Source organism: Malaclemys terrapin, chromosome 11, assembly GCF_027887155.1.
Source record: "Malaclemys terrapin pileata isolate rMalTer1 chromosome 11, rMalTer1.hap1, whole genome shotgun sequence".
Lineage (NCBI taxonomy): Eukaryota > Metazoa > Chordata > Testudines > Emydidae > Malaclemys > Malaclemys terrapin.
This window is the reverse complement of record NC_071515.1, coordinates 50,759,926-50,832,014: the sequence shown is the minus strand read 5'-3', so window position 1 is coordinate 50,832,014 and position 72,089 is coordinate 50,759,926. Positions and strand designations below refer to the sequence as shown.

The 72,089-nt window shown below is 39.6% G+C and overlaps 1 long non-coding RNA gene across 1 annotated transcript; it reads left to right on the top strand.

Annotated features, from left to right (window-relative positions):
- The first annotated feature begins 41,810 nt into the window (after positions 1 to 41,810).
- LOC128845465 (uncharacterized) lies at positions 41,811 to 46,130 on the top strand. The gene is made up of 4 exons (XR_008446659.1): positions 41,811 to 41,896; positions 42,687 to 42,763; positions 43,900 to 44,185; positions 45,855 to 46,130. It is a non-coding gene; the product is annotated as an uncharacterized LOC128845465 (long non-coding RNA).
- Positions 46,131 to 72,089: the final 25,959 nt, after the last annotated feature.

Sequence of the window (72,089 nt, the reverse complement as noted above, 5' to 3'; positions counted from 1 at the left end):
TGGTTATCGCCATCTATGACTTGATTACCATAACAAAGGCCATACTGGGTCAGACCAGAGGTCCATCTAGCCCAGTATCCTGTCTTCCAACAGTGGCCAATGCCAGATGCTTCAGAGGGAATGAACAGAGCAGGTGATCATCAAGTGATCCACCCCCTTCCCAGCCCATTCCCAGCTTCTGGCAAAACCCAGGCTAGGAACTTTACATGTATTACTCAGACCTTATCAGAAAACGTTGCAGGCTCATAAATAACCCAGTTGTCTCTGACTAGGTGCTTGATTCTGCACGATAGTAGGGAGAACTGTGTTCAAGGTTCACCTTCTCTTTACACATCATCTTAGAATTTGACCCAAGAAGTTTAAGATCTAACAAAAATACACGGAGGCTCAGAGCAAGGTAACCATGTAGATCACTTTATTTCTTTTACATGACTAGGGTGATGGCATTAATTGACACGAGTTAGCATTTCTCCTGAGAGAAGGAAACTTTCAGGAAGGATTTGAATGATGAAAGAGTGGGCACCTGACACATTGGTATAGGTTGGTATTGCCAGTATACATTGAGGCATGGAAGACAGCAAGAAAGGGCGGGGGGGGGGAGGGGGAGGAGGAGTGGTGACACTATCATTAGATGAGAAAAGGGGATACAATTAGAAATAAGAAGATGCTTTGTTTAATGATGGGAAGAAATCAATTTCCTAATGTAGGGTTCTTCAATCCACTGTCTTTTTCTGTAAAACTACTGGTGCCTGTGAATGCCAAATCCCCTGTGTTGTTATCCAGGAGGTCAGAGTAGATGATCATAATGGTCCCTTCTGGCCTTATAACCTATGAATAATCTTTGAATTCCTTCAGTACGTAGATATCATCTTTCATAAAATGTAGGTGTCAACAGGGTTGACACACGGCATTAGCAACATTATATAATTTGAATATCTAAACTCCTTGCTGTGGGATTTCTTGGCATCTGTTCTGGCAGATCACTTTGTGAACTGGCTCAAAGCCATTCTAGCAGATGGACAGAGTCTAGGCAGCCAAGAGACCACGTACATCAAATATATTTCATTAGGGCACATTTCCCAGGTAGGAAATGTCCCCATCCTTGGGCTTTGTGGCTAGGATAAAGATTTGAGTTGGTCAAAAGAAAAGTGGAGGGAAAAATTCTGTAAAAATATTTTGTGATTTTTTTCCCCGTTTTTCATCAAGACTTTGAATTTAGTTTTCCAGCCAGCTCTCATAACAGTACCACTTCTAGATGTGTCAACTTTGGCCAGACCATTTATAATGGGGGTCATCCTTTTGTGGTTTCGACCTATAGATCTGTGAAACTGATTTAAAATGGTTATGCAGTATGTTCAAATGTTTGCTGAACAAAATTGAAAGGGTTAGAAAATGCGTTCCCCAAACTATATGTGGATGAGCTAATCACTGAACAGTTAAAGATTTGGAGTTTTCTTCAATGCAAGGATGAGTTGAATTTGCAGTGCTAGTGAAACATAACATATACTTTACCATAGTATCCCACAAGTCTTTTCTGTTAGACAGATTTCCTTTCCTTATTTGCCACCCAAGAAGCCTGAAGGACCAGAACGTATACAGGGACAACTTCTAAAAACTGAAGTGCTCCCATGAAAAAGCAAAGGGAGCAGGAAGCACGCTGCGATTAAAGAAAACTTGCACTTTTCAACTCTTGCCAAATATGATCACTGCTTTTTTTCAGTGGTTAAGATGCAATTATATTCTGCTTTTGTTAATGAAATATCATTATGTACATTATATGTCCACAGGGCTATCTGCATATCTTTTAACTGAATGAATCATGTATGTGATAATGCAATCACAATAATGAATGAAGTACAGGGATTAAATTATGTTTTATAAAATGGACTAGGGCTCTTATCTCATTCACTATTGAAATAGGGTTTGGTAACTACCAAAAAGTACATTTTAATTTTTTTAACTCCCTAAACATTTCTGAACTAGACAGCCAATATGCTATACAGATCTAGTGCTACTGGATTTCACTTTGAATGAGTACAACAGTGGCACATTATTGAAAAGTGGTACTAGTTTTAAAAGTGACATTGTAAAAATGTCACAATCGTACTCAACTTTTCTAGTTTTGGTGTGCAGTTACAGCATATTTGATATCTGCTTACAAAGTCACTTATGCTTACACAAAATACATTTTTATTCCTATAAGTACTGCAGAGCCAACACATCTAAGAAAGAATGAGCAGTATTTTATTCTGTACAGGGCAGCAGCACCAAATCTTATTAACCAAGTTCCAATAGCCGGGCTAGATTATGGCACCAATGTTGAACTATGGCAACAACTGTAGTGGAAAGCAGAATTAGAGGACAATGGAACTGCACATATGTAAGGAAATGAGGGTAGAATTTGGCCCACATAGAGTTTATTACTGGTGAGGATGCATGAGCCAGAAAAAGGACAGCTTGTTTTTCAAATCACTGGTTGAGTTTGCAGGAATGTGAGTTTAGAGAAAATATTTTAATACTTGTAAACTGAGTAGAATTGATATAAAAACCATCTAGACAACATAGACCTGGAACCCAGATCCCTACTTTTCAGAGTAGAACAGAATTTTAAATGCTATTGCAGACATGTGTAGCTGTTCGAGATACTTTGTTAAAATGTACTACATAGAGGGAGTAAGTGTAGGGACCTCCATTACTTTTAAAGGCAGTATCCTAAAAACTAAAACAAATTAAAACAAATCCCCAAACATTGTATTTTGTACTTGTCTTATTGATATTAATATTTTCATACATGCATACAAGCAGATTCCAACAGAAAAATGTGATTCTGGCATATTTAAGGTTGCCTCACAGATAACATACATTAAACACATCCACAAAACCAAAGAAAGAAAAGTTAAGCCACCTAATAGTACAAACCCTCTACTTCTCCATTAACCAGAATATATGCTACCACTATTATAATTACTGTACACCAGTCCCAAACCAGTGGGATGTCACCCTTCCACTATCCCCTTCCCTAATTGGATGAGCATGCTCTAATTTAGTGCCTTCTACTGAAGATATTAACATTCACTTAGAAATTTGCTTTGCACCAATATTTGTCAGTTAAATGGATTGCTGAAATATTATTTAAATTGAACACAAAAGGTGTGTGGTTATGGCTGAAGTGAATTAATTTAACCATTTGAATGAATTTTTTACATTATTCACTCAGCTGTAATGAATATAGACTTTCTATTAGATGTCCTTTATACATCACACATCTTCAGTTGGCCTGTGAGGTGAGGCAGATTGTGTTATGTTTCTTTTCACTACTCACCAAACACCACAATGAATAGTGATGGGAAGAGGTAGTGTGGTGAAGGGAATGTATGGAAGGGAAGGTTGATCAGCAGTCTCGTGTGTTTGGAGGAAGCAGTTTGGTAAAGGATGGGCTGGAAAACTGGCGTAGTTCCACCAACGGTCCTGTGGCAAATAGTAGTTGTGGAAGTGTAAGGTCTATGGCTCTGAGAGTAGAGGATATGTTCTAGCAGGAGGCTTAACTTTTTGTTTCTTTGCTTTTCTATTATTATGGCAGGTATATTGTGTGTGGCTATCTTCATTATTGTGCAACCAAGTTTTGGCAAGGAATAAACACCTACCCCCACCCAATTATACAATTTATTTGCAGGAAATGAATGCCAGATTATATGTTTCAAAATAAGGCAAGAGAATAGATACAAACATTGCATATATTGCCTAAGAATGCAATGCTAATATGTATAATAAAATGACACTATATGGTGCATATTAATATGCTGCAAAAATAGAAATAAAGAAAGCACATATACTGCATGTCCTATATGTATTAGATTCACTCACTACATCACTCCCTACTGGTTTACCTTCAGCTAAACAAAGAGGTACAAGCCCAAAACAATTTGGCATAGGATTACATAAGTCTCTTTGCCTAGTCTATCCTTCCCCAAGGGGAACCTCTTCTGCTATTTAGCTGATTGCAATTTCTCATCACAGCAATTCTCAACATCATCATTATCAGTACCAGCAATCAAACACAAACAAGGGCTGGCTCTGAATGAGAGATGGATGAGTAATGAAATAATTGATTTGCCTCACAGCCCAAGGATACTCCCCAACCCCCAAATACCTGACCTTCTTATGGGTATGTCAGGTGCTGTGGGGTTTCCATGTTTTATATCACTCCTAGAAATTTACAGCCATAATTCTTGTGTTGCCTGAGGCTGTGAGGAAATTCCAGCTAAACTCTAACTACACAAATCCCTTTTGTAATTTCAGTTTGAAAATGTATTCTCACTTCCCATTGAAAATCTGTATTTTTTTAGTGTTCCTGTGAGCTGTTGAATAGCTGCTTTGTTTCATCCTGGAGGTGGCTGCCTTTCTGTGGTAGGTACGGCTCAGTTTACACTTTGGTGAACGGGGCATAATAATATGGCTTTAATAATAACACTATCTATCTTTTTTTAGGTACCTGTATGGTCCCCATTACCTAGTATCTGAGTGCCTCACAATTTTTAATGTATATCTGCTCACATCACCACTGGGAGGTAGGGAAGTGCCTACTATCCCCATTTTACAGAAGGGGAAGTAAAGCTCAAAGAGACTAAATCACTTGCCCAAAATCACACAGGAAGTTTGTTTTAGAGCAGGCCTTGAATACAGGTATCCCAGGCTAGTGCCCTTCCCATCATTTACTTGAATGAGGGTGTTTGTAAACCTTAATTAATGTATATAAAGTGTTTTCAGATGCTAGGGTTGAATGTTAGCAGTGAACAGGGCCAGCTCCAGGCACCAGCAAAGGAAGCAGGTGCTCGGGGCGGCCAATGGAAAGGGGCGACATGTCCGGGTCTTCGGCGGCAATTCGGTGGCAGGTCCCTCAGTCCCTCTCGGAGCAAAGCACCCGCCGCCGAATTGCCGCCGAAGAATGAAGCGGCGCTGTAGAGCTGCTGCCGACCACGGCTTTATCTTTTCTTTTCTTTTTTTCCCCCGCTTCGCCGCTTGGGGCGGCAAAAACCTGGAGCTGGCCCTGGCAGCGAATCCTGAAATCCTGGAAAATGCACTTAATGGTGACATTCTAACCTTTGTGCCCTCCCAATCCTGGGCTGCTCCAGGCTCTGCATTGCCCCCCAATGTAACTTAGGCCACCTTGGGGGCCTGTCTAAGTCACAGCTGCTTTCCCTGGGCTGTAGCACTGCTTGGAATCGTCATAGTACTGTGGGATGCAATCTTCCCCCAACATGCCCCTTGACCTGGTCCCTAGCACAGCCCTGTGCCACGGCTTGTGAGGGGTTCCTCAGAGGATACAGGGCCTTTGGGAGCCCTTTACACTGCTCCAGCCCTTTTTTTGGTGTAAAGAGCACAGAGAGAGGATGGGGATCTCATCCTTGATTTAGGGTTTCGTTACAAAGTACCTCAGCTGGATTTTATAAAAAGTTCCCTGGGGCTTGCACGCCATTTGAATGAATTTGCACCCAGCTTTCAGCAAATTTGGGCCAGTTTATGGTTTCATGTGGAACATGTGAAATTCATGGAGAAAACCAGGAGAACATTGATGACTTTTTCTGAGTTTCATGCTGAGATTTGAAATTCATTTAAATCCAAAACTCAAAACAAATCTTTAGGGGCATGAAGCGCCATGGATTAAAGCCAAAGAAAATGTTTGCATAACCCCCCTGCCTCCCAAGAAGTACGTTGACTATCCAAGCTATCATGCAGGACACTATTCTAGACTCATTTCCTAAATGACCCACTTAGCTTTCAAACTTTCTACTGGCTATGTTGTTTCCTTGTTACCAATATCATGAAAGAAACAAAATGTTATTTTTTCCCTTTAACAGAAACAGAAGATGACGAATAAAAATTGTCTTACCAGACACATTCCAACTGTTTCTCTTCCTTCTTCTTCTCCCTCATACAAGTGTTATTTCTCTCATTGCCTTTTGCTGGACCATCCTAGCCTAATTACCAAGGAGTCCCTCTGCCGGAAAGGGACCCTACAACAGCTGACTCCTCTCCAGCTCTAGCCACCATCCCAACTACACTTCCATAGATAGGCCTCTGGAGGGGATGCAAACAGACTTTCAGAGGAAATTTTTAAGGAAAGAGAAGGAAGTACATTGTCTATAGGCTGCCTTGAGTGGAAGCATGTTGTGTGATATGAGCAGATCTGTTATACTTACAGACCTTTACAAAGAAGCTATTCCTGCAGGTCAAAATATAGGGAACATTTCCACAAAAGTTTGGTGAAAAATTCATCCCTTTTCTCTTTTTTTGTTGGGGGAGAGGAATCAAAATTTTTAAATTCAGAAAAAATTGACCAACTCCAGTTTCTTTCCAGTTTGTTGACATATAGTCCTGCTAAAACATGACTACAAGCATCTGGATCTGGACCATTTGGGCATTGAAAATTCTGTGGTTCCAATGAGCCTGGCAGGGAGTGGGTCCAGCGAGATGTATCTCAGCATCTTGTCTTCACCCCTGGCAGGAGGTAGTATGTGACTTGCAGTGAGGAGATGGAAATTCATCCTCTTCACCGACTCAAGATAGCAGTGATTCAGCTGATGTAATTGTAGGCAGTGTCCAGGAACTTCTAGCCAATGTTTTGGCCCAAGACAAATTCAGCCAGAAGTAAAGGCAGCCTAACTGTTGCCAGAGGAATCTAACTGCTGCAAACAGAAGGGAGAAAAGCAACAAAGGTTGCAGGATTTTATCAACATCCCAATGCTAACGCCACATCATGTACGTCTTCTACACAATAGGTTGCTACTAGCAAGTCAGACTTTTAAACCAAATATAGACTGGCTACAAAGCTTCTTTCCCAGAGAGATATACCAAATTTGTTCTCTAGTTTGAGATTATTTTCTAAAAAATTATTAATCAGATCCCTTTGAAAATTGGATATCAGGAATCAAGTCCTAAACCAATCACCATTAGGGATGGGTAAATTTTCTCGGTTCCACTTTGACCCAACTCAAAGTTAACTCAAATATTTTTCAGTTTATATCCCACTTAGTAGCAAGTGTGAACAAAAGAGCAAGGGGGCAGAAGAGAGAAAAATAAGTTGATGGAAAAATTAAATATATTGTACACAAGGCATACATGTGCCAGTCTACCTTTTCATCTATCATTAATAAATAGAATATTTTTTCTCCTGTTAGCGATGGAAAATTTATAATTGAACCACACTGTCAAAAGTAGTTTAAAATTAAAAAAGGGTTTGAGAACTTTGCTTCACCCTCCTAAAAAAATGATAAAGTTTGCAGATCTCCTAACTCCACGAACTCGGACTCTGACTGCTCCTTTGGGGCCAGTTAATCAGAAGAGAGCTTTCTTTGGCTTGGAGAAATGCAGGAGCTTTGACTCCCATTGTGTCCCCTCTATGGCTGCCACTGAGATGCAAAATGGCTTAGCCAATGGCACTGTGGCTCCCCTAGGAGCCATGTTGCAATGTTAAACCAACAGTGAGGATGGGTAAGTGTTATGTGACTCCAGCCTCCACAGATTTGTGGGTTCCCTTTCCTATGGGTCCCTGGATTCACAGGACTAGGAAGCCTTAACTCCCCACTCTGTAGCTCCATTGAGGGGACACTTTCTAGGAAAATTAGTGAAGTTCACTTCATGGGGTTTTCTGGCTTCTCATTAAGTTTATCCACCAGAGGAAGAGATGGAGGAGAGCACAATCCAGCCCTAGGTCAGGGAGATAGCTTTTTAATTGTTCTTTGTTATCTGATGCACATTAATATCCTGGTTTAAAACTGGAGAGAAGTCCTGTATTTCCCAGAAGCATTCATTCTACCTTTAGGTAAACATACACATTGCCAGCTAATGTAGAAAATCAACATCTCCTAGCTTAAAAAAGAAAAGGCACACAAGTTCCCTAGCCCAAGAAAATGCTAGCATTAATTTCCTAGAGCTGATCAGCTAGGCTCTGACATTACACAGATGTGATTTCAAGATATGGTAGCAGAAAAGCACTGAGATGCCTGATTACACTTATTTAAAAGCCATGCACATCTGTATGTTTGAAGGTAAGGGCACACTTCTCAGATTCTCTTAACAAAAGAGGAAATTATAAATCAGTTAAACTGACTAGCACTATATCATTTTTGGGAGAAGGGAGTGGGAATGTTCCAGGAATAGAAATTCTATTTTTCTAGGCAGAGAAAGGACCTGCCCTCTTTTCTAGATTCTTAAACTTAAATGCATTACAAGTGGAGTATCCCCAAAATGAATTAAAAGCCCTTCAAAAGGAGCAAACATCATCAACCCAACTGTAATAAAAAACAAGAAACAAAATCCCCCAGCAATTTTTAAATAACACCAATTCCCACAAATACAAAGCTGTCAATATCTGGCTGTAAATAATGTCCAGGTTAAATGAAAATGGTCCCAATTGAAGTGTACTATTATCTGTTTCATCCCTCCTATCAGTTTTGCGTGTACGATTCCAAAGTAAACATGAAATAGTACAGTTGGTAAATTTTGATTTTGAATCTTGACAGCATATTTCCAAAGGTATAACATCTTAATCAAATTTTAAAATAAAACATCCCAGCACTGAGCTCTGTCATAAACCTAAAATTACATAACACACATGTTTTTATGCTTTGTCAATTACATTTGAAATAGGGACTGTTTGTTTCAGCCCTTCTAAAAATGAGACTAGGATGAGAAAACAACCTATTTCCTTATTAGGTTCAGGAGTCAAAGGACTCAGCCAGGAGCCGCAGGCTTCAAGAGCATAGAAGATTAAGACATATATTGGATTCATGATGGAGGGCACAAAGTTCATTTTCAAAATAAAACAGAATTTTATTCATATTCCTTTTAAAATTCAGATTGCCATTTGCCAGCTGACCTGTGACACGGCAGCAGTGTATTACATTTTCAATGAGCAGTCTGTCTGGAGCTGGTAGGAGAGGAAACTGCTTCCTGGTTGGGATGTTTTATTCCCCCTATATAGTAAGATATTGTTGTCAGAATTTTAGTTGGTGCAAACAGGATCAGGGTAACATATTTATTTTAATAAGGAGAGATGTAAACTAACATAGGCAGTGGCATTATGCAAAAGACAAAAGTCATAGCTCAGGTAAAATTTGTATATGGAAATGAATATAGGGTGGAAATACTTGGGAGCTACATGGAAAATAAAAACAAAAGCAGGCCCCAAAGGATCTGTATTTAAAAAATAAATGAACACCAAGGCCTTTTTAAAACAAGTTTTGGGAGAGTACAAGACAAGACAAGGCTTTCTATAGTGAGGAGCTAGATTTATCCAGCTCACCATCTGTCAAAATTATATTACAAAAGGCACATATGCAGAGATACAAGACTACTGATTTTCATATATATTAAAACCTGCAACTACTGTAGGATTTGTGAGTCTGCAAACAGTTAAGCCCAAAGACTTACATTTAGAACTCTTTGGATATTGTTCTAATTCAGCTCTCTTTCTGACAAGCAGTCATGAAAGACAGATATTCTGTGAGCAACTATAAATACGAACACATTCATTTAGAATATCACCAAAACAGTATATACTTCCTGGTGTCAAGCAACCTGGGAAAATCCAAATAATATAACATTTGAAATTGCTCTGACTTCATTAAGTACACACTTATCAGATAATAGGTATATTGGAAAAACAACTGATACATTTCTTTAAAACAAAGAATTTTAAGCAAAGTAAATGTGGTGGTTGTTAAAGTGAGAGATCAACAATGCTGGTATGAACCAAGCATAGTACCGATGGGCTGTATGTAAGCTTGCACGTAAAACTCTGCCAATGCATCTCAAACCTGACCTGTTATTCGAAGGGGCCTGTTATTCATGTCCTAGGCCTCTATCAAGCAGATGCTGCCAATCAAGCCAGATTGTGTAGTGATGTTATGATCTGAGCAAACAGGGACTAGAATGAGACAACCAAACTCATTTTCATATGTGACCTAAGGATTTTGAACCCATGTTTCTGCAGGTGAAAGAGTATTGTGAAAACCCAATGTTCCTGTTAGCGCCACAACAAATTATTTATATATTAGATATATTTTGCTACTGCAATCATATATGAAGTACAAACTGTGCTGCTCTTATGATAACTTAATCAAGAACTCTCTGCTTCAATCTACCTGTAGATAAAATCCAGAGAGTATATATTGACATGGGGAAAAGAAATCCACTTACTGCAGGTGAATTAGCTAATCATGTATCAGTAAAAATACATCTTGTGCTTGGTTTAAAGAGGATGATGAATATAAATTCTCCACACTCCGAATTTTAAAACTTTTACCTAACCTAGACTCTCTCATGTAAGCCATGTTAACCTGCAATCTGTAAATACTTATATGTTGACAATGTACAGTATAAGCAATTTTGTTGGCAATCTATTTTACTTTATGAACAGCTGAGCTCTAAAGCAGATCACTTCTACATTAGTTTAGAATTCATGAAAGAAAAGCATGAGGAGTACCTTGTCTGTGCTATTCCCAAATGTGTTTGCATACTTGATCATTGTGTAACGCAACATTATTTTTTATATTAAAGTCCATACTATGAACCATGTAAGGAATCAAATCCCAACAAACTTCTCAATGGATACTTTGAAAGTCAAAAATGACATATAGGTGTTTGTTTAGATTTTTCATCCATAGGTCACATTGCATCATTTTTACTATAATACTTGTTTACCCAATGGAATGGGACTTAATTTACCGCTATGCCACTTTACAAATATTCATGAGGTACAGTTTTTCAGCATGATCACTTTTTTTTAAAAGTCTGGTCCCCATACCAAAAGCCAAAATGACTATAAATAAAAACAAAATGTTATTTTCTATTTATGTTTTAGAGCAGTGTAGTTTTAGATCATATTTTTATTGCTAATTTTCACAAAATCTTCAGTATTTTTAAATTTTGGCATGATTGCTTGGAGCAAAAAACAAAAATGTTCATAGTATTAATTCATTAATACATATCTGACACAAATAATAGATTTAAAAGTTGTTGATATCAGTATTTTAACATGAACTGGCCATATTTACTGCTAATGTTACTTTCTAGTTACCATTTTTACAGCACATATTACAAACAAACAACTAAAAATAAATCCCTACCTGACTTGATTACAATAAAAATTTGAAAACACTACACAGTATTATCGCTGTTCATACTGTAAATACTGCTAAACATATGGTACTCACTAACTGAGAAATCTCTACATTGTGGTTTTATGTATGGGGAAATTGTTTTTGAAAGTTTTCTTTATCAATATTTTAAAACAACAGAGATTCCAGTTGTCATCTTTTGAAGTATTATCTTTTTTTAATAAAGATGCAGATTAAATTTTCCTATTAGAAGTTATGTAAAAGATACACGAGGAAAAATCCAAACGAAAGACTTAAACAACTGAACTCACAACAGCAAAGTACACAAATTTAGCAATACAATGGAAAACTGAGATTGTTTCTTTTCTAAACTAATTCTCCCAGAATCCAGTGTTCATCTCATCACTCTATATAAAATACAAAATCCTTAATTGGTCTGTGCTTCTGCAACATGTTTTTAATGAAAACGCAGCACATAACTCTTAGTTTGTTGGCTGGCAGAGCCCAATTTACAAAAGTGGGAGTGCAAGATAAGAAAAGAGTACATCTGCAAAGCAGGCTGTGCAATGAATCACACAGTGCCAGAGTTGAGCAGAATATAATTGAGTCCAACATCTCTGAGCACTTTCACCATAATTAATGATAATCTGTAACAGAGGAATCTGAGATTCCAGTTCAGAGAACTGTTTAATTAGGCCAAGTAATGAAAGCAGAAGCAGTACAAGAATATGGCCTGTCTCATGATTAATGATTCATGCTACTGAACACAAAAGTGCCGCACCGTTAACTCTAACGGATGCTGCATCTCTCTGGCATTTACAAAATAGTGAAATGCATGCATTTTTGTATTTTAAAGATGTAAGTGGCAGTATCCTTTTCTGAGCTATTTACTTGATAAATATGGTTCCGAAGGTAACTGTCTTCTTCACAGGTTCCTCGCTCTGGGGTACTTTAAGATAAATATGGTATCTGCCTAAACATCAGTATTAAGGTAAGAGCTGCTCTACTGCTGAATAATTAACATCTTCACTTCTAAAGTTAGTCAAATATGGATGTTTTCCTCTGTACTTTCATCAAATAGATGACTTTGCTGGTGAAATGATTTGCTGTTAGTGCATCCATAGAGTAAGGTAAAAAGGAAGGAAAAAATAGTTCAGTTAATAATGAAATACAAAGTGTAAAAAAAAAAAAAGGATGCAGAAATGGTGAAATTGTGCACATTACCTCTTTCATTGGTCCAGGGTTTAAAATGTAGCACTATTTGACAAAGGACTTGCCCTAGAAGTATAAGGGACATGACAAGAGAAGGGATAAGATTGCCTGGGGCTTTAACTTACAAGCCATCAAATTATCTGGGTTTTATGTGACTATTTACTGTGCTATTCAATGAAACAAGGAGTACTACTTATCATGGGTATTGCAGAAACCCACAGTACACATGCAAGGTCTGAGATAAGAACACCTTTATTAAGAAACATGCTCACTAATGTCTCTATTCTCCACCAGATTAGGTCTCCTTGGGTGCCTGCCTTGGAAGCTTCCACGGTTCAGTGCCCACTGAGACTAATACTGATTCAGGAGACATTATCCGCTTTACGGTATAACAAACCAGTATTTCTGGCCTTCCACTTTACTCCCCTCAAATCCCCCCTCCCCCGCCCCAACACACACGCAGGTTCTCTAGATCAGTCTTCTCCCTGATGGCAATATCTAGTGTATGATCTAATTAGCAGTGACGTCAGGAGGGGATCCAGTGAACATTCTGTGGGAGATGTCTGATGTTTCTAAGGGTGGGTAGATTTTCCAAGACTGCCTGGCAGCATGTCAGCTTCTGAACACCCACACAGAGAGAGACAGACCTCAAAGAATTACACTATGAAAAATGTAACAAGTTAAAACAACTTTGAGGGCATATAAACCTAACACGATATCCGAGGCTTCAGAAGGCATTTAATGAAGTCTGCTGAATAAATAGATTTCTTTAAAAAGATATGTGACAGCCTGGCTGAGGAAGTTTGGGTTCTCCTGAAATGGGCTTATGACTCCTTGTGGCAATACAAAGCTCATTAGCATCAGGCAAGACCTCAACCCTCCAAATTATATAGTGCAAGGTAAAGGACAGTGCACACCCTTTCCCCACAGTGATCACACTTGTCATTCTGGCAGAAAAAAATTCAGTCAGCAGTGTGGGATTTTACAACTATATATACACAATAGACAAAATATAAAAACTGATTTAACCACTTAAAAATGAGAATAGAGCGCATGTGTCAAGAGATAATGAAAATGTAATGTCAAACGAAAAGCAAGGAAATTGGTGATTTTTTAATGAACATTTTAAAGAACTCACAAGCTTTGGGTGAGCTTCCAGAGGATTTGCAAGTGTCAAACATAACTCAATTATTTTAAACAGACAAGCCAGGAAACCGTAGACCAGCAAGTTTAACATCTGTGAGAAGGGAAATATTGGAAACTCTCTTAAGGGAGGCAGTGCGAGAAGTCCTGGAAAAGTACAATGTGATTAAGGATAACCAGCATGGATCCCAGTATGGGAGGTCATGTTTAACTAATCCGTCCATGTTCTTTGAAGATATTACTGCCATGATAGATAAGGGAAATTCAGTGGATGCAGTATACTTAAATTTTCAAAAAGGAATTTGACAAGGTTCCACACTGGAGATTAATGCCCAAGATAAAGACACAAAACTGGTTTAGGATAGGGGATTCTTCAAGTCAGGCCTGTCTTAATGGGCAAAGGGGTGTGTTTTCTAGTTATGTTACCTTAACAGGATTGAAGAGCCCTATCAAGCTGCAGGTTAACATATTTGCAATAATTTTTGCTGGCTGTGTTTTAGCCTAGGCTCTTTGCTTAACATGGCTTCAAACATGTTAGCTTCAGTCTTGGAGGCCTTTTAATTTGTGCTAAACTACCTCAGTAAAGTAACACAATTGGAATAAATACACCTTTTTGGCTTGTCAAGACAGGCCTATGGGGGTAATTATGCGAATATCTGAGCGTTCGGTTTTTGGGCCTTTTTTTTTCATGACAGATATATATTATTTGTCTGACGATACTGAAAACAAGATCTTCTTCAACCTTTCATTGTAAAATGAATTCTACAGACCTCAAATCATTCTTTCAGCTCTTCTCTGAACCCTTTCCAATATTTCAACATTCTTGAAGTAGTCTTACCAATGACAGATTCAGAGGTAATACAGCCTCCCTAATGCTACTCTATATTCCTCTATTCATATAGCTATGCTATCCATTTTGGTCACAATATCACACTAGGAGCTCAGGTTCAGTCAGTTACCTATCATAATCCCATAGTTCTCTTTGAAGTTGCTGCTTTACATGATCCAGCCCCCACCTTATATGTATGGCCTGAACTCTTGCATTTGACTGCAAAACACATGTTTCATTGGGCTTAGTTTAGCAAGTGATCCTGATCACTCTGCATAAGGATCCTGTCCTCATGATTTTATCACTCCATCTATATTTTATCACTCCATCTGCAAATTTTAGGTGAACATTTTTGCAAGTAAAACTTCATTGTTCAAGTGCCAAGAAAGCAATCACAAAAGGAGCAATGAGCACAGCTGAAACAAAAGCTTTTAAAAACTCAAATGAATATTCTTAATTATTTCTTCTATCAGTAACACAACTGTACATGAAAAATTAGAGTATTAAACTCAGGCCTCAAGGAGAGAATGCAAAGGAGAGAGAATTTTAGAAAGTGTTGAGATCAGTTAGTGTTTTCAATTTTATGATTCCAAATGCTGTATTCCTTTAGGTTTCTTAGTAACTACTGAACAGTTACTTCTCATGCCACTGTGTGACAAATATAGTAAGTAGTAGAACTTGACTTTGCTATTATGAGAATCAACCTGCAAATAAAACCAGTATCTTTGTCTTATAAACATCACAAGCCTTGGATTTTGTTCCTTTAAAAGTGATTCAGATAGTTGCCACTGCACCAACATTCATCAAAACGTCACAGTCCAACCTCATTGCCCTGCTGCACTGTAAGCATGACTGGGGAAGGGAGGTTCTTTGTTTTTGCTTTTATTGTCCATGTTCGCTGAAAAATGGGAAGATGAAAAGAGATGGTTGGGATGAAAGGCTAAGGAAAATCTGTTTGTGCCTAACACTGGAGAAATTGTTAAAGACATGCTAAACCATGTGAAACTATGAACCACTAGTGATAAGGGAGATTTGAGAGGAATATGCTGTCTGACTGAGTGTGGAGAGAATGTTGTCTAGTAGTTGGAGTGGGGAAGAAAAGGAAAAAGTGTTCTGTGCTACCAAGTTTTTATTATCAGTGCTAACACCGACATATTATGTGGTCTTGAACAAATCCCTTAACTATTCTGTGGCTCATTCTCCATCTCACAGGGACAAAGTTTTGAGATCCTCAGGTGAAAGTTGCTTTTGCATATAAGTTCAAAATATTAAAGCAACAACAATAATTAATACCAACAACAAATACTGTTCATGTGGGTGGAAGGCTAATGCAATCTTAATTTAAAAAAAAAATCTCTAATAGATGGAGTATGTAACTCACTCATTTGAGCCTTTGTTTACATTTATTTACTTTATATGTAATTCTAGATCTCTCTCTCTCCCAATTCTCTTTTCAACCCAATTCATGCACAATCACAGATTTCTCTTCCATGTGTCTCACTCTTATATCCATTCAGCTCGTCTGTGTAACCTGAAACCTAATGGGCATGCAACCTCCTGGGCACATTGCAGTGGAACATTCTCCTTGTCCTTATCTTCAAAGGAAACAAGGGTCCTTCTGTGCTCTCAGCCTGCCTGTGCAACTCTGTCCATAATAGCTTCATTCTCTTTTGTGTAACATGCCTCCAGGAGACATTCTCCGAGGATACACCTGTCAATATGGTAATGTCAAAGAGGATTATAATTACAATATAACAATTAGCACTGTTTACAGGACTAAAAATATACAACATAAGAAACATTAAATAGAATGAAACATTAAATAGCACTAACATTACCTAGCAGATTTGGACACACTATTGGAAAGCCTAGTCACAGAAAAAGATTAGGGTTCCAATCCTGCAAATGACTCAAAGCAGACAGACCTCTTGTGCCTGCATGTATCCCCATTGACTTCACTGGCTCTCCATGTAGGTGCAGGAGGCCACCTCTGTGCATCAAGCTGCAGAATCAGGGCCTGAGACGTTTTAAAATATATCAAATTCCATCCAACAATTGTCATCTGTTTAAGAAGTCATGGTGACAGTTCTAGCATATGCTACCTGAATGGCTGCCCTAGCTGGCTTATTGAAAATACCACACCCTTTTCAGAGGCATAAATTTGCCTAAGCGATCCCAATCGTTTAGACCAGATGAGTAAAAATTCAAGGCAGTGTCTCTTTTATTAACTAGTTTGGCCATCCCTAGTAAAATAAATGAATGAATGAATAAATAGGACAGACAGACAGATTTTCATAGTAGCAAATAAACTAAACTATTCCCTCTACTAATACCATCAATTGAACAGCTGGATTTATTGATTTTGCAAAATCAATAACTCTGCTTATTAATCATCTTTAGATAGCATCATGCTCCTACTATATCTCTTTCGGTGACTAATACAATAAATTTCCTCTTTTGATGTTCCCTGACATTTGAGCAAATTAAATGGAGCATTAAATATGATCCTCTTTGGGACAAAAGTGGGCAGAATTATTTGTGACTTCTTTATTAACTTCAGTGAAAGTACAGGAAGCACCTTCAAAAATATTGTTCAGCAAGCAATATTTATTATTATTTAAATTTTTCGGAGCAGTACTATATTACTATGGATCAGATGGTTTTAGTTTTGCCAAAATGTAAATATATCTATATTTATTTTCACATTGAAGATCATACTAACTGAGGCACTACAGTTCCTCTTTTCATGTGCTTTATAGTTAACATGCATAAGGTATATTTTGCCACTGAACTATATGATTTCCATTTAAAAGTCCATATGTGAAGAACATTTCTATAATTTTTTATCTTGTTTAAATTTAATTTTATCAAATTATGTTCTTATTGTGGAACAAGGTAAGTTGACTTTTGTTGAATAGTCCTGTCAAAGGGATAAATGATAATGATAAATAATACAGCTTATAGATTGAAAAGCTTGGAACTACCATGTGAGGCCCCGAGCGCCCATGTTGAAGGTATGTGGATTTCATGGGTTTACTGGAGCTTTGTATGGGTAAAGTAAATTTTACCTTGAATGTATATTATATGAGCCACATTTAGCAATAGTGCTTATATTTCCAAATCACTGAATAAAAATTAACCAGTTATTCTTCACAGCGCCCTTGAGGCATGTATTTTATCCCTGTTTTGCAGTTGGGGAAATTAAGAGAGAGAAACGGTTTTGTAATTTGCACAACGCCACACACTGTAAATCAGTGACAGAGCTGGGTTTAAAATTCAGCTGCTCCACTTCAATCTACAGTTTATCAATTTTTACACAAATCCTCCATTGACTTCAGTGGGAATTCGACATGCAGAAAGATGGCTGAATAGGGCCCTTAATTGTGTCTGGATGTGCAATTAATATATTAAGGCATTCTCCTACTTCCACTGAAATCAGTGGTAAAATTCCCATTGCCTTCGATAGGCACATGAGCCGTAACATAATAGCCTTCTGACTGCCTGATAAACCCTGATCTTTCAGATCAGGAAAGTGTGACTCAGTTGAAGTAAAATATGAACTGTCCTGAAGCTCATGCTGAAGTTCAGAATGAACCTTGATGGAGTTTTGAGCGTCAAAAAAATTTGGTAAACTTAATAAAAGAAAAATCACATATGCCTCTGCCTTTCCTGCTTTCAGCATGAAACTGAAGTACTGAAACCAGTGAGGAGGGCTGGTCTCCTGCTGAAACTGTTAAGTCTGAGTAAATTCAAGATTGCAGTCCTATTTCTAAATCCAAGGCAGTTTGGAGAAGCATTGGAACATCTGGCAGTTTAGGTGAGCTGAGTGTCTAAATCTTCTCAGGTTCACCTCTTTACTGTTCCATCTGGGCCCGATCTTGCACTCATTACTCAGGCAAGACTCCCTTCCCATTCATTTCAAGTCCTGATAAGGAATCAATGATTGAGCTCTGCTTTTGCAAACTTAGTGCCCAATTTTGCAAACTTTTTTGTAATGCAAAAGTCCCACTGAAGTCAGTATTCATGTCCAATCCTCTCAGTGCCTTCCAGAAGAGGCCATGAAAACTTCCTCAACTTTTTGTAGTCTCATTACTTTTATTATGTGTATTACAGTAGCAATCAAAGGTTCCAAATCATGACTGGGGCTCATTATACTAGTATTGAACAAATACATAGTGAGAGACAATCCTCACCCCATTCATTGGTCCTCAGCTGCTGTTCCTGGAACTCTGAGGATGCAGTAACTCTTGTGGTTTCTGTGCCACTGGCCTGTGGGAAATAAGGCCAATAGATCCATAGATACACCAACCCCACCCCTTACGCTTACTGGCTTAGCCTGGTGCTGTCCTGGCCTCCCCAGCCCACCCCCACCCCCCACCCCCATTAAAACTCTGAGCAAAGTTGCAGAGTGAGACATCCCAGAGTTGGACTGTGAGGACACACAGATTACTGACCCCCCAGTGTCGGCTCCCCAAAATTGGCCTCTTCGATGCAGTGGAATGGCATCTGGGGCCCTCTCTGGCTGTGGAAGAAGCAGGATTTATCCCAAACAACTAATAAAGCAAAAGTTGAAAAAAAAAAGGTTTTTTTTAAATATCCATAGTTAATTTTTAAAAAGAAAAATAAATGTGTTGTGCTTTTACCACCATGTAACAGGGTGCCTTGCCCCTTTAACAGCTAGAGGCCTGGAGCCAGCCAACCTTGGTTACTAAGGTGGCCCACTGGAGGAGGGATCAGCAGATTTTCTTATAAGAGCAGGAGGAAGTTACCGAAGGGGGAGGGTGTGCAGAGAGGCAATCAGAGGGAGCTGTGGCAGAGACTACAGAACAGGCAGAAGCCTCTTGCACAAGACCCTTGGCCAAAGGGTAGGATTTGGGTCTGAAAGCCAGAGCCATTGGGCTGAAGACAACTGAGGTCCAGGAATAGCTGACTCCATGGGAGTAAGAAAAGACTAGCCAGGTAGGGCTGAGCGTGCCTTGCCACGGCATGGAAGAGCAGACTGAGGGGGAGGAGAGAAGCCCCAGGACTGAGTTTTGTTTTGTGTCTTATGTCAATAAATTAGACCCTGAGAGAAGGGGCATTATTGGACACATAGACACATACACAATGAATGCAGAAAAATGTAGGGAAATAACTCCGTTTTACGTCTGTTGGAAATGAGTAAACATTTCTCTCACAGAGGGATTCACAATTCTTTTAACGAGAGCGTTCTGTGCCACAGCATTTGAATAACCGACCATGAAATGGTGGCAGTTGCTACGACAACTACTTGCTTTATTGTGTGCCAAAGTAGTAGTCACATGTAGCTGCTTGGGCTGAAAGTGAAGGCTGGTCCTTTTTATTTATTTTTAATGAACCGACTTGCTGTGTTTACGCTGAGGCCTTTACTCCCTTCTCAGCAACCCATGTGGGGTGAAATTTGCAGGTGCCACCAAAAGCGTGAGTAATCTCGCATTATGCAGCTCTGAAATGCTTGGTTTGAAGGTGGAAAAACTCCAGCCCCACCTAGTAGCAGGCCCCAGAGCTGTGGGGCAGCCCTTTTCTGGATGCTGCTCAAGTCAATGAGTCAGAATAGCAGCTGTCAGACCTTTGGGAAGGGGTTCTTGTCCACTAGAACTGTGTAGTCCCAGCCTTTCCCCGGGCACATTGTCAATCCCTCATCCTTAGTACCAGAACATTCAGTGTTAGTGCAGAGCTCCTCTTCACAGAATGCTGAGGTACAAGGCTCCCTTTATGCCCCACTCCACCCATCCTCCCTCCTCCTAGCATAGGACTTAAGTGGGAAAAGAGCCTTACACCAGTCCTCTGCACTATGATGAATGTTGCTCCAACACACTCTCATTAATGCCAATAGGAGACTTTCCTGTGAGTTCAGTGGGAGTTGATCAAGCCCATAGCATGTAACTGATACTGTTCCCAGTTATAGCATAAGGACAGAAAGCCCACTGATAATGAATGCATCTCACTTTTATATAGCCTTCAGCTGATCCCCCATCTTTCATGTCGAAAATTCAGAAAAGTTCTACATCCAGCTGGTGTTCACTCTTTTAGTTTTAATAATTTACAGCCATAATTAATATCAATAAATCATAGAAATATTTCTGGGGTAAATATGGTGCTAAAATCTTCATTTAGAAAGAAAGAATTTTCATCTCTTAAATATGAATCAGTACTATTGGCAATGGGTTGTTTCTTTCCCCATCACTACAGAGTAAACACAAACTACTATTAGAAGGCCTAATGTCACCTAGAAAAATTCAGGACACTAAAATTTGAGCTTGACAGAGCATTCCTTACTATTTCAGTCATGTGGTAGTAGTTAAAGATAGGCTATCGGTTTTAAATTTGTCTTAAACAGAACTTTAGCCTTATAGATTCCATGTAGATGTTTTCATTTACACGTGTGTGTGTGTCTGTCTGTCTGTCTTCCTTCCCCTGGCCGGCTTTGTGAGATGGGGCAGGGATAGTGACAAATACATGCTCTGCTACAAGATTCCATGTTGACAGGATAGGATTCTGCTAAATCTTACAGTGGGAAGGAACAGTGTTTGTTCTTGGCTGGCATATGCAGCAGATTACAGCATACATACTCTCTGACTGTGAGCTCAATGTGCCCCTAACTGGCAGACCACACCTCCTTAAAGTTGTGGTGTGCAGGTCAGCAAGGTACCTGGTCTTCCCTTCCAATGCTTCCTGGAGTGCTATGGAGAAATGTTCGCCTGCTACCTGTGCAGTGGGAGAGGGAGATGAGGTCTCTATGCCCTCTTTCCCCTCTTGTATACCAATAGTAGAGAGTAGAATCTCTCCCAAAATTGGTGTTTACTATATAAAGGACTTTCAAAATTGTGCGTGTAGTTTTCCAAGTTATTGGAAATGATAACAATTGCATAAATACTGCCTCTAGTTAAGGCTTATCTATTAGTTATTTTGGTAGAGTATGTTTTAGGACAGGGCCGCCCAGAGGATTCAGGGGGCCTGGGGCAAAGCAATTTTGGGGGCTCCTTCCATTAAAAAAAAGTTGCAATACCATAGAATACTATATTCTTGTGGGGGGCCCTGTGGGGCCTGGGGCAAATTGCCCCAACTTGCCCCCTCCCCCCCAGGCGGCCCTGTTTTAGGATTTAAAAGACTACATAATGGTTCCCTTTTGAAATTTTTTGAAATATATCATGTCTCTTTGTGTCCCTCTTTCAGCCAATGAACACAAAATCCAAATCATTATCAGATTTTTATTGTGTAATCCCTGCACAGTGCTCAGATACTATGTGAGGATGGTAAGTGCTTTATAAATGCTGATAGACTGATCGGAGCGATTTTTAAGTTGGCTTGTACAACAGACAGTTTTCAAGGTCAGACATAGTAAAATGTTTAAGAAATTGTAATTACTTGAAAACCAGACATGAATCTCCCTCATTGGAACTGATGGAGAAATCAGGAAGCCAATGGAGAATATAGTCTTTGTCAGTCAATGAAGACTTATTTCAACAGCCACAGCAAAGATGTACTGCTTGTTTCCAGTGAGCTCCCATCAACAAGTACTTTCCACAATCCATACAAACATTTGAAGATGATGTATTGTTTGTAAACAGTTGATTTTTGCTGGCAGATTCTTTCCACAACAAGAATTTTAAAACTGCTAGAGAATATGATTTCTATGAGGATATGTGCACCATTTCTTTAAGTCTGTTGCAGAAAGCCAAGCAGACGGAGGATTAGGGGAGTTTCAAATCTAGGAGCAGGGAAAGTTCCAGGCCCTACAGTGAAGTAGAGAGAGAAGCTGTGTAGCTTTAGGGGTAATCAGTGTTCTGTATTTGATGTTAGAAGTGACTCCTCCATCAATCTTTACCATTATCAGACAGTTTCCAATCATTTTAGGCTAGTCAGCTTCATTTTCTTGTTTAAGGACATGGTGGGTGACCCCTCCATCGCATTTTCACACACACACGCACAGAGTGGGTCAAATCCTCAGCTGCTGTAAATCGCCATTACTCCATGAAGGTGCATCCTTTACACCAACTGAGGATCTGACCTGTATCTCTATTTACTTACAAAAGAAAACTGAAAGATGTAAGAAGAAAAAACATACAAAAAAGAATGCAAACAAATATCCTTGCAAACTCCCAAAGCAAAAGAAGTTAATTTATGAACGAGTGCTGACAACAATGTACATACCTAGCCTGCAAATAGCCCCATATAGAACTGACCGCAGGTGAGTAGTTACACACACGTGTAATTGTTTTCAAAATCAGGCCCAAATATATTCATTACCCTTATTGGTACAAAGAAATACACATTTCATCCCAACATCATAATCTTAACCTGGCACAAAGTAAATACTATTCTCTCATCAGTAATCTTATAAACACCATGAAAAAGGCATCTGAAAAAGTTACAGTATCCAAAAAAGGTACAGATTAGTGATACATAGTGAACAAACCTCAAATGCAAGACCACAGTACTTTCATAAATTTACCATAAATCCATAGCTTTTATTCACTTTCCTCATTTTAACTACATCTGCAAATAGCAATAATGTGCTCATCGCAACGGTATGCAGCAGGTCCTTTGTCCAGCTGGCTACAGGAAGGGTTGTTACCCCTATAAGGGCTCTTCTCTAATTGGGATGTAGGGGAAGGTTTACTTGGACAGGGCAAGGAGAAACAGGGAGTGCCCAATCCAGGTGAGGGAGGGGCATTGCCATTCCTGGGGAGCAGGGGGTATTTATACCCTGGGCAGTTCCAGGGAAACCTTCTCTGACTGGGGTTGGGCTGGAAACAACCACCCCTCCTTCCTATGGACTCAGTAGAACCAGATTTCTTCATGATTCGCTGTATACATTATGCTACTCTCCCTTTTCCCATTTATGCTAATCTCCCCATGCCCAGGGGCCCCGGCCAATTGGGGAGCCCCAGAAAAATGGGCACCCCCCCACACCTCGCCCCTGCTTCCTGGCAGGAGCGTAGGGTGGACGGGAGAAATCACTTCGCCCTGACACGGCTCCCCGGCAGGAGTGCCAGGCAGGGAGAGCCCCTGCGCCCCAACCCCATTTCCCCAGCAGGAGTGCTAGGAGAGGGTGGGAGGGACTACAGGCAGAAGGGATGAGAAGGATCCCCTACTTGCTATGGCCCAGGGCCCCACAAACCCCTAATCTGCCTTTGTGTCCAGGATTCAGTGGGGTGGGCAGAGCAGGTACTTGTTATGGAAGGTGGTCAAATAAAATGGATTGGAAGGGGATTTAGAGGAAAGCACTCCTTGAGAAAGCTATGGAAGAGAGCTTGGGGGCTCCTGTCTAATACAGCAGGAAGTCAACCCCCCTTCCTTTTCAGCCCTTTAACCCTTATATGAGGAGAAGGCAGTGAGGAGCCAGGAATGGGCAGGCAGGGGTCCCAGCAACAGAAGGGCAGGGACCAGGTTGGAAAAGGGAGAGGGCAGCACCCCCTAAACAGGTGGAAACAATTAAGGAAATAATGATGACCTGCACTGTATGAGTTATTGCCAGGTACTCCCAGATATTTTAGGTGAATAAAGTTGTGGCCTAATTAAACAACATCCATTGTCTCCTGCCTTTCTTCTGACATAGCTAGACAATAAGTGATTTGCCAAAATAAACCCTATCGATTAATAAATATATGGGGGGTGGGGGTTGACAGATTTTCAAAGGCACAAAGCATATTAACTTTCAGTAGGAGTTGGGTGCAAAGCCACTTTTTGAAAATCTCCTTTAAAAGTATTCCCTAATTTAGTGTGTCACTTAAAATAAAATATTCAGATACCAACATCAAGATAAGAAAATAATACATTTTAAAAGTTCATGAGTGAGAGTTAAGGTTCCTTATAATGTTTTTCTAAGAATGGTATTTTATAAGAAGCCAGACAGCACGTTATTCCAGACAGCATGCTTTCTTAATAGCCAAGCTTTGGGGGATATTAAATCAGCACAACAGTGACCTCACAAGCAGCAAAAAGCTGGCCTATGCCTGTCCAAATAACCATGCTGCATGTTTAGAAGTACACTCAACCTGTGACGTTCATACATAAAATAGAAATTCCAATTACATATATATATATATATATAAACATTTTTATTTTTTAAAATTCTTAATTTAATAATTTTTAGCATCCAGGATTTAAAAGAAATTGAAGGAGGCGTATCAAACTAATGATATCACAAGTAATAACAAGTTTTTGCCCCCTAATAGAACATGAAAAGAACAATTTGATATGAGGCATCTTCACAACAATACAACAGTCACTGAAATTAGCCGACTGCAATAAGCCACCTCATGTCACCAAACTCCTTTTAGACCATCTAAAGATTAAAGGCTCTATTCCTGAATGGTTTCCCTGGCATTTACTCAGGGATTTTCATGTAGCTTCATACTATGGGCTACCTATCGCACCTCTTCCAACCTTAAGAACTAAGAGGAATTTGGGATCTAACAACATGGATATCTTGCTGTACCATGGAATATTTGGCAAATAGCTTGCGAGTGTGCATGTAAAAAGGAGACAGATAAAGTGGAAAGAGAGGGAGGAGGGAGGGGAAAGAATCAGCACATCCATTTAAATGCAAATCTTTAAAAATTCAAGGATACATATTAAATTAACAAGTTTAACTTGTGTGGCTACTACTTACAGTGTGTGTGTAACAATTAGGGCTGTCAAGTGATTAAAAAAATTAATCATGATTAATCACGCTGTTAATAATAGAATACCATTTATTTAAATATTTTGGATGTTTTTCTATATTTTCAAATATATTGTTTTCGATTACAACACAGAATACAAAGTGTAGAGTGCTCACTTTATATTTATTTTTATTACAAATATTTGCACTGTAAAAAACAAAAGAAATAGTATTTTGCAATTCACCTAATACAAGTACAATCCCTTTGTCATAAAAGTTGAACTTACAAACAGGGCCAGCTCTAGGTTTTTTGCCCCTCCCCCCCCCCAAACAAACCAACCAACAAAAACAAAACAAAAAACAAACAAAAAACACAAGTGCTGCCCCTGGAATTGTGCCGCCCCAAGCATGTGCTTGGTTTGCTGGTGCCTAGAGCTGGCCCTATTTACAAATGTAGAATTATGTACAGAAAATTGCATTCAAAAATAAAACAGTGTAAAACTTTAGCGCCTACAAGTTCAGCCAATCGCTCAGAGAAACAAGTTTGTTTGCATTTGCAGGAGATAATGCTGCCCACTTCTTGTTTACAATGTCACCTGAAAGTGAGAGCAGACGTTCGCATGGCACTATCATAGTTTACATGCCACATGCACTAAAGAGTCATATGCCCCGTCATGTTTCAATCACCATTCCAGAGGACATGCGTTCATGCTGATGGGTTTTGCTCGATAACAATCCAAGTAGTGCGGATTGATGCATGTTCATTTTCATCATGAGAGTCCGATGCCACCAGCAGAAGGCTGATTGTTCTTTTTTGGTGGTTCAGGTTCCACATTGGAGTGTTGCTCTTTTAAGACTTCTGAAAGCATATGAATGTGATTATTTTTTTTAATCGTGATTAATTTTTTTGAGTTAATTATGTGTTAACTTCAATTAATCAACAGCCCTAGTAATAATCCATGCTGATGCTCAATTTAACTATAGCCTCTGCCACAAAATATTTGGGGGGCCTAAACTTCATTAGCAGTAACACTTGGAAGACTCACAAACCACCCAAAATGCACCAGACAAGGAGTTTCACCAGCCTATCCTTTACATGATCTCCCACATCATGAAGGATTTGTTGCCCATATTTTCCGTTATTACAATTATAACACTTTTCATGGCAAATCTTAAAAGGACTTAGATCCAAATCTTTAAAGGTAGTTAGGTGTTGCTCTGCTCAGCCTTGCAATACCTAACTGATTTAGGAGCGTACGTCTCATTTTCAAAAGTGACAGGCAATTATGAGACTACGTCTTTCAAAATCTGGGCCTTTATAAACATTAATTACAATGATTATGACTTGCAGCATACCTATGAAGTAGGTAAGAGATCTATAGGAATAACTTCAAACCACCACTGAAATGCTGAAGTTATTAAACGGTACACAGCAGCACCAGTAGTTCAGGACAGGAGCTAAGCAAAAATGCCATGTCCAGTTGAAACAGCTCTATCACCATTGCTATATTCACTACTAGTGACCCAAAATTAGATTTTAGGTCTCATCCAAAAGATGGACATTATATATAGCCAGTTAAAGTGCAAGGTCTCTGGGGCTGGGATTCTGTCTAATTCTATGTTCCCTACAGCACTGTGTGGATCTTTAACACTATACAACCTCTTATGAATTTAACAGGGAATAAAACCAATAGGATTTAATAAAAGCCTAACTTAATAAGGCTCTATAGAAATTGCTCTAAAAACCTATTGAATTTAATAGAGAACAAGATCCTTTCTGTTGATAGTTGAGCTATCCTTTTGAAATCTACAGCAGGAAAATAATTATCTATTAAATGCTGGATGGTCCAAAAAAGTCTTAGAAAGGGTATCATTTTCTATTAAATTGTTTAGTGCTTTCCCAAAAGGGGATATTTAAAATGAACAGCAGCAGATGGGGGGGGGGAGACACAACTTCCTGCTGGGGTGAGTTCTTCTTTTAAGATAAATTAAAATATTGATGAATACGGAATACTACTGCACTCTGCTCTCTTTACTGACAGTCTCTTCCACATAAAGCAAGGGGTGATACTTTTTGCATGTGTGCACCTAGGGGTCAGTTGTGAAGTCAGAGCCAGCCTTTGGGGACAGTGTGGATGTGGATTGCCAAAATGAAGCTCTAATGGGCATTTTATTTCAGGCCAGCACGGTAGCACCAGTGCTAATGATAGGACCCGGGATGCTCTGATCCTGGTAGCAGCAGCAGTGATTATGGCACTGTGTAGAGTATAGACACTGTATGCCCCCTGACATGGTATAAATAGCAGTGTAGACAGCAAGGCACTGTTTAGGCAGAGTAAAGACACGCCAGAGCCTTAGGGTATCTCTACAAGCCCAGCCTGTGCCTCCCATGTCTACACTGCTATTTTCAGCAGTGTATTGTCCTGCTGCCTCCTTACTGCTGGAGCCTTTCCTGACTCCTTCCCCCAGCCAAAGCCTTTCACTGTCATGTGCAGCCATAAGTGTAGACAAAGCCACAGAGGAATAATTTTGCTATTTCAGCAAAATGTCAGTAGGAGAGAAGCGAACTCTCCTATAACCATGGCCAGCTCAAGGCCCTTTAAGGTGACTATGGGAAAGTCCTATAGAACTTAACAGAGAATTATGTTTTTCTATAAGTTTTTATTACTGGCCAAATAGGATTTAATAGATAATTATATCCTTTCTATAAAAGTGGTTCAAAACAAACATATAGAAAGAATATTATTCTATAGGTTTTCAGCATTATTTTTATAGACTTCTATGGGATTCAGCCTACTAAATTCTAAAGCACTTTTCTATAAGAGTAGAGCAATTAGCAGCACTAGCCCATCCACTCAGGTGTGTCCCAGGGCTGTAACTGTGCCCAGCACCGGTTGGGGTGAAGAGGAGAGAGGAGGTTCCTTCTCTCTTTGTGCATCTATAAAGGAAGTGGGAACAATCAAGCTAGGGTCTATTTTGAGAAGATTTTTCTGCTTTTCTAAGGAAATTGCAGGAAGCACCTCATATTCCATTGTGACTCTTGGTACCAAGAGTCCCAAGTACGGGTAGGCTAAACCATTTCAGGGTGTACCGACAGTACCGTAGTATCAGCATGAGCAGACTGTTTCCAGGCACTACATTTATGTGACAAACTCAGCTTGTTCCCAATTCCTGTGCCTTTCCAGAGGCGCTTGTTCTTTGTTGACAAATACTTTATTTGGTGTTTTATTAGGCTTCTCATTATGGTTACATGACAGCCTCTGGTGGCCAGATTTACAATCCTTATTCAAACGGATCCTCTGTCAACCCCTCATAGATCCAGGTGACTACTATATTTAAAGGCTCTGCAGGTTACCAAATGTGGGAAAAAAATAGAAAAAGAGACTATGCTCATAAAAGGGGCTCAGGTGATAGGTAGAATAGGAAGGGGCCTGGTGAGCAGGTCATCTAGCTAGATAGCTAAATATTGATGAATAAAGCCCATATTTGATGAAGCTACTTAGTGAAGTTTTGAGAATTGCCAAAACAGAGGTATCTGGCTTCTTTCAAAACCTATGGAGAGGCATCTCCAAAAGACCTCTGTAACAGGAGCTGTGGAAGACTGTTCTTAGGTAGCATGGGTCGAGGATTTGCATATTGGTGCACCTACACACTTTTAACCTGCTATAACCTTTAGATTATTCCTTCTACTACTCCCTGCAGATTCCTTGTATAAGTAGGGATAATCTTTGCATGGTGGAAGTCTTTGGAGGGTCTGGTTAAAATAAGAATACAGGAGCCCAAACCGTGATTCAGCAAAGTTCTCAGCTAATCCTTAGTTTTAAGCATGTGCTACAGTGCTTTATTGCATAGGGGTGGGATAACTCACATGCCCTAAAATTGAGCAACATGATTAAGTGTTTTGGGGATTGGAGCCCTGATAATGTTCTTGGTGTTTGCCTCTGTCCATTTTGAGAGCTATTATGATAATTTCTTGATTGTGGATTGTTAGATGTATGTACATTTTAATGTTACTCTCTAAAGGTTTAAATACTTCATCATCCAAACTGTTAAGAGAAAAGACTTTTGATAGTGGTTTCCAACAACAGCTAAATCTTAAAAATTTCCAGGCAAATGGTTGATCACAGTAACATGCTACAACGAGTTAATGAAACACATTCAATGTCATTAAGATATCAGCGTAATCAGACAGTGTGCTTCACTGGAATGATGCTGCAACCTGCACATTTTAAAAGCATACGCTGTGGGGTGAAAACTACCATTTTGTTTTTAACAGCTCATTTGTCATCATTTCAACACTCAGGGAAAAATTATGTTTGTAATCTTTTCTAAATTTAATACCAGCTGGAACTATTACAAGTGAGCAGGTAATTTGCTACTTACACAACTCTAGACTTAACAAAACATTTACTACCATGTGAAAGAAAGAACATTTTATTTGCAGACCAGATAGCAAACATCAATATGAGATATCTGGCCTCCAGTCCAAATGGACACAGTGAACGGTGCACAGTAATGCAAAAACATCATTCACATATTTCCAAGTAGATCGGTGCTACTCTGCTTGAACTCTATCCTCACGATGCCCTCTCTATGCAATCTTAGTGCCAGCAATTGAATTCTGACTGTTGCAGACCCCATTCTCTTGCCTACTAACTTAAGTCACTTGGCTGGGGACTGTTTAATTCTTAACTGTGGATTTCCTAAACTCCTGTTATAAAATGGTACAATTACTGCAGGTCATGAACATCAAATGCCACTAACACTTCCAGCTGTGACTATGCAATAGCCTCCCAACAGAAGTACTGCAACATGGTAATAATAATATCCCAGCTGTAGCCACAATCATTGAAATCACTGACAGTGTCAATAATGTATAAAACCCCATGACAGCTCAACTGTACTTGCCAAAAGGCATTCATCAATTTCATTGCCTTTTATCTACCATTTAGAATAGACTGGTTTTATTGTTGGAGTTTTAAAATAAATGTGTAGGGTAAATAGGCCCTGGCTGACTTGCTCCATATCTAGTAAAAGGCATTATATAAAGTTTTACCTTAATACTTCAAATGTGCTCAAGAACCACTATGGATAAGAAGAAAAAGTGTATCAGCAAGAAGTTGGATTCGTGTGATTGAACACTGTGGGTTTGAAGCTTTCAATGATGAAACAACTTCTTGTGGTTTATGTTCCTACTGGTAATGCTGGTGAGGGAGAAGGAGAGCATGGGTGACATTCTTGCCATCCAATTGGATTTTATCCATCAGCTGATTGGCAGTATGAGAAGAAAAGGTTGGGAAAAGCAGAGAATTAATCAGTGAGATTTTGTAGAAGAGGGGTCCTTGGTAAATATAGAGGACCAAATTAATATCTGATGTGCCTCCATTACCTGGTATGGAGTCACCTGGGGGATTAACTGGAATCAGGATAGGAAAAGGGCTCTATGACCTCATTGAAAGCAGTATGGTAGTTGCAAAGAGTAAAAGCCCTGCTCCCAGCAAAGAGAAGGCAGGAGAAACTGTAGAAGACAGACAAATACAGAATCAGCACACATAAATCAAAGAGTATAACCATCCATAGGAGAGTCATATGAGATTTTATTCATTTGAAGTATTAAAAAGCATAATGTCAACTTAATTAGGAAAAAAAATGTTTACACTTGGATTTCTCAAACTATCCTTTTGAGGGAAAAACAATTAAAATATTATTTTATATAAATATCTGCATTCTTTTTGAGAAGTTCTAAAGGTTTCACAGAAGTATTGGGAAATGAATTTTTTGTGTTCTGCTCAAGAACAGCAGGCTCTCAGAGGGAGCAGGAGCATCACATGAAGAACTAGGAAATCAATACCACTATTTCATCTTGCAGTTTCCTTATCAGCCCCTATATAAATAAGAGGGATTATTACTTAGGCCCTGATCCTGCAATGATCTATCCTCTTACTTAACTTTATTGACATGAGCAGTTCTATTTCAGGAAAAGTTTTAAATGTGGCCAACCTTTCCCCCTCTATCTCCACAAACACATTCATTGTCAGCAATTAAAACAAAGTTTGCAGGGAACATTTCTAAACCATTTTTCTGCCTTGATGTAATATGTTGTGTAAAAAAACCTTAAGTCCTATTTTAACAAGCTCTACAACTATAGTTTATTATTATCTCATGGGCTTTTAAACACAGTACTTCTTGGTATTCTTATTCTAAGAAATTGTGAAACAAATCCTCAAAAAGTGTTTTGTTGTTCTATGAATTTATCACTCAACTATGATTAGTAAGAGTGAGAAAAGAAAAACTTTTGTATTGTCACTGAATGCTGCTTCACAGATTTTTTGTTTATCTCAGTTAAAAGGCACTATATAATGGTGATACACATTATATTTCCCATGTTAAGTTGTATGTATATACATATGGAATAAATAATTAAATACAGTATAGAGTGTAATGTAGCATACAGTACGACATACTAATCATGTATATACAAATGGGGGGGAGGGAGAGAATGATTAATATATCTGCAAAGTATGTCCTAATATTTTAACCTTCCATTTAACAGCAGAAATCTGCAAAACAGATCTTCATTTAATAATGAGTGAAATTATGTCAATTAACAAACATTACTGAATAATAAAGCACAATCTGTCAAAAAATTGTGATTATAGGTCTATTGCTTTTAATTACACTTCTACCCCGATATAACACGACCCGATATAATACGAATTCAGATATAATGCGGTAAAGCAGCGCTCCAGGGGGGCGGGGCTGCGCACTCCGGCGGATCAAAGCAAGTTCAATATAATGCGGTTTCACCTATAACGCGGTAAGATTTTTTGGCTCAAGAGGACAGCATTATATCGGGGTAGAGGTGTATTTATATTATAATATATACATTATTTAGATAGAATTCATAAACACGTTATTGATGTGCCCATATCTGAAATCAACAGAAATTTTGTCTAAGTAATGAATGAAGAATGTAAGTGTCTGGGAACCTTCTATTATTTTAACTTTTTAAGAATAAGCCAAAGATGAACAGGATCTTGCTCAGATGAAAAGGCTGAGAAGTGGCTGCAGACTGTTTTATATGGCCACATGCCATAATATCCATAAACATTGCTTGATTAAATCCTCAAGTAAAGGTACATTCTACGGTGCTTAAAACAGATGCTTAAAAGTGGCAACTTTCATCAAACACCTTAAATAAATCTTCTTTTATTCTTCCTTTCTTTTCTGACCTGAATCTTGCTGCCAGTGCACATGAAAGAAATTACAAAAGCTTCTCAGTCACTGCTACTCTGGTTCCTTTTGCACTACAGCATTTGTCATTGCCAAAACAGCAGAGTTTAATTAAGTGTTGTGAGCAGCCTAGTGAGAAACACACTTTAAATTAAACCTCTGTACATGCAGCTATTGGTTCTTTACCTCCTGAACAATCAGCGGGGTGTTCGGCATAAATTCCGTCTCTCAAGGGAAAGGCAGCTCTATGCACCTCTAGCAATTCATAAATGATCCTGCTTTCCCGGAACCATATCTTATTAAAGCACATTTAATTATTTCTTAGTTTTAAACACCAGTAGATGAAGGCAATAATTAATGTGCCTACCACTAAACATTTTATTTACTCTTGATATATTAATGGTATTATCAAGAAAATATGCCACAGTTTCAGGTTTAACAAAATTACATGGCAAATTATCTTTTGATGCATCAAGCAACCGTTAATATAATGGAATAAATTATTTTAACACCTCAGTAGTAATGAATGGGTACAAATATGTAAGCATTTTAATTTTCAAAATGTTTTTGCAATTACACATTTCAGAGGACACTTAAATCAATGATGCAAGAGTTAAGAATTTTAAAGATAGTAACAAAAGAACTTAAAAAGGGTGACTTGTGGGTTTCTCACAGGAGAGATATATTTTAGTTTACCTGATTTTTGCAGGAGAAAGTACCTAACTGCATAATTATCATGTTAAAATCTAATTGTTTAGCACCAGGTGGAAAATATTTCTGAGTTTAGTTATTTTTAGGCTGTTATCTTGTCAATTAAATTCTGCTCATGTGCATTTGTCTGATTATGATATTTTAGCCACATATACATGCAGTATAGCCAAGAATACATGCAATATACACTGATATTGTCTGATTGATATAAATTGATTTATATGGTTTTGGTACATCCTATCTGCATCTGTAATATGAACAAAAGGCAAGAAGAGCACGTGCCCTATAATCATATTCAACAGAGTCAAAGAAACCATGTCAGATATAGCTGACTGAAATTTTGCAACCCAAAAAGATTTTTTTTTTAAAAAAATCAGCCTTTTTTAAAAAACAAAATTGTTGAGATTTTCCATTTTTCACATTTTCTGTGATATTTTTTTATTGAGCTTTTCACCAACAATTTTATGAAAATCATTTTTAAATGCATGATACAACAATTTTGTTTGCCAAAAAACTGTATTTTCTCACTGAAACCTCATTTTTTGATACAGAAATTATTTTGGAAATGATTGCAATAAAAGTTTAAGTAAAAACTTTGTTAAAATATATAACATAAAACTGAAATTTCCATTTTTTGTGAAATCTTTTAACATTATTTAACCATCTCTATTAACACATACTTTAGGCCTCAAATTTAAGTTTTGGGCTGAGGGAAAGGTTGACAGAATCAAGTATTAAAACTTTTTTCTTGTGTTTATTATTTCACTAAAATCCACATTTTGTTGGGATTTAAGCATTCCTCTTTGGTAATTACAACCCTAACATTACAGCTTTGTGTTATTGCACAAGAACCAGCAAGGAAAAGACTCTCCCAATACCATGGCGATGAATGTGATATAAAATGATAAATAGGTAGATGAGACAAACACACAGACAGAAAGAAACCTTCATGGTATTGAGAACTCTCAACTCCCATTGCTGCCACTGGAAACGGAGGCAACTCAGCACCTGGCCAGATCAAGCCCAAAGCTCTGTGCCTTGCCAGTTATAAACTATTTAAACAGATGTGCTGAACAGTTATGCAACTAATTGGATTACTGTAGAAACAAACTGGCTTTACACCCGAGAAGCTGTACCCACAAGAGACGCATGATTAACAGAAATTAGAATGGTGTTGAAGGACCTGATCCAATCCCCATGAAGTCAAGGGAGACTCCAATCAGGCCTGAAATGAATAATTTTTAGTTTCTTTGTAGTCTCAAGCAAATGCATATGGTTCAGTGTAGTTCACCTCCCTCCATACAATACACATAGAAGCAAATTGAAATACTTGGCTCACAGTGGACCTGATCCAAAGCCCACTAAAGTCAGCAGGAATTTTTCCATTGACTTCATTACACTTTGGATCAGGCCCACGTTAATGTGTTTAGGTTCACCTCTGTAGCTCAACAGCAGGGCAAAACTTGTGTTTTGTTGCACTAGCCAACCTATAGTTAATTTCCAATAGTATTCACAGAAGGATTCCAACCAACCTGGCTTGGGTTCTGGTTCCCTGAGAACCTGATCTTCCCCCATGTAACCACTCAGCATTTGCTGTTAGCTGGGCTGCTCCCACTAACAGGGCCTAGCTTTAAAATTCAGGGGCTGGAAGCTGGCCATTGTCAGAGAAATGAAATTAAATTCATAGTCAAACCTTACTCTTGAATTTGCTGTCCCCAACAGAGACCAAGTTTGCTGCTATAGCATTCTGCAAGAACCATACTTTTCCTCTGGCATTTGCCTGATGTGGGGTTCAGTTTGTTGGGGAACTGTGTGCTTTTCAATAAGGAGCAAAAATAAAACATACTAGTTTTTGCAGCTACCCCCTGGTATATTTAAAGTAAAAAAAAAAAAAATTCTGAGTAAATAGTAAAATACCTTAACTAACAGAAGGCAATGTTAATAGGCAGGTAGACCTGTCTCAAATACGCACAAACACTTTGGTTTAAGTTTGTCAGGAGAAAATAAAGAGCAGAAGCAAATTCATCTTTGAAATGTTGGACTACTTCAGCTGTCTTTCTGAAGCGGAGTGCTTATTTTGAAATGAAGTGCTTTCCTCAAAAATTGTAAGTGCCTTTTGATGCTTGAAAATTAAAGGATTTGCTTTTTTGTGTAAATGAGGGTTGCTGGGTGAGTTTCTTTCATCAAGTTCTCTTACACACACTGTACCTAACATCTATAACCCTGGTAATACTGCTTAAACTGGCTCTTTGAGCACTTCAATTATATCCAAGGTGAATATTATTTTCCAAAACACATATGCTTAAGCAAAACAACTAGGACTAAAAGACAAAGCATTTGAAGTGGTCTTTTAGGCCCGGATCCTTCAAAGACTTATACCCTTGCTTAACTTTATACAATGTGAGTAGCCACATTGACTTCAATAGAACTGTAAATCTTTTAAAAATCAGCCCCTTCATCACTATTTCACTTCTCAGTATGTTCACTGCACTAGAATCCATTGCCTTCCACAGTGCTGTGTGCTGCCACATACACACACAGTAAGTGTGCTCTGCTCCCTCCTGGATGTATAATATCAGGCCTGCTGAAGTGAACATTGGTTTTTTAATTATGATGTCTTCTAGTGGCCAGAGGCCTGAGAAAAGGACATAAATGTTACTAACTACTGGCACATAAGGAAGATCCTTCTTTACTAAATGGGTAGAGGTCTTGTTTTTCTGGAGGCAAAGGCTATTAGTACTATTTCTCATTTATGTATGTGTCTGGCTGATGATTGTAGCCTCTGTGGTCATGGATCGTTAACAGATCATAGAGGTTTTTGGATCTTTTCTCTGCACTCAGCTTGGCTGCTAACAGAAAAATGGCAAGCCTGGAAGGTATTTTCTCTTTACCCATGTATCACTTAAGAGGCCTATATCTGAGTAAGAATAGGTTTCAGAGTAGCAGCCGTGTTAGTCTGTATCCGCAAAAAGAACAGGAGTACTTGTGGCACCTTAGTCTCTAAGGTGCCACAAGTACTCCTGTTCTTTTTTTTGAGTAAGAATACTGACTGAGCATTGGTGGGCCTATGCCGTGTTTCTGGTCATGATAGATGTGAGACCTTGCAAACATGAAAACTTTAAAGACTATTTTATTGAGATGTGTCAGATGCTATGGACACATAGGATATTCCCAACCTATTGTATCAATAAGCAGTGTATGTATATTTGTGTTCCTGGCTCACTGGGTGGGTTTCCTGTGGACTCTGGAATCATTGGGGGTGTGTAATTAATGCAAATTCCCAATGCTGGTTATGTAGATACACAACCCTTTCAAGATTATCCCCCTGGGGGAAATGGCATTGACTAGTTTTACCTGTTTCAGGAGGCCTGGGAGATAAAGGCCTCCAACCTGTATAAAGAGTCAGCGTGCTCTAACTCAGCCTCCGACTCACTTTGGAACAAAGAACTGCCAGACTTAAGTAAGGATCTACCAGGATCCTGTGCAGATGATGGGAAATACCTGGTAAGTTTAATGTGCATGTAGACAGTTTTCTCTGTAATGCTTTTGTTCTAAATAAATGTATGTACTGTGCTATGTGAAAGCTGGTGGGTTGCTGGTTACCTCTGTCATTGTTCCTGAGAGAAAGCAGAACCACAGGCACTGACCCAAAGTCAGACCTGCTGGGACAAGCACAATGAATTGCAAGGGGGATGCAGCCTTAAAACTCTGGGCTGAGACCCAAGGGGGTGCCCTTGAGGAGGCCATGAAGGGGGCAGAGGTACAACCATGATTTCTGATCAAAATGCTTTAAAAGCTAAATCTTTTTAAAAGATTCTTAAAAATGCCCAGGGCTCATTGTAAATAGGGTTTGCTGATTATTACCCACAGAGAATCTTTCTGCACAATGCAGAGATCTCAATGGATGCCCTAAGCATCTCTATCCCTTCCCTCTCCTCCCATTAATTTTTCCGACTTCCTAATATGGCCATTGGTTGGAAGTGACTCTACATAATCCCATAAATTGATGGAATTTGAAAGTCTCAGGATGTAATGAAAAGGAATGGCATTTTTATCTCTGGGTGCTGAGCTACAGAACCTGCAGAACAGCCTTTGAACTAATCAACCACAAAAATCCTATTCTGAGAGGTCACTTATGCTTGTGGTGATTGGGATAAAGGACACTGTCAGGCTTGGATACACTTCTCAAACTGCAGTTTATTTCTGAATTTGTCTTTTTTCCAACTGAAGATGAAAGGATATGGCATAACCACTCCTCCCATTGCTCCTCATTTGAACACTGGATGATAGGGAATCTTAGGCATTACAAAAACCACTAGTATCTACCTGATCTAGATTCAAACTGGCGACCGAAATAGTAAAGTAAGAGGATATAGACCCTATTCCCCAGAATCATCCAGTTATTTCCTCCCACACATAATTTTCTATTCATTAAAAAAGTCTGGTAAACCATTTAAAAAAATACAACCATAGTAGTTTCCTGTGATTTCAAATCAGTATTTGATATCTCTGCAGAAGTAATAGGACAATTTTATTTGGGAGACCTGGGGTTAAGTAGCAATCGCTTGATACATGTAGCCTTTAGGACAATGCAACTTTATTTGAGGTATGGTATATTCAACACGTAGAGGCCATTGAGAGGGAGGAAGACTCGTTAAAGCTGCTTTTATTGATGGGGACTAAAGGGTATCTAGAAGGGAGCTCATTTGAAAGCAAAGGAGGACTCCTTCCTGACTCTGGAGCTCAGTCCCATATTACTCTAAAAGAAAGCTTTCTCTTGTATCAGCAGAGAGAGTTATAGTTCAAGCAAAATGCCATATTAAAAACAAAGGAGTATTTTTAGGGCCTCTCTTGGGAATCACTCTTAAAAATAATGTAAATTCACTAAAGTTTCCTTCATACATTAAAAGAATGTAAGATTCTCATAATTAAGAATCAAATCTCCTCTATATTATAGGTTTCAGAGTGGTAGCCGTGTTAGTCTGTATTAGCAAAAACAATGAGGAGTCTTTGTGGCACCTTGGAGACTAACAAATTTATTTGGGCATAAGCTTTCGTGGGCTAGAACCTACTTCATCAGATGCATGAAGTGAAAAATACAGGAGCAGGTATAAATACATGAAAGGATGGGGGTTGCTTTACCAAGTGTGAGGTAAGTCTACCAAGATAACTCAATTAACAGCAGGATACCAAGGGAGGAAAAATAACTTTTGAAGTGGTAAGAGAGTAGCTCATTACAGACAGTTGACAAGAAGGTGTGAGTAACACTAGGGAGAAATTAGTATTGGGGAAATGAAGTTTAGGTTTTGTAATGACCCAACCACTCCCAGTCTTTATTCAGGCCTAATTTGATGGTATCCAGTTTGCAAATTAATTCCAGTTCTGCAGCTTCACATCGGAGTCTGTTTTTGAAGTTTTTTTGTTGAAGAATTGCCACTTTTAGGTCTGTTATTGAGTGACCAGGGAGACTGAAGTGTTCTCCTACTGGTTTTTCAATGTTATGATTCCTGATGTCAGATTTGTGTCCATTTAGTCTTTTGCGTAGAGACTGTCCGGTGTGGCCAATGTATATGGCAGAGGGGCATTGCTGGCACATGATGGCATATGTCATATTGGTAGATGTGCAGGTGAATGAGCCCCTGGTGGTGTGGCTGATGTGGTTAGGTCCTAGGATGGTGTCCACTGAATAGATATGTGGACAGAGTTGGCACCAGGGTTCGTAGCAGGGTTTGGTTCCTGGTTTGGTGTTTTTGCTGTGTGGTGTGTAGTTGCTGGTGAGTATTTGCTTCAGGTTGGGGGGCTGTCTGTAGGCGAGGACTGGCCTGTCTCCCAAGGTCTGTGAGAGTGAGGGATCGTCCTTCAGGATATTTCTCCCTACTGTTACTCACAGCTTCTGATGAAGTGGGTTCTAGCCCACGAAAGCATATGCCCAAATAAATCTGTTACTCTCTAAGGTGCCACAAGGACTCCTCATTGTATTTCTTCTATATTATAGGTTCAATAGGGCCCAGATGAGTATTTTGCCTGCTGATTGTTAGATGTCTGGCAGTGGATTTCTATATTATATTTCAGTGAGAAATGTAATTTTAATATAGTTTTTAAGTTGAATATAATTAATAGAAGTGGAGAACATAAAAATGATATTTGATTTTTGTGAGTTTTCATATAGTGGTTATTTATATAGCTGTGTTACTGCTGACCACATTGTTTAGGAACTTATTTCTCTATTTTATCTTATGTCTCTCAAGTGTTTCAAAGAGTAAGGTAGAGGCATTAATTAAAGTCAGACCTGATGATTCTTTTATTATTTTTTTTTAGTTTTCTCACCCTTTTATTTCCATTATCAAAGAAACTTAAGTGTGGGGATTTATGGATGGAGGATATAAACAGGGCTGAATGTAGCTCCTTTATTAATCTGAAAAAGCTCAAAAATATCAAATTTATAAAACCTTCACTTTGTTTCAAAGTAGCTATAGGTTTTCACTCTTGCAAGTTTGCATATATGTAGCCAGCACACAAGTAGGACTTCACATGCAACCAGCTCTGTTACCTCACTCTCACAACAACAAAAACAAATGCTGAATGTTGTATTCTTATTTAGGAAAGCCAGGTATTCCACACAACAAACAAATCTAAAAACTGACTTGGCCCTGCATCTAGGGCATCTGCTACAGTGCTGCCTTAAACTCAATTTTTAAGCCATGCAAACCTCAGGTAGGCGCACAGAACTGAAGGACTCACGTTGGAACCAGGAAACAAATGACTCAAAGGAACCTTTACAAAGGTATGCAGCAGGTTTCTGGGCAAAAGCTATTTACCTGAAGAAGTTTGCCTCACCTGAGACTGGGGGGGTTAGGGGAGAGGAGGGGCACCAATGCCAAAATCCCAGATATTCATTTTAGTCCCCAAGCTGCCCACATTCCATACATATTTGGGGCCCCTTAACTTCTATTGTTAAAAATTACTTCAGAAATGCAGAATCATTAAATTAAGTTCATGTAAGAGTTATGTACACTAAATCAATGACTCACACAGCATTTTAAGTTTCCTGCATGAATAATTTTTCTATGTCCCTCCTTTTGGGTTTTGTCACACATTGTATTATTATTTATTACTTCTATTATCATAGTGCCTAGAAGTCTCAGTCATGGATCAGGAACCCATTGTGCTAGGCGCTGTTCAAACACAACAAAAAGACAATATTCACCCCAAAGAGTTTACAGTCTAAGCCTATATTTACACTACAGCTTATGTTGGCATTACTTATGTCGCTTGGGGGAGCGGGGGCGGGGAGTGAATAAACCACCCACTTGAGTGACATAAATTACACCGACATAAGCGCTGATGTGGACAGTGCAATGTTGGTGGGAGATTCATAGACATTAAGGTCAGAAGGGACCATTATGATCATCTGGTCTGACCCCCTGCATGCTGCAGGCCGCAAGACCCTTCCCTGTACTCTACCGTTGAAGTCCCCAGTCCTGTGTTTTAGTGACTTCAATCGGCTGAGACCCTCCTGCTAGTGATCCCTGCCCCATGCTGCGGAGGAAGGCGAAAAACCTCCAGAGGCTCAGCCAATCTACCCTGGAGGAAAATTCCTTCCCGACCCCAAATATGGCGATCAGTAATACCCCGAGCATATAGGCAAGAGTCTCTAGCCTGACCCTTGTTGGCCATTATGTTGTTCATGTACCATTGCTTGGTTTTCCTTGGCTACTATGTTTTATCATTAAACCATTCCCTCCATAAACTTATCCAACTTAATCTTAAAACCAGACAGGTCCGTCGCCCCCACCGTTTCCCTCGGAAGGCCGTTCCAATATTTCACCCCTCTGACGGTCAGAAACCTTCGTCTAATTTCTAGCCTAAACTTCCCCCCGGCCAGTTTGTATCCATTCGTTCTCGTGTCCACATTAGTACTAAACTGGAATAATTCCTCTCCCTCCCTTGTATTAACCCCTCTGATATATTTAAAGATAGCAATCATATCCCCCCTCAGCCTTCGCTTTGTCAGACTAAACAACCCAAGCTCCTCTAATCTCTTTTCATACGACAGGTTTTCCATTCCTCTGATCATCTTAGTCGCCCTTCTCTGCACCCGTTCCAGTTTGAGATCTTCTCCCATCGACGTAGCTACCGCCATTCACAGAGGTAGTTTTATTGTGCCGCCTAGAGAGCTCTCTGCTGTTGGCATGGAGCATCTTCACCAGACACGCTGCAGTGGGACGGATATAGACAGCAGCATGCCAGCAGTTCTGACAGACTCAATGGTTATATCACAAACCCCACTGTCTTCCTCCGGCTCCGTGGAGGGGAAGATAAAAGAGTATCATGCCCAGTACCACCATTTTGAACTTTTGAGTGGCATACAAACTTGTTGAGTTTCCTGAGATCCAAGATAGGTCTCCATCCCCCATTCTTCTTCTGTGTCAAGAATTAGTGGGAGTAGAACCCCCTTCCCCCCGTATTGCGAAGGTACTCATTCTACAGCATCTAGTTGTAGAAGATGATCAACTTCTTGTCGTAACAGGTGCTCGTGAGAAGGGTCTCTGAAGAGGGATGGGGAGGGGGGGAGGGTAGGTGATCGGGAGGTAAAGGGGATGGTATATCCTGATTGTACAATGTCTGTTGTTATTGACACCAGAAGTGGTAGAATGGGCGAAGACGGTGTCCAAAGCATGGGGACAGATCAGGTGAAAGTGCTGCCTGGTGTGGGAGGTTGTCCAGACCCTGGGCCAAAACTCCAAAATTGTGGCTTGGGTGGAGCCAATTGAGAAGTCGATGGTTGAGCTTGAGGTGCTCTCCATCACTGCAACTGTTGGCGATGTCTTTGGTTTTCGTATTGCCATTGTTGTTGCTGTCGGTTAGAAGAGGAATCCCTTTTCCTCTGATAAGGCTGGTATCATCTTCTCTTTGCAGCTGGAGTATAGATCCCCAAAGAGTGAAGAGTGGCTTGAGAATCCTTCACTGAAAAGAGCACCTCATCTGTCGTGTTCAAAAATAGCTTCTCTCAGTTGAAAGGTGAGTCCTCGACCTTGTTTTGGAGCTCTTTAGGTATGCCAGAGGATTATAACCAGGAAGGATCCCCAGTGCATGATTACAGCTATGACCATGGTTCTGGCTGCCGTGTCCATGACATCCAAAGACACTTGGAGGGTTGTTTTAGCTATGAGTTGACCCTCATTTACAATTGTCTGGAATTGTGATTGTTTCTCCTCGGGAGCTCCGCTGTGAATGAGCTGAGTTTCCCATAAATATCATAATCGTATTTGGCCGGCAAGGCCAAATACTTGGTGACTCAGAATTGTAATGTCGTCAAGGAGTAAATTTTTAGTCTGAAGAGGTCAAGCCTTCTTGGTTTTTTTTGTCTTGTGGGGGTCGATTGATTGTCTTGTGGGGGTCTAGTTTGTCACATTGGTTGGCAGTGTCAACCACCAAGGAGTTGGGAGGCGGGTGCAAGAAGAGGAAGTCCACCCCTTTGGGGGGAATGTAATACTTTCTATCTGCACTTTTGCATGTCGGCGGAATTGAGGCTGATATCTGCCAGACTCACTCTGCTGGTTCTAAGATCACATCATTGATAGGAAGGGGGATTTTGGAAGTAGATGCAGGTTGTAAGATTTGTACCAGCTTGTGTTGGTTTGTCTGCATTTCAACGAGATGTCCTGGCTTTGGGTGATCCATTTAAACAGCTCCTGGAACTGCCGAGGTAGGTGACGGTGCATGATTGCTTTATCTGGGGACAAGGAAGAATTGTGAGCAGGAGATGTCACTTCCTAATCAATGACTGTTTCTGTGTCATCCCCAACAGCCTGAGCCTGCAGGGTGGGAGACGAGGGATTAGACCTCTGCTCTGTGAGCTGTGGGTGGCCTGGTCTGGGGGCCCAGGTAAGTTGCCCAGGGTTCCCAACGTGCCCATTGCCTTGGGAAGGCCATTGGTGGATACATCTATGGTAGACCATACCACAGGTGAGCCAGCTGGTTATAAGGGTATTTAGGACCCATCTGGCTCCAGGGTGGTTGTCAGTCTTTTGATGATGAGTGGTGCAATGAGAAAGTGAATGGTTCCTGCACATCATCACCACCACCACTGGACGAGTGTACCATGCCATGAGAAGTATGGGGATCACCTCTAACTTATAGGAGAGGCCTCAGTACCGAATAGTAGGGCCTGGGGTGCCGATGAAAGAGCCAAGTCTCTCTGTTGCAGTAGATTCTGTGGCACTTCTGATGTCGGTGCCAATGAGGGCGCTCTTGTCAGTACCAATGTCGGTGCCATCCAATGTGGTGTTGATTTAGTCGGTGCGGTTGGTGCCAACTTGGTTTTATCAGCCGGTGCCAACTGCAATGTCCATGCTGGGGTGGAGGCATGGTGCCTGAGGAGACACTCGGTACCGGGTCCCTTATGGGTGAATTGGGTGCCGTGGAGGAGGCATTTTGTCATCTGTGCCTTGACTCCATCTCCTTCGCTCAGAACTCGGCAGTGCTGGAAGTGCCCAGAGCATCATAGATGCTCACCCGAGCATGTGTCGGCATCAGGAGTAACAACCTGGCAGGAGACTGCCTATGTTTCTGCGGTGTTCTCTGTGGAGATGTCTGCACCTTCTTCCTTGATCTTCTAAAGGAAGGCATGTCTCCTGTCCCTGCAGGGGGATACCCAGAGAGGAGGTCCATTGGTCTGGCTCTGGTTGGAGAGATTTCTCCATCAGTATCATTTTCAAGTGGAGATCTCGATCACACCAGGCTCTCGCTCTCAGATTATTGCAGTGGGTGCATTTTTGTGGGTTATGCATTTCCCAAGACATCGGACACACAAAGAGTGTCTGTCCGAAACAGGCATTGCTTCACGGCAAGAGCTGCATTGCTTAATGCCTGGAGAGCCAGGCATCTCTGATGGTTAACCGAACCCGATGCAGGAAGGGTAAACTGGGAAAGTAAACTTTTTATTTTTAACTAAAACTATCACCAACTAATACTAACTATAACTTTTAAAAGACTAACTATTTAAACTGCTATTTTTAAAGGTATTGTGAGAATGACGAGCACTGCCCCTGAGCTCCATCTTCAGCCACGTTCCTTCTCAACTGGAGGGCTCGGGTCGTGTGCGCGCTAGATGCAGCACCAATGGCACCTAGAGACACCTACTGCGCACACGCGACCCGCATGGACAGTGCTACTATAAATCTCCAATTGACGGCACCAGGACTTACCAACACCTGAAGTGGAGCACCCACAGGGACAGCACTCGAAGAAGAATCAGTGGTTATATCACAAACCCCACTGTCTTCCTCCACCCCAGTGGAGGGGAAGGTAAAAGAGAAAGATATCCAGGAAACCAATTAATAGGAAATCCTGAAGAATTTCAACTCACAGAATGTCCTGTCCCCTCTATGGGTTATTCTCATGTAGAGGAGAATGGGGCCCTTATGTCACATGATTTTATGTTGAAAATATATCAAATATTATAGGATCATAAATACTAATGTGGTTGTATAAGGCATTGCTATAGGACATTTACTTTGAGGATCAGGACTGAAACTGCAGCCTCCTTCACAATGAAAAGTTGTGTAAGCAGCATTTTTTTTATAAAAAAATAATTCCAAATATGATAATTTTTTCCCAACATCTTTTTACCAAACAGTCCTGCCCATAAGACGGACTCCAAATAGGAGGGTGATTGAGGAACTCTGAGCATTAAACAAAACTGGATACATTTTTAAAAGCAAACTTTATACCCTCTGACACAAAGCACCTGGTAAGCTCAACCTTTAGAGCATTAACACATCAGCTTTGAACAGTCCCTAGCTTCAGCTGGGTTTGGAGTTGAATCCAGAGTGTGCTTCTGAACTCAGGTCTCCGGCTGGTAGCACAGCATGCTACCACTTTGAGAAAGTGCTGGCTTAGAAAAGCACCCTAACTCAACTTAGAGCTTTGAAATCAACTGTTTTTTAAATGTTTTCTGTGGCAGACAGGTCACTCCTAGTGTAATTTCTATATTATTCAGAATGGTAGCATGTAGTTCAACAAATGTTATCTAAAAAGAATAGATAACATCTTTCTAGAATAGCTTTAATGTGTTCCTGATAGATTTCTGGGGAACAGCTGCGAGATAAACATTTTTCAATTTTTCACAGAAGACAAAATAAAAAAAATAAAATAAAGCATACATAGAAAAAATGAAAAATAGTGAATTTATTGAAAACACATATTACCTTGTTCACACTGCAAATTAATATCTGATCCATAAAAATTGAAATTTGTATTGAGTAGTTTGAGACCCCTTATAAACAAGAAATCATCTTGCATGTTTTTTAGATTAGGATTTCATAGAATTTGACTAAGAAAAAATAAAAATAGAAAATTAAGGATCCAGTTTTCCCACTGAATAGTACCTACACCTATCAATTTCATTTAGTTTATTTACAAAGTAAGGTGCCACTCAAAGGGAGTAACAGTGGAAAAATCTGACCCTAAGTTAGTACAATAAACACCACAATTATTTACTGATCTAATAATTGTGTGTTAGCCTCTTTAATTTTTGGCCAAATCCTGGCCCAACTGAAGTGAATGGGAGTCCTGACTTTAGTGGGACAAAGATTTGGACATTTGATGGCAATGTCACTGAGAATAAACAGTAAGGAGTTCCTGAAAGTAGAGGCCTGGTTCTGCAAACTCATGTGATTAAAAGTTACTGAAGTGAGCTTCTTTCAGACAGCATATTCTAGGTTTTTCAAAAAGGATACAGAATCATAGCAATGTAGGGCGGCTGGAAGGGACCTCGAGAAGTCATGTCCTGCCCCTAAACTGAGGCAGGACAAAGTAAACCTAGACCACCCTGACAGGTGTTTGTCTAACCTGTTTTTACAAACCTCTAATGATGGGGATTCCACAACCTCCCTTGGAATCTTTTCCAGAACTTAACTGCCCTTATAGTTAGAAAGTTTTTCCTAATATCTAACTTAAATCTCTCTTGTTGCAGGACTAACGCCGTTACTTCTTGTCCTACCTTCAGTGGACATGGAGAAGAATTGACCACAGTCTTCTTTATAACAACCTTTAATATATTTGAAGATTATTATCAGGTCCCCCCTCAGTCTTGTTTTAGCTATACTAAACATAGCCTTTTTTTAACCTTTCCTCCTAGGTCAGATTTTCTAAACCTTTTATCATTTTTGTTGCTCTCCTCTGGACTCTCTCCAGGTTGTCCACATCTTTCCTAAAGTGTGGAGCCCAGAATTGAACACAGTATACCAACTGAAGTCTCACCAGTGCCAAGAACAGCAGGACAATTATCTCCTACATCTTACATATGACACTCCTGTTAATACACCCCAAAATGATATTAACTTTTTTCACAACTGCATCATATTGTTGACTCGTGTTTAATTTGTGATCCATTATAACTCCCAGATCCTTTTCAACCCCACCACCACCTAGCAACTTAGTCCCCATTTTTTAGTTGTGCATTTGATTTCTCCTTCCTAAGTGAAGTACTTTGCACTTATTTGTATTGAATTGTAATACCAATTTTTTAAAAATGCTCCAGAGGCAATCATGGCAGTTACAGACTAACTACAGTACACAACTAGGCATATTGGTTGAAATTATAGTAAAGAGCAGAATTAGCAAACACATAGATTAACATGATTTGTTAGGGAAGAGTCAACATGGATTTTGTAAATCATGTCTCATTAATCTATTAGTATTCTTTGAGGGCGGTCAAAAAACATGTGGACAAGGGTGATCGAGTGGATATGGCAGGGGTCGGCAACGTTTGGCACGCAGCTCGCCAGGGTAAGCACCCTGGCGGGCCGGGCCAGTTTATTTACCTGCTGACGCGGTGGGTTTGACCAATCGCGGCCCCCACTGGCCGTGGTTCGCCGTCCCTGGCCTTACCCTGGCGAGCTGAGTGCCAAACGTTGCCGACCCCTGGGATATGGTATACTTGGAATTTCCTAAATCTTTTGACAAGGTCCTTTACCAAAGGCTCTTAAGCAAACTACGCAGTCATGGAATAAGAAGAAAGGTCCTCTCACGGATCAGTAACTAGTTAAAAGACAGGAAACAAAGAGTAGGAATTAATGGTCAGTTTTCAGAATGGAGAGAGGTAAGTAGTGGGGTCCACCAGGGATCTGTACTCAGACTCTGTGCTGTTCTACCTAAATGATCAATGAGGTGGCAAAGTTTGTAAAGAATACAAAATTACTCAAGATAGTCAAGACCAAAGGTGACTTTGAAGAGTTACAAAGGACTCTCACAAAACTGCGTGACCGGGCAACAAAATGGCAGATGAAATTCAGTGTTGACAAATGCAAAGTAACATACACTGGAAAACATAATCCCAACTATACATACAAAATGGAGTCTAAAATGGCTGATATCCCTCAAGAAAGAGATCTTGGAGTCATTGTAGTTAGTTCTCTGAAAACATTTGCTCAATGTGCAGTGGCAGTCAAAAAGCTAACAGAATATTAGGAACCATTAGGAGAGGGACAGATAAGACAGTAAGTATTGTTATTTAGGATCCTAAATCTCACTGACTCTCAATCTAGCCCTTTGTGAATACAAACAGTAGATTTACCTTGTAACTTCAAAATGGCATTTTCTTGCTTTAGTTGTTGTTGTTATTAATAAGCACTATCTGTTGAAGAAGATTTAGTGTAGAGCTGATTTGCAAATATACGTTTTCTTCCTGAGAAAAATTTTTCTTTGAATTTTTTTATATTTTTTTCAAAAACCAAACAAGAAAGTGAAAAACTAGAATGTTCTGGTTTTCAGCTGAAATTTTTCAGTTTTTCAACAAAAACCTCAAAAAATTAGTTGAACACAGACATTTTCAATGAAATTTTCACTGCAACCAAAAAAGCCTTTTCTTGTCAAAAAATCTTTGCTGGAAAATTTTTGACCAGTCCTATTTAGTGCTAGCAAAAGATGAACTATCCCCAGTGTTGTTTCTAGTATGCTCCCAAACTGCTTTCCAAACAAAAATAACGCTTGTCTTGTAAAGTTCACATTCTTGAAAAGAGAAAATACAGAGTGAGGTGGAGAGCAGGGGAGAAGAGAACAACAAACAAGATGGCCAAGTGATCATTGGCCACATCCCAATAATGCAAAGAGATATGGCATAATAAGGTTTTTGATAAAGATACCTAGAGACAAGGCTAATAAACATATCAGTCTATCTCTGTATATTAAGGCACACAAACCCCACCATGCCATTACAGTAGTTCATACATTTCATGGTTCAGATGGATCTTTAGAATGGATTTGAATGAGGAGAGGAAGGGTAGCTTTGTAGATCAGCTCAGAAAGGGCATTCCAGGTGTAGGGAGCAGCACTCAAGAACTCTTGGAGAAGTTTGGTGAAGCAGAAAAACAGTGCATCAAGGCAGGGAACATTGATATAGCAGGAAGGTAGGAGACACAAAGTGACAGAAAACGACACCAGTGCATGGTGGATGATAAACAGGGAGGGGTAGAACTATTCAGGTCTTTGAAGCTTGAACTTGATACAGTGGAGGAGTAGATGGTGGAAGGATTCAAAAAGGGAGGTAGGGTCATCAGAACAAGGAGCAGGGACCTTAATGATCATTTTGTATGGTCTGAAGTAAGACAATGTGGGCATCAGGGAGGACCGGGGAGAAAGTTGCAGTAGTGAAGATATGAAATAATAAGGACTTGAGTAAGAGTTTTAGTTGAAGAGACAGATAGAAAAGGTTATATCTTAATGATGAGACAGGATTTGGATATGGTTTCGTGCATGGTCAAGGGAAAGGGAAAAGTTTAACATGCTTTCCAGGTTACAGGCTTGATAGACAAGGAGGATACTGTGATGTTGTCAACAGGGACAGAGAATGGGGAGATGCACAACAGGGTGAAAGGAGGCAATTCAGGAGTGGACAGGTAGATCTGAGAGTCATCACCATGGATAGGGTAGATGAAACAATGGGTAGATGCAATCACCCAAGACAGTATCACAAAAACCCGGAAAGGGCACAAGTTAGAGATGGTGATCGAAAGTGTGAGAATCAGCAGAAGGATCAAGGAGATTGAGGCTAGAGCAGAGACCATGAGATTTGGCCAAGAAGAGGTCAATAGAGAAAGGGACATTTTAAGAGGCGATAGTGAGTAATAGATGGATTCTATCCAGGATGGAGTTTGGGAGGTGGTTGGAGGAGGAAGGGAGGTCAGGGAACATTCCAACAGTATTGTTGGAGGATGCTACACAGAAGCTACTATGGTTAAACATTTTTAAATCAACGTGTCCAGATAACTTGCATCCAAGAGTTCTGAAAGAGCTTGCTGAACCTTGATTTTCAATAAGTCTCAGAGCACAGAGGAGGTTCCAGAAGACTGGAAGAAAGCTAATGTGCCACTTTTTAGGAATTATAAATGGGATGACCCAGGTAATTATAGGCCTGTCAGCCTGACAGTGATCCCAGACAAGATAATGGGCAGGCAGATTCGGGACTTAATTAATAAAGAATTAGAGGAGGGCAATGTAATTAATGCAAATCAACATGGGTTTATGGAAAATAGAGCCTGTCAAACAAACTTGATATCTTTTTTTTTTTTAATATTTACAAGTTTGATTGATAAAGGTAATAGTGTTGACGTAATATACTTAGACTTCTGCAAGGCATTTGACTTGATATTGCACAATATTTTGATTAAAAAACTAGAACAATATAAAATTAACATTGCACACATTAAATGGATTGAAAACTGGCTAATAGGTCTCAACGGGGAATCATCATCGAGCGGGTATGTTTCCAGTGGCATCCCTCAAGAATCGATTATTGGTCCTACGCTACTTAAAAATGTTTATCAATGACGTGGAAGAAAACATAAAATCATCACTGCTAAAATGTGCAGATGACACAAAATTTGGGGGAGAGGAAAATAATGAAGAGGATAGGTCACTGATTCAGAATGATATGGATCGCTTAGTAAACTGGGAGAAAGCAAACAATATGTTTTAAGACAGCTAAATGTGAAAATGTGAATGTATATCCCTGGAACAAAGAATGTAGGTCATATGTGGGGGGTGGGGCAACTCTATCCTAGGAATCAGTGAGTCTGAAAAAGATTTGGGGGTCATGGTGGCTGATTGACTGAACATGAGCTCTCAGTGTGACACTGTGGCCAAAAAAGTTAATGCAATCCCAGGATGCATAAACAGGAGACTCTTGAATAGGAGTAGAGAGGTTATTTTCCCTCTGTATTTGGCACTGGGACGGCCGCTGCTGGAATAATGTGTTCAGTTCTGGTGCCCACAATTCAAGAAGGTTGTTGATAAATCGGAGAGAGATCAGAGAAGAGCCAAAAGAATGAGTAAAGGAAAGAAAAAACAATGAGGAGTCCTTGTGGCACCTTAGAGACTAACAAATTTATTTGGGCAAAAGCTTGCGTGGGCTAGAACCTTACCAAGTGTGAGGTCAGTTTGCCTTACCAAGTGTGAGGTGAGTTGCCTTACCAAGTGTGAGGTCAGTTTAACAAGACAAATAAATTAACAGCAGGATATCAAGGGAGGAAAAATAACTTTTGAAGTGGTAATGAGAGTGGCCTATTTTAAACAGTTGACAAGAAGGTGTGAGTAACAGTAGGGGGAAATTAGTATTGGGGAAATTAGGTTTAGGTTTTGGTTTGACCCAACCACTCCCAGTCTTTATTCAGGCCTAATCTAATGGTGTCCAGTTTGCAAATTAATTCCAGTTCTGCAGTTTCACGTTGGAGTCTGTTTTTGAAGTTTTTTTGTTGTTGAAGAATTGCCACTTTTAGGTCTGTTACTGAGTGACCTGGGAGACTGAAGTGTTCTCCTACTGGTTTTTGAATGTTATGATTCCTGATGTCAGATTTGTGTCCATTTAGTTTTTTGCATAGAGACTGTCCGGTTTGGCCAATGTACATGGCAGAGGGGCATTGCTGGCACATGATGGCATATGCCATATTGGTAGATGTGCAGGTGAACGAGCTCTGGATGGTGCGGCTGATGTGGTTAGATCCTAGGATGGTGTCCCTTGAATAGATATGTGGACAGAGTTGCCACCGGGGTTTGTTGCAGGGTTTGGTTCCTGGGTTGGTGTTTTTGTTGTGTGGTATGTAGTTGTTGGTGAGTATTTGCTTCAGGTTGGGGGGGCTGTCTGTAAGCAAGGACGTGCCTGTCCCCCAGAGTCTGTGAGAGTGAGGGATCGTCCTTCAGGATAGGTTGTAGATCCTTGATGATGTGCTGGAGAGGTTTTATTTGGGGGCTGTAGGTGATGGCTAGTGGCGTTCTGTTACTTTCTTTGTTGGGTCTGTCTTGGAGTAGGTGACTTCTGGGTACCCTTCTGGCTCTTTCAATCTGTTTCACCAGTACAGGTGGGTACTGCAGTTTTAAGAACGCTTGATAGAGATCCTGTAGGTGTTTGTCTGAGGGATCGGAGCAAATGTGGTTGTATCTTAGAGCTTGGCTGTAGACAACGGACCGTGTGATGTGGTCTGGATGAACCTCACACTTGGTAAGGCAACTCACATCTTTTCATGTACTTATACCTGCTCCTATGTTTTCCACTCCATGCATCTGATGAAGTGGGTTCTAGCCCACGGAAGCTTATGCCCAAATAAATTTTTAGTCTCTAAGGTGCCACAAGGACTTCTCATTGTTTTTGCTGATGCAGACTAACACGGCTACCACTCTAAAGGAAAGAAAACATGCTTTATAGTGATAAACCCAAGGAGCTTGATCTATTTAGCTTAACAAAGAGAAGGTTAAGGGTGACTTGATTACAGTCTCCATGTACCTACATGGGGAACAAATATTTAATAATGGGCTTCTCAGCCTAGCAGAGAAAGGTATAACATGAGCCAATGGCTAAAAGTTAAAGCTAAACACATTCAGACTAGAAATAGGCATATATTTTTCATGGCAAGAGTAATTAAGCACTGGAACAATTTACCAAGAATTGTGGTGGATTCTCCATTACGGACAATTTTTTAAATGAAGATTGGATGTTTTGTCTAAAAATTATGCTCTAGGAATTATTTTGGGAAACTTCTATGGCCTGTATTATACAGTAGGTCAGACTAGATTAGCACAATGGTTTCTTCTGGCTTGGACTCTATGAATTTATGGAAGTCAGCAGCTGTAGATGTATTCTGGAAGTTAAGAAGTGAAGGGAGATAGAGTGGTAATTGGAGAAACAGCTCAGATTAGAGGATGCTTGTATAGTAAGGGGAAGGAGCGAGGTAAGTGAGAGGACAAGGAGGAAAGTGATTTGGTATGCATTTGAATCAGTGGTCTTTAAGTTAAAGGCTTGTCAACCGATTACAAATCTACGGCTCCACCCAGTTCCCCTCGAAATTAGAATTTTAAGTGTGAACCATGCTATTTCCAATGTCTCATTTTCCAATATTTAGAGTTTGAAATATGTAATAAAAAGCTTTCTAATTATATTAGCTGAAGGCAAAACTAAGGCTGGTATTAGAGATACAATTTCCAGTCTAAATCTGAGCAGACACATATACTACAGTACATACTTTTAGGTGCATTAGCTACTTTGATCTATGGCAATAATAAATGCATATTTTAAAAAATATAAATAAAAGCTGATCTGCGGAGTTAGAGAAGAAACAAAAACAGGCTACAAGCCCTTGGATGCTGCCCTGTATAAGAGAGTGCACTGTACTGGGACTGTAATTCATCTCCTGCAACAATCTCAGTTCCATAATATTTTGGGGGCAATGTTACTGAGGGTTACTATTTTGGGGGCATATATGTAGGGATGGGGCTTATAGAAAATACACTGCAGCAGATTCTGCCTGTTAGAGCTGGACTCCCACTGGAGGCTATGCACAATTGTATTGCCCAGGGTAACACCTGAAGAGATTGTGCCAGCGAGTTATGATCTTAACTGGAGCTCCCAAATGCATAAGGGGAACATGTTTACTGCTTTGTCTCTTAAGAGGATGCAAGATGCTTCCACCTGTGTGTGTGTGGTAGGGGAAGGCATGGATCCAGAAGGTACCAGGAGGGATCGGGCCCTGTGCTCTGGAGTGTGTGTGGTGCTGTTATTATGCATGAGCAATCATAGGGGTGCAGAGCATGATGAGGTACCTTACACTTTCCCCAAAATCTTGCAAAAGAGGGAACAGTCTGGTTGATTGTTTTCAGGTGACAAAAAAGTGAATTGACTAATACATGAAATTACAAGAGATCAAGATCCTTCTAGCTTACCTCATTCAAAAGAAATTCTGACACCTCTCTGGCGTACAACTGCAAATTTTCTTCACAAAGCAAGAGGAGACAATTCTCAGTTCAGATGTTTAGTTTGAAAAGGGAAAACTGGATGCTAAACTTACAACTTCAAGAGTCTATCTTTTGTGAAGGAAAGACAGAAACACACTGTATTTCAATCTAGACTTAACCCCCACTGCTCAGGAATGCAGCCGAGGTGGAACATTTGGATTATCTGTTTCCTTTTAATAAAAATAACTGTCAAAATGTATACTTTGAGAAACAAATGGTACATCACATGTGTCGATGTTAACTCATGTGGAGAGAATCCTTTATTCCATACATGATTATACTGGTGGTGCCATCTGTACCACACTAATACAATTATAAGGCTATTTCAGACTTATTAATTTTTTAAACAAGGCTTGACAAAAAAAAGTTAATTCATCTGTTTCAGTTTGTGTCTTTTATTTCTCTCCCCTATTTAACAATGATTGTTGTTTCTCCCTCCGCATGCTCATTGGACCACTGTAGCAGGGTGCTGGTGCAGAAGCAGCTAATTAGCCCCTGCGCAGTCAGCGCCAATCAAGGAAAACGGATTGGGGCTGATGGAAAAGGCTTGATGCCGGCCTGAGGTTTGGCAACACCTGCTGGCCTGACTAACCAACGGCTCTAAAGGCTGGGAGGGAGCCAGAAGGAAGGGAGCCACCAGGGAGTAATCAGTAATGGAGCAAGCTGGAGGCCTCCTAGATAAAGCCTGACTTTGCCTGTAAAGGAGGTAGCCAAACCTGTAAAGTTTGTATATAGATGGACACTGGTGGTGGGACAACATAAAGTAGATAAAGACACAGGTGTTGCACAACCCTGAGGCTTCTCCAAGCCTTACTGGGGAGGGCAAACGGGCCCCAGGAACAGGGCGGGTTGTAAAGCCTGTTACAAGCCCTTTGAGGAGCTTTCTAATTTTTCCTCATTTGAAAGCCAGCATCACAGCCATTATCCCCATTGCAGTCTCCATTCAGTTACAGTTCTGAGACTGTGTAGCGTTTTCCAGCTATTTCCGAGATAAGAATGCTTGGCTTCAGACAGAGCTGTGTTTCTCAAGGATAGCAGAGCCATGGAGGAAGTAGGGGAGAAGGGAACAAATGTGAAGTGTTCCAGTCAGGGCTAAATTCTGGTTGCTTCACTCTTGTATGTAATCCTATAGACTTCAGTGGGACTGCTCACGTGAGCAAAGTTTTTGGCCCCTGTCGATGCAAGAACTGCAAAGTTAGGAGTGTTTCAGTATTTAGGTTCTCTTCTTTTAACTCAATTCTAAACTCTTTAAAGCAATAAAATTGGACATGGATGCTACTACAAATTCTTATTCCAAAGCTTTGGGAAATTTTTAGGAGTTTGGTTTAATTTTTAAATAATAAATGAAAATAAAAGTAGAAATGCAAGTATCATATCCAGATTATGGGTATATGAAATAACCCACCAGCTCTTGACTACCATAAAAAAAAGTTAAGTAAAGCAAAGCTAAGCAAAGCATTACTAAAGGGAGATTTAAATTTCACAGAAACTTCTCTTTTTATAATAATCCAGAGACAGTCCTGTGTCCACTATGACACACGGCACTGACTGCCACACTATCATGCATAAATGATTTCAATAGGGCTGTTGTAACCAATTCCATCCAATGCCACCTTCTTAGAAGTTCTGAAATGTGGAATTCTCCAAGGGCTTTTATCTTTCAAGTGAGTAATAAAAAGGGAAAAGAGAACTCAAATGATATTATTAAACCAGATGTTGTACTCACTTTATCAGGCAAATAAAATATATTCCTAAACCTACATTTACACACTATTAAAAACATCTGTGAACGATTCTTCTTTGTCCCCCAGATCAATAACTCACATTTCAAAAACCCACCAACAGAGGTGTTTTAAAGAGAGACCTTTAAATACACAAGTACATGATCAGAGTTATTATGGTTTACTAATAGCACAAGTTATGAAAACTCCCTGGATCCCTGCTTGCTCACTCATCTCAGGCCCCCAACAACACTCAGCACGTCTTTTTAAAAACTAGGGTTTGTTTGTTTTTTGCTTCCTTTTCTCATCAACAGTAAGAAAATTACCTTTGCAAATCAAAGGAATTTGACTCATGAGAAATGGGTGACAACATTCATAAGGGGCTATCAGTATATGCAAATGAGGGATTAATAAGTGAAATGTGAAACCCTATTTTGAAAAACTGGATCCCTGATACAAATCAAAGTTAAGGCTGATGCTGTATCTTTTATAGCTAGACAAAGTATGAGAAGTTATAGTATCTAATTGGTGCAAAACAGTATCATGCAATATGTGTTTCAATAACTAGGCACAACTTCAGGAGTTCTGAGTAGCATCAACCTTAGCTCTGAATTTCCTTGACTTTGTTTGTTTGTCACTGCTTTAAGGCCACCTAAATCTTACTTCTGCATGTTAATCTTTCCAATGTTTGAGCTTACTTTGAATGGCAAGCAGTGGTCTAGCTTTTACACTGCACAACCTTATTTTTTTCATTTTTTCTAATTTGATAGCTGTATTAATTACTGCTTCTCCAGTTCAGTCCATATTGCCACTTTGATTATTTTAGTTTCCTGCAATTCAATGAAATGAATTATGCCATGGCACTTAAAAAGTCGTGAACGCTTATCCTTTTTAGTACTGTTAGGTTCACACATTGCAAATGTAAACTGACACAAGGACTTTGTTTGCTGTGAAATGAGAAGACAAAGCCACTGTAATCAGAAGAGATGGCCAATGCTTTTATCATAGCTGACAAATCTCAGTGCAATCTGAAATGGAATTTCATCTACAGCTTACATATAGATACACATTCAGTTTGACAGCAAAGTATTTGGTAGACATGGGGTTAAATAAAAAACCACAGCCGTTTACATGAACCTTAAACAAACTTACAGTAGCATTTTTTTTAGTCGACTGACATTTTTCTTTATGTTTCGTCAGTCATATCTGAGTGATCAGACAGCCACTACACATGGTACACCCACCAGGATTATTATCTAGACCAAAGGCCCAAAGCTCATTGTAGCGGGCATGTAATTCTTTACAATGTATGCCACGTTAACTGTGTTGGGTTATCTATTCAACAGCTGACTGAGCTGGGCTCTCAAGCTCTTCTCAACAACCATGTAAGAAGCAATGACAATTGTACTACTTCATAACAGCTGCATGGAACTCTGACATACACTTCACAGCAACCAGTCATCTATATAAACCAATTTCAAGAGCAAAATTGCATGGTGCCTCCACTCTGTTATAAACACAATGATATCCACTCAAAGCTGATAAATGCACTGTATTTCTCTAGAGCTTTAAGGAACAAGTTCCTTGCATCTGAGAATTCTCCTCAACAAATTAGGCCTCTTTATGTGCTAGCCATTAATTTAGCATTTAATAAAGTACCAGACATGGTAGAACTTTAAAAGAAAGGCAACTCAGATATTAACAGTTTGATGACTTACAGTGAAATCTTCCCTCCTTTCCTCTTCAAAGATATTATATCTGATTAGCTAAACAGAAAGAAAGACAATAAGTAATTTAGGTTTTAAATACTTGACAACTCCTTAGCAATTTTCAAATTAATTACAGTATCTTTTCATAGGATTACATGCAATATAATCCTTATTATAGAATAAAATATCTATGGCAGCTAGAAAGTCCTTGAAAACATACTTCAATATTAACCACTCTAAAGATGGGGTATATTAAAGATTATTGAACAAATTCAACATATTTTTACCAATTAATAATTTGTATAGCTTTATTATATAGTTCTTTGGAACCTTGATTCAGATTCTTTCTCCTTGAGGACTTTACTAGCCATATGCATTGGAGCAATGCATATTGCAGAATACAAAAACTGTCATGAACATTTATAAGTTTCTCATTTTGCAAATACTGCAAATTTCCATCAAAAATTCCCTTTGAGATAACAAACTTTATGCCTTTATTTTATGCAGTGTGATAGCATCATAGCTTAGTACAGACTCGATACAATGATGATGTATCTCAGAGAAAAGATGAACTATAGCCAGAGAGATCTTCATTTCATTAACTCAAACAACCTCTGAGAAAAAGTGATTTAAAAAATGGTTGTGCTATTAAAACAGAAAATCTAGTTTTGCTTATTAAGCAGGTAAAGATAGATGCAATACTTGATTGTTTATACTGTTCAAATAGACAAATTCAAGATTAATATGAAGAATCTATCTTCTATGAGTTAATATTTTGTTGCTTTATGTTTTATATTAATCTAAATGCATCAAAATTCCTATGTTATACAGCCATTAAGCAGCCATTTTTCAATCAACAGTACAAGAAATATGCATGTGGTCAGCATACGTTAGGCCCTGATTCAACAAGGTGCCTGAGCACCACATGAGTAGTCCCACTGACTTAAATGGGACCACTTGTGCTTAAAGTTTGGCAAGTTGTTTAGGTATCTTGACGATCTGGGGTCATAGGGTATTCTACATGCAAGCACTAAAGTATGAGCTACAACCCACAGTGTGGTAAAAGGTATTAATTGTATTTACTGGTCCTGTGAAAAGGACACAAACTATCGTAGATGGGCAAAACCAACGTTTTTGCAAGTTTTGCAAAATAATGCTGTTTGTGTTTAGTTCTACAAAATCAAGAGTAGTTTGCTTCCCAACACTGTTTAATCTGAACCTCACAAAGCACAATGAGCACATGTTTGTATAAATGGTTCCAGTCTGCGCTGACCAAATTATCTCCCCAGGATAAATACAGAGAGAAAAGGAGACACAGAGGTCCTGTTTTTTGCTAATCCCTAATCACAGACATTTTGCTACCTTCTTTTTCCATGGTAGGAGAAAGATCCTGACTTGCTTAAATATCTTTAATACACAACAGATGCATAAGTCACCTTGGAGTGAATGTACAATGGATACTGAACCTAAATCACAATCACTTCTTGCCTGTTCATACAGTATACCCCTGTGGTTTGTTGACAATGCACTCATTGGCAGCATATAAGACTCTAGGGTCAATGCTAGCCTTGTGTCTTTGTTCCCTTAGGTGAGCTTTTCTTAAAATATTTCCATGACTTTTGTGTGGTGGTTTGCTTATATAAGAAGCCTCTTTAAAACTCATTTTATTCACCTTTTATGGAGATCTAAGCATAGATAGTATGGAATGAGAGCCATAGAAATGCCTGCACATAAATAAGAAATAAGAAATCTACGAGCAAAGAAATCAGCATGAATAAAATAATAATAAAAAAAAATCAGTGAGGAGTGAGGAGAAAGGAAAGCCTCTGTAAAGAATATTTCATCCTCCCAGGTAAATCGTACATTAGTTGTATTCTTTCAGTCAGTAATAACTTAGATTTGCATAGCATCGTTAATCCAGAGTGATCTAAAGACCTCTATAGACTTCGCTCTAATTTTCAAACTTGGACACCTAAATTAGGACACATATTTGGGTGTTTAAACAATTAGAGCTACAAAGCATTTAAGCACCTAATTCCCACTGAATTTAACTGAAGCCAATGGGAGTTCGATGCCTACCTTTAAAAATCTGGTCCTTAACCATCAAAATGCTAATTGGCATGCCTACTTGAAGAAATGGTTACTGTAATTCTAGTCTGGTCTGTTGAGGTCCAACATGAGACCATCACACACACACACTGAATCAAGCTTCTTAAAGCATTAGCGATCTTGAACCAACAGCCCTGATCCTCAGGCTCTGAGCCATGCAGGACTCTGAGCTCATAGCCCAAGACCTCGAGAAGGAGGGCTTTATGCTATGCTTGCACTTTCCCAATCTCCAAAGCAGAACTAGTTTGGCCTCCAGCAGTAGTTAGACCAGCCTCCGCCTCCTTGAGTAATCCCTCAAAACCACTCTAATTTATGCTGGCTTCTAACATCTTCCTAGGATCCATTCCACCATATGAGGATCAGTGAAGTGCGGGATACTCCATCTACCTTCACTGCACTGTCTCCTAAAGGGGAATGGGTCAAGAGGGAGTCTTGTGAGGAGATGTCATAGAGCCCGTTATGCCAATCAGGGACTCCCCTATGCCTGGGGAATCCTCAACTACCCATTTATGGCAGCTGTAAAACCTCTTTGCTCTGCTGAAAAGGTAATGGGATGGTTCCTTCGTTCCCAAGTTCTCATCTCGCAGATCATCAATGTTGCTTACAAACTCCAAACATGCACTCTGAGTGTTTCCTGTAGCTTATCAATCACCAAAACGGTAAAAATAAGAGGTCGTCGAGTCAATGGAATGACCCGTTCCTCCTTCTCCAGGATCTTTCCAGTGTTGTAAAAAAGACGTTTTAGCTGAAATCAAGCATATTTGCAGTCACATTCCTTTTCCAGAGGAAAAGGCTTTAATAGCAGAAATGTCTTCTGAAGAAATACTATTGTTGTATGGCGGCACTTCAATATTCAAATTATCTTCTGTTTTACAATATGTACCACTGTAACCTGGAATACATGTGTCAAGCCACATTCCCAAAACTTATGGAGAGAAATCATGTACTGAATTCAGACATTTCCAGCATCAATCTGGAAGGCTCTATTCCGAATCTACACATCTGGTGCTGAATTCAGGGGACACAAAAAAAAAAAAAGATGGCATAAGTAATGTTATAAAATCAGTGTAAGAAGCAGAGGAAGTTCAGGGTTGTAGCAAGAAAGCAAACCGGAAAGTGTGAGAAGGTGTAATTTACAATCCCCTTAGAGTGGAAATTATCCCACTGTGGAGGGACGAACGCCATGGAGAGTAGCTTTCTTCTCCTCTCTCCTACCATACTGCCCAGCACCACCACAGCCTAATACCCATGGAGCAGCGGGAAGGGATTTCCACTGGATGATGGTAACACGTTACTTCCACCACTATTTGTGGCACCTCTGGGTTTGGCCTTCTATATTTTTAGATTTGAATCCTTTCTGTCTATAAAGCTACAGCAGCGTCACTGCAAATCCATCAGTTTTTTCACTCATCCCTACCACATTCGTTCTGATGGAAGTGGAACATCTATCCAATAAAAAATAATATAATTTGTAGGCTTACTTTAAGGTAAATTTAATTTTGTCCAGAATAATGGCCAGATCAGAGTACTTCATAACCTCTCTAAAATTTACCCAAAATTAACATTAATATTTTTCTTAATTAAAATTTGTGTCACATTTCACATACGGTAAATCATATTTATTTACTAACTTTTGTGAAGGACATCAATTGATTTGACTCATAAAAAGCCAATAATTATGCTACCCTTAACCTTGAAGTCCATACTGGCTTCATATTATACTGTATAGCAGGGGTCGGCAACGTTTGGCACGCGGCTGGGTCAGTTTCATTTACCTGCTGACACGGCAGGTTCGGCTGATCGCGGCCCCCACTGGCCGCAGTTCGCCGTCCCGGGCCAATGGGGGCATCGGGAAGCAGCGCGGGCGAGCGATGTGCTGGCCACGGCTTCTCGCCGCCCCAGTTGGCCTGGGACGGCGAACCGCGGCCAGTGGGGGCCGTGATCGGCCAAATCTGCCGCGTCAGCAGGTAAATAAACTGGCCTGGCCCACCAGGGTGCTTACCCTGGCGAGCCGCGTGCCAAAAGCCAACCCCTGCTGTATAACATATAGTTATACTTCATATTATACCTCCCATCTGATATAAGATCTTCCCCAGATATAGGCCCTGTAATGGAGATCTGTCTTGGCTCCCAAATCCTCAGTCCCCATCCATTTCTAGTTCAAGATTTACTCTTCTCAGTGGGGGACAAAAGGCTAAGGCTTACTGTTTGGAATTTGGCACGTGTTTGGGGCCCAATCCTGAAACCCTCCCTCATGAAAATAATATGATTGATTTCATTGAGACTACTTATGTATATATCACTCACCTAAGTAATGCTTGCATGTCTGGGCCTTTGAACTTGAAAGTTCATAGGGTCTTTCTGCATTGATGATGTAGCAATTCTTTTTTAAATGGTGAAGATTTTCATATGCACAGTGAACTATTTTCATATGACTTCTACATAAAACAGTTATTTCTGTCACAAAAGTTGCTACATACTAAATTATACATCATCATTATTCTGTGTAGCTAACTTGTCACCCTAAAACCAGTGTTCATATAAGGCAATTATTGTCCAGTGAGATGTTTCAAACCCAAACAAGGAATTTGAACATAAAATTTCCAATCATTTTAAAAGGAATTTGGCAAGTCTGAAAATCTCAACCAGTATGATGGGATGCTTTGATACAATCTTATTCCTGAGCTTTCTTAAGTTTTCAGTGTCTCCCATGTCTGCAATGAGCATGTCCTCACCTCCTCTACAATGTCTCACGAGACCCTCCAGGTTAAAACTTGGCTGAAGTCAATGACAAAACTCCCATTAACTTCAATGGGGCCAGGATTTCATCACTTAACACCCTCTATGGTGTTCCTTCAGAATACCTCACCAACCTCCTCTCTCCAGGTTTGGCCTCTTCTTCATCCCTTCACACCAGTGAGATCAATAGGCAGCCAATGAGCTGCTTATCATTTGCTTATGACTTCCTTAGTAAGTAACTTACTGGCAGTGCTTAATTGGTAATGAAAGAGGTGCTGCGGCTCAGCCCCAGCAAGTCCCGGCACAAATTAAGTACTGGCTGAGTGGCCAGAAAGTGGCAGCTGCTGGCTGGGCACCCAACCCAGCTCTGAAGGCAGCACCACCACCAGCAGCAGGGCAGATATAAGGGTGGCATGGTATGGTATTGCCACCCGTATTTCTGCGCTGCTGCTGGTGGCAGCGCTGCCTTCAGAGCTGGGCAGCCTGAGAGCAGTGGCAAGCCCCGGCACAAATTAAGCACTGTTTACTGGATCTTAAGTTCTTGTGATAGCGTTGGCTACGATTGAGCTAGGATGCTGCCTAAATGGAGTAAAAAATGAATGCGCGTGGAAGTAAACATCACTAAGTCGACCGCAAAAACTGAGCTTTGAACCCAAACTGGACAGTGGATTTTCTTTTTATTATGCCACCTTATTTGAAGGCAAGACCTTTGTGTTTAATATGCCAAACCACTGTGTCTGTTTGTAAAGTCATCAACATGAGGCGCCGCTTTGAATCAAAGCACAGCAACTTCAGTGCGGCCTATCTTCCTGGCAGTGTTACAGAACGTGAAAATCTGAAATCTTCGTATCACACTTCAAATGTATTTCTCACATCAGTAACTGTATAGGAAAAAGCAATCACTGCTTCTCTTCAGACAATGCTGATACTAGCTAAAAAGAAAAGGCTTTTCCTGGATGCCAAGCTTGTGAAGGAGTGCATAGTGGGAATGCTGGAGGAGATTTTTGCCTGAGATAAAAACAAAGATGACATTGTGAACTGTGTGAAGCAAGTTCTCCTGTCTGATTCCACAGCAGAGCAAAGATTGGAGGTAATTTTCGAAGATTGTATGTCAGCGCTGCTTTCCAATTTAAAAAATGCCAAATTCATGTCTCTTGCAGTGGACAAATCAAGTGATTTAAGTGACTATCGCTGTTTGTTAGATTTTATGATGATGAAATTTTCAAGGGAGAATTTTTGTGCTTAATACCATTAGAAAACTACACCACAGGAAAGATCATTTGAAAAGGTAAAAGGCTTTTTTGAAAAAAATGGTTTAGATATGCAGAAAGTAAACTTGCTTGTTACAAATGGAGGTCCCTCCATGACAGGGACAGAGAAGGGCTTTGCTTCACATTTGGCAGCGATATTCCTTCATTAAATACACTTCACTGCATCATTCACCAGACTGTACTGTGCGGTAAGTTGTCCAGGGACTTGAAAAAAACAATGGGTATTATGATGAGATTAGTGAACTACATATGCTCAACGTCTAGCTTGCAACATCATCTTTTTAAAGCCAAATACAGTGATGTTCGCTGGTTAAGTAGGGGGCATGTTAGAGAAGTTTTGTGTACTTCAAAAGGAAATAGAGTTTCTTTCAAACCACAAGATCAACGAGGCTTGAGAATTCCTAGCAATTATGAATGTTGTCCCCTCTATGTCACAGGTAGCTTTTCTGTGCAATATTACTGGTCACTTGAATCCCTCAACTTGCAGCTCCAAGGTCGTGCAAGCAACATTGGGGATCTGTTTGAAAAAGTGCATGCCTTTCAGAGGAATCTCAAAATCTTTCAGACAGACTTAACAGGAACAATGTGAACAAAATGCGATTTGAGAATTTAAAAATTCCAAAGGCTTTGCTTTTGTTTGTTTGTGATATGTTTGTTGTCTCTGCTGATGACCTTCCCCTTCTGAAGCAAAGGACCATGCGTGATTCAATTGATGAAGATGCCTTTCAATTAGAAATTGTAAGGCTCCAAAGCTTAGATGTCTTGAAGGCAAAATTCAGAGAAGTGGGACTTTGTGATTTCTGGACTCAATATGCTGACCAGTTTCAGAATAGCCAGAATCTAGCCCTCTATCTTTTAACGATGTTCAGATCAACATTCCTCTGTGAATCTGGGTCTTCTACCATGAACATTATAGAAAACGAACACCGCATTACCAATGCATCAGATGAGCATCTTCACCAGTGCCTGAGCCTTGCCCTGTGCTACAAACCACTGTTCACAAAGCTTGCCAGAAATCATTAATGTCACCTCTCCCATGAGAGATTGCCACAAACACAAGTACTAATATTTATTTAGAAACTTTGTTAAAATATAGAAACATTAATACTTATGTTCCAATCAAGGTCAGCTGAAGTTTTTTGTTTTTGTTTTTTATTTTGTCAGCCTTCTGCACAAATGCCCACCTCTTGTCATGAAATTCTCAAATTGGCCCACGGGTAAATCTAATTTAGTATCACTGCTTTACACAGTATGATAGTTGATGTGAGACTTTTACTGTGAAACCCCTGACCTCTGAAACTACTTTGCTATCACTCTTCTCCATACCTCTCTAGGTTCTTATATTGGCATCCATCAGGATAACAGTTGAGCACAATCTCTTCATCAGCTCTCCTCTTAAAAGCATCGAACAATGTATGTCTTCCCTTGTCTCTAGCCTTTACCTCTGCTATCATCATATGTTATTTTCACGTTGTAATTGTCTTATACCATAGCTCTCTGTAAAGTATTTTGGATATAATTTGTATAAACGATGCTACACAAAATAATTATGTGTTGTACTGTTTTATTATTATTTATTTGTATTAATGTAGTGCCTAGGAGCCCGTGTCATGGATAAGGACTCCATGGTGTGTAATCTACAGTCTAAGCACTTTTTCTACAGCCTTAGCATCAGAACTCATCTTTTAAAAGAAACAATCAAAATAAACATGTTGGTCTTTGTCATGGGGGCATTTAATAATGAGCCATACGTGCTGCCATGTCTAAGCACAACAGCCAGACTGAGGCCATAGCTCGGAATTTACTTTAGTTTACAGCTTTGTCTGCAAACCTCATTTTACTCTAATTTAACCTTTTCTAGTTAATTTATATCAGTTCAGCTTGCCAGCCTGTACCTGCCAAATAGATCATCCTCAATCATATGTCTGATGTGGAAAGGTTTGCTCTATTTCTTCTCTGTAACCAATATACCTAATTAAAGTCTTTAAAATCTTTACTCTGACAAGATTGGACAGATATATGAAAGGAAAATGAAAGAGTGTCATTCAGCTATTACAATCAAATTGCCTTTCAAATCCACATCAAAATATTGCACCTGCTAAAAGTTTCTACAATTATTACTCTTTCACCCAGTTCTTTCCACATCACCAAGAGCTCATATTTTGGACAACCCTTTTATGGTCTTGATCTCAATACATACAGTGAATTTGCTATGCCCATCATAGCCTTCTGACTGTAACATATTTGGTTAATGAACACAGCTCGTACGATGGGAAGGGAAAGGGAAAGTAAATATATAAAGTGCCTGTAATAAATGATTAAATTGTCCTCCAGGCACATTTTGCATATGAATATAAAGTTGTGATTAATAGGTTATCTAACACATTAACAAAGGCTCTTGCAAACACAGTTCAATATTACAATATTTGCCAGCCGTTTTGGTTTTAAATAGAGCTATAGCAAACTCTTCACTGGAGTTCCAAATTCTGGCCAACAAGGCCATCAAAGCTTCTGAGATTGCTGCTTTTCACCCAGTAGGCTTTTTCTTCATTGTGAGCCTAAATGCTCCCATTCGGCTCACGATTAAGAGTGATTTTAAAAAAATGCAGAAAACAATGTCCTGTGCCAATGAGAAATTGAAATTGCTTTATGAGCAAGTCACAACGTTACTGAAACAAAGGTGACATCTGCAACATAGTGCAAGGACTATGATTTTATTCTGAACCTAATATTCTTTACTATTTGTGAGCGGAATGTGAGACCAGACTATTCTGCATGAGTGAGAAAGGAAACACATGCAGAGTTCAAAACAATGAAAAGAACACTTTGCCTTTTCATTCATAAATTTCAAAATTAATTTAGCTTTCATGGAAGCAAGAAACTAGAAGCCTTGGCTATGTAATCACCCCTTGCACAGCTCTGCCAAACACTGAGTACACATTCATTCTGCAATATCCTCCTGTTCTCACAGTCCTGTGCCCTTAAACCAAGAATGAATATGTACTTCCAGGTATTCTGAATTTTGGAGAAATTCAGAATTAAATAAGCATACTAACTTTGAAGTTCACATTCATCTCTAATTTACACTATCAACTGTGAGAAAATGTCTGATCGTTTTTGAGATATGCACAAATAAGGGATGTCGATGAGACTACTAAACTCACTTCACTGATGATGTCATTTAGTAGATGAACTCAGAAAAGAGACCATAGAGTTGTAAAGCAATAACCCTATCGCTCCATCTAAGCATTACAGACACTTAGAACTAAAGAGAAGGTGTCCATACACAAAACATCCCCCACAACTATAAATAATTGAATTGAATATATCATATTTTGACTTGATCAGTTGTTTTTCATCCTCTACTAAGCACTTTATAAGTGCCCAGTTTTTTCTCATTTGAATTTACATCAGCTTCTCTGGAGAAGTTGGAGAACTTTATTTTTTAAAGCATGCTTGTTTGGCAGGCACGTTTTCCCAAGATCATCCAGCTTTAATTTAAAATTTCAAAAGCCTTGCATTTAATCCCTTGAGCTGGCCTGGTACCTTGCACCATCTGTTCTGCGGTTTTGTTATAACAGCAAGCACCTGCAGAGTTTTGCAACATTTCAAGCTGTCTGTGGACAAAAATCAAAATAATTATAATTTTCATAAACCAAAGACTTCCATTCAGACGCCGCAATACCATCTAACATGGATTTTTGAAAACAAGTCTCCACAATAAAGTGTGTTTCTTATGGATAAGAGTATTTTATTCCTTTTGTTTTGCAGTGAATCAGTCCATTGGTCTATAACCAAAATCAGTGTGGAATTCTAACACTCAGAAATCATCCAGTTGACTTGCACTGATAAGTCCTTTCTCATGTTATACAAGGACTGGTCTTTACCAGATTTACACAGAAGTGTCCATTGGGTTAGCTGTAAATAACAGGGGTTGTGCAACAAATGCTATAGTGTGCTACGTAGCTCAGTCATACGTGGTCTTGTTTTGCTAATGGAATGGGCACTTTGAAAGTCATTTTACCCTCATCTTCATTTCTTTTTATGTCAATGATCAAAACTCTTGGGCTTTGAATTCCTGGTGGCAGCAGAGAAGATCCTCGTTCACAGTGACTGCAAGACTGAGCATTATCAGAAGAGGAGGAAAATGGCCAGCCCATTTCCCATTGTAATTGCTAAGAGAGATAGTGCCATGTGGATATTGCCACATGAACCAATGAGCATGGAAAACCTATAGTTTTGAGTACTATCAATCAAGAGATGTCTGCACCATGTGTATATATATATATATATTTGCAATATGGTGTTTGTTTAGTCTTCATTAAACAAATCTCCTTGTTACTGATAAATCCCTCCTTAGGGCATGCTCACTAATTTTATATACAACACCTATATCTTACAGTAAACAAAGTGAATTTGCACTCCAAATTATATACAACAGAACATACCATTAATTTTCCTTTATCATATTACAGGTCTCAGCCTGTAGCTATACACCTTCTGGTGTCTTACTGGGGTGAAAAATATGATGTCATTACTGTGTAAGTGAATATTTGTAAATTTGATATTTGTAAATGACCTCTAAAGTGCACATTTGTGTGAAATGAACTGTGAGTTCTATATTGGCTGGTTCAAACTGGAAATCCTCAGGCTGAGCTGGGAACTTGCAGTCAGTTGGGCCATGGTTAGGCAACTGCTAAAAAAGTAAACTGAAGGCAGTATTAAGAATATTGTTTTTGTGGTATAAGTTATATGTTGACATGGGTGATCCAGAAGAACTCCCTAGACAACAGTCTCCTTCGGATAGAAGTAGTAACAGTTCCCAGGTGACCTTCTGGACACAGTGAAATTGGTTCAGTACATTCCTCTGCCACAGACTTCCTTGGACAAGTCACTTAATGCTTTCCCCCACCAGAATCTCTCATATGTCTTTTCTTCTCACATTGGCAGAAGAGTTGATATTGCCCTATCTTTGGAACAGTTATTCCCTTTCCTTTCAGAAGCCTCTCTTCTTTGTCTCTGCTGCAGTGCGAGAGGGTTAGGCTGCAGCATTGTACCCTTCCAGCCTCCAGGATTTTAGCTAAGAATTGATGCATTAACCTGACTATTTTTAACCCCTCCCAACCTTAAGGAAGTACGAGGGGGAGCAAGCACTTGAGAAAAAATGTTCTTGTGGAAGTGATGTGCACAAGAGACTGTGGGAGCCAGAGCCAGTGCAGACATAGAGGGCATGGTTGTGGATGGTCCTAGCCTATGAGGATCCAGTGATTTGAGGGTCAGGAGTAGCCCAAGCTAGGGAAGACGCAACCCTTAATCACTGCACCTCAATTTCTCCCCTGTAAAATGGGTGATGTGAGATTAAATTCATGAGTGTTCGTAAAGTGGTTTGCGATCCTCTCATGAAAAGCCCTACAGGAGTGCAGATCACTATTATTATTGATTAACCAATTGTATTTGGAATATTTTGTACTCCACTAAGTCTTCTATGTAGCAATTATGTGCTATTTGTAATCACACTTCTGAATTCTTAGCAGGTCTATCGGAGCAGGACCTACAGCTTGACATACAGCTGTGGCATCTTGCAGGGCCCAGGAACTCAAACATTTTTTTGTTCTGGTTTGTGCTTTTTGCTACAGGACACATTCCACATGGCATAGTTATAAATTTTAGATCTGAATATCTCTTGACAACATTACTGGAATTTGCATGCAAATCTATTATTAGTTGGATTAGATTGCCAGTGTGGGGGGTGAAAAAAAAATCAAGCCTGTGATTTATGCATCAATAATTCCATCATTGATGGGCTTAAATGTGTAAACATAATTTTCCCTCCCATGCTTTCAATATATTTTAATAGAATTTCAATAGATTTGACGGTGCCTGTTACTTTCAGTTATTCTTGGTGATCTCTGTGGTCTCCACATTCCTAAGGCTACCTCAGATGGGTAGACAGTCCTCATACAACCTTTACCTGCCTCTGGCAAGAAGACAGTGATCATGTTCTCTTAGAGTATAATCATCTGACAGTACTTTGTCCAAAATGAAGAAATACCAAACTCTCTTACCTTCCTTTGACTCCCTGTATTTGTGGATGGTAGTCCAGGCTGGGTACAGTCTCTTCTGCTGCCCGTCTGAGTTCCTCACTGGGCTACAGAAGCTTGCACATGATCAGTGAATCACTGTAACCAGGAGGAAGGACGTAAAGAGACAGGCACATAACACTAAATAGTGCCGCTGCTTAAAAGCAACACAGTTTTAACAGATGGCTTTACACCTTGCTAATAACCGTTTCCTCCTCGGACAATCACACTCTCCTAAGAGGTTCTGACAGCTAGGAAGAGATTAGTTTAGTCACTGACTTCCAGTGAAATTATTTAAAGAGCCTTATAGACAAATTATCTTTTAATGTCTCTGCTTACATTAAAGTCTGAGGTCTAAATCTTTCTGTTACCTATCGGAGTGTGGGGAGAGGGAGGGATGGAACTCCTGCTCCTTTTAAAAAGAGCAGTTTCACCCAGGTTACATTTGTTCCACACCACAGTTTAGCTGTTGGGTGGTTGGAGACAAGCCCACAACTCAGAGCTGACACCCTACATCCCACTTTGGAGGTGCCATGGGGGTATGGTATCTGGGCACCTCATCCTAAACTCTTGTGTGCTGGATCTGTCTTCTGCCCTGCTGCTGCATGGGGGCCCTGGGGCTGGAGGGACAGCAACACACCCTATGTACTCTTTCCACCCAGTGCACTCACATAACACAAAGCTGGATTTTCCCTTGAGTGTTCAGGAAGTGACACTTAAGTTCTCAGTAGAACTACTAAGCAGGAACTGTTATAGGCAATTAGCATCCAAACAGCCCCATTCTACTTATAGTTCATTATGTAACAGGACTCTTCTATCTTCGTAGAGGAATTGATTTTACTAGTGCACCACTGTCGCCAATACCTATTATCAGTTCTCATTTCAGACAGTATTAAAATCAGAAGCACAGAAACTTGCACTTCTAGCAAGAGATGGTTACAGTTTGATAGCACAAATTAAGCATGTACTTGAATCCAGTCACAGTTACAATATGCGTTTCAAAAGACTGGCATCGTGCCAGCTGTTAGGCCAGAGAGCATCACCTTTCACAGCCCTAAGTCCAAGGATACCTGGGCTCAGTTCCATTTTACTGCCTCGCAGAGACAAGTTAAGATAATTTCAGAGCTACCTTGGATCAAAAATAAACATAACCAATGCCCCACATAATATCAGATAGAATATAAGAGAACGCAGACCATTAGAAAACTATGCAGGACATCTGTCACGTAGAAAGCAATTATTATGACAAACAAATTAACAAAGGGTACATTGGTACAGGCTGGCAAAGTAATGGTAGGTGGTCCCTTATTCCCTTCCCTCTGAACTGACTCTTCTACCCCTGTTAGGTTATTGAACTTTAAACCCTGTTGCTACATCAAAGGAAAGCCAAGAACAAGAAAATAAAATATACCTAAATCCAATTTTACAATCATAGTAGCAACAAAGTCATCTACAGGGTCAACATGAAATAGGCTTCAGCAAACTTAAACATGAACCATATCAAAATGGCAAGTACTGGAGCAAAAGAAAGGAATATGCTTTATTGGTACATTACTGCACTGAGACGCCACAGTGCTAAATCAGAGACTTCCCTAGCCATCTTCTGCATCAGCTGATGAAAAAGCCTCCTCAGTTATAGATACATTATTTGTGTGTATCGCAATAGAACACTAAGTTAGCCAGGGAAAAATAAGATGAGTTGTGACCAAATACCTCAAGTTCTGCTTCACATCTCTGAGAGTTAAGTGAGTCTCTTAAAAGTGCTGGGGATGTCATTAGGTATAGATGAACAGATTTGGATAAAATAAGAATGCCTAGATCCCAATCCTCTTTTCAAAAGTCACATTAAATTATGCCCAAACCTTTGGGGTAAAATTCTGATCACACTCAAGTCATAATTAAAATGGAGCCAGGATTTCACTCTTGAGCTTTACAATCATTCTTCTTAATTTTTGATTTTCATTTTGCATTTAGTTTTCCAGGCTCCATCCTAGATCGAAAGGAAGAAGTACTGGAACTTTGAAGAAGAAAACCTGTGTTTGAATGATTTTTTCACCTAACTTTGCAGACCGAAAAAGTTCAGCTGGGCTATGAATAAGCAAACTTTTGGATGCTAGTCTGAAATTGAGCTCCAAACATTCTATGGTTCATGCAGTGCATGTAGTTGGGAAAAATCATCTAACTTTCACATCTTCATAAAATGGATCAAATGCAATTCTCCTTGCAGCTTCTTGGATCTTATTACAATCACATACCAGGGCACTAGGAACTATTATTGAACAGGAAGACTGTGTTGACTGTTGCTGGATATTTTACTGTGCAATGGAAGAGATTTCAACAATAAGAAGCTAACTGAGATAGTGGGACCAAAAGCCTATGGTAATCTCACTATATGGACCATATACTAGTAGGAAAACACAATTACTCTAATGTTCTTCCCCCTTACTTTTTTTTTTTTGTGTGGTCCCTTTTGCCTTTAATTGCTTATTAGCCTCAATAACAAGTAAACTGTGACCCTTCACTCTTATCTCCAAATTCACAGCTTTCAAATTTGTCACAGTTAGCTGAGAACTTGACTTCTTATTAATAACTACAATGGTGTTCTAGAAGGAATCTAAGTGCTGCTTTATCAATTTAATTCCCATGAGATAGCATCTTGGAAAGTCTCTAAAAACTCACACAATTAAGAGGGTTGTTTCTTTATTAACTTTTTTTAAATGAAGAAAAATGGCAAATTTTATGGAGCATCATTTCATAAACATATTTTAATGCCCAGTCAAAACCAAAATATAGGTATTACCTTTGAGAACTCCTGGAGGATGGATTAGGTCCCAGAGGGCTGGAGAAGGGCAAACATAGAACCTATATTTAAAGGGGGAACAAGGAGGAGGACCTGGGAAATTATAGCCCGGTCAGCCTAACTTTGATACCCTGGAAAGATACCAGAACAAATTATTAAACAATCAGTTTGTAAGAACCTAAAGGATTGTAGGGCCAAAAGGAATTGGCAGCATAGGTTTGTCAAGAACAAATCATACCGAACCCAACTAATTTCCTTCTTTGACAGGGTTATTGACCAATGGCTGGGAGAAGCAGTAGACAAAATATTACTTGATTTCAGTAAGACGTTTGATACTGTCCCACATGACAGTCTCATACTCATACTCGGCATTGATGAGGCCTCAGCTGGAGTACTGTGGCCAGTTCTGGGTGCCACGCTTTAGGAAAGATGTGGATAAATTTGACAGAATCCAGAGGAGAGCAACAAAAACAATAAAATGTTTAGAAAAACTGACCAT